General features: G+C 47.0%; 2 protein-coding genes across 3 annotated transcripts; one reads left to right on the top strand and one right to left on the bottom strand.

Annotated features, from left to right (window-relative positions):
* Positions 1-4,222: 4,222 nt before the first annotated feature.
* Positions 4,223-40,033, bottom strand: LOC124027237 (ubiquitin thioesterase ZRANB1-like). Its single transcript, XM_046339698.1, has 4 exons — positions 39,578-40,033; positions 37,821-38,847; positions 7,316-7,503; positions 4,223-4,453 (listed from the first exon to the last, which is right to left on the bottom strand). Exons 2-4 carry the CDS (start codon positions 38,782-38,784, stop codon positions 4,223-4,225), a joined length of 1,383 nt encoding a protein of 460 aa, XP_046195654.1. The 5' UTR covers positions 38,785-38,847; positions 39,578-40,033.
* Positions 40,034-44,596: 4,563 nt separating this feature from the next.
* Positions 44,597-55,033, top strand: LOC124027238 (4-hydroxyphenylpyruvate dioxygenase-like protein). 2 transcript variants are annotated; one of them, XM_046339701.1, is made up of 5 exons: positions 44,597-45,303; positions 45,746-45,912; positions 47,949-48,100; positions 52,136-52,272; positions 54,640-55,033. In XM_046339701.1, exons 1-5 carry the CDS (start codon positions 44,636-44,638, stop codon positions 54,794-54,796), a joined length of 1,281 nt encoding a protein of 426 aa, XP_046195657.1. In that variant the 5' UTR covers positions 44,597-44,635; the 3' UTR covers positions 54,797-55,033. The 2 variants fall into 2 exon arrangements, with proteins under 2 accessions (XP_046195657.1, XP_046195656.1); XM_046339700.1 differs by having other exon boundaries at positions 47,949-48,184.
* Positions 55,034-58,722: the final 3,689 nt, after the last annotated feature.

The following is a 58,722-nucleotide window of genomic DNA, read 5'->3' as shown; positions in this document are numbered from 1 at the left end:
ACAGTCTCTCTCTCCACTAAGACTAGCTACTGTTCTACAAGACTGGATACAGTCTCTCTCTCCTCACTAAGACTAGCTACTGTTCTACAAGACTGGATACAGTCTCTCTCTCCCTCACTAAGACTAGCTACTGTTCTACAAGACTGGATACAGTCTCTCTCCTCACTAAGACTAGCTACTGTTCTACAAGACTGGATACAGTCTTTCCCTCACTAAGACTAGCTACTGTTCTACAAGACTGGATACAAGACTGGATACAGTCTCTCCCTCACTAAGACTAGCTACTGTTCTACAAGACTGGATACAGTCTCTCTCCCCCTCACTAAGACTAGCTACTGTTCTACAAGACTGGATACAGTCTCTCTCTCCCTCACTAAGACTAGCTACTGTTCTACAAGACTGGATACAGTCTCTCTCTCCCTCACTAAGACTAGCTACTGTTCTACAAGACTGGATACAGTCTCTCCCTCCCTCACTAAGACTAGCTACTGTTCTACAAGACTGGATACAGTCTCTCCCTCCCTCACTAAGACTAGCTACTGTTCTACAAGACTGGATACAGTCTCTCTCCTCTCACTAAGACTAGCTACTGTTCTACAAGACTGGATACAGGATACAGACTGGATACAGTCTCTCTCCCTCACTAAGACTAGCTACTGTTCTACAAGACTGGATACAGTCTCTCTCCCTCACTAAGACTAGCTACTGTTCTACAAGACTGGATACAGTCTCTCTCTCCTAAGACTAGCTACTGTTCTACAAGACTGGATACAGTCTCTCTCCCTCACTAAGACTAGCTACTGTTCTACAAGACTGGATACAGTCTCCCTCACTAAGACTAGCTACTGTTCTACAAGACTGGATACAGTCTCTCTCTCCCTCACTAAGACTAGCTACTGTTCTACAAGACTGGATACAGTCTCTCCCTCACTAAGACTAGCTACTGTTCTACAAGACTGGATACAGTCTCTCCTCACTAAGACTAGCTACTGTTCTACAAGACTGGATACAGTCTCTCTCCCTCACTAAGACTAGCTACTGTTCTACAAGAGCTACTGTAGCTCTACTACAAGACTGGATACAGTCTCTCTCTCCCTCACTAAGACTAGCTACTGTTCTACAAGACTGGATACAGTCTCTCCCTCACTAAGACTAGCTACTGTTCTACAAGACTGGATACAGTCTCTCCCCTCACTAAGACTAGCTACTGTTCTACAAGACTGGATACAGTCTCTCTCTCCCTCACTAAGACTAGCTACTGTTCTACAAGACTGGATACAGTCTCTCTCCCTCACTAAGACTAGCTACTGTTCTACAAGACTGGATACAGTCTCTCCCTCACTAAGACTAGCTACTGTTCTACAAGACTGGATACAGTCTCTCCCCTCCTAAGACTAGCTACACTAAGACTAGCTACTGTTCTACAAGACTGGATACAGTCTCTCCCTCACTAAGACTAGCTACTGTTCTACAAGACTGGATACAGTCTCTCCCTCCCTCACTAAGACTAGCTACTGTTCTACAAGACTGGATACAGTCTCTCCCTCCTCACTAAGACTAGCTACTGTTCTACAAGACTGGATACAGTCTCTCTCTCCCTCACTAAGACTAGCTACTGTTCTACAAGACTGGATACAGTCTCTCCTCCCTCACTGTTCTAAGACTAGCTACTGTTCTACAAGACTGGATACAGTCTCTCTCTCCCTCACTAAGACTAGCTACTGTTCTACAAGACTGGATACAGTCTCTCCCTCACTAAGACTAGCTACTGTTCTACAAGACTGGATACAGTCTCTCCCTCACTAAGACTAGCTACTGTTCTACAAGACTGGATACAGTCTCTCTCCTCTACTGTTCTACAAGACTGGATACAGTCTCTCCCTCACTAAGACTAGCTACTGTTCTACAAGACTGGATACAGTCTCTCCCTCACTAAGACTAGCTACTGTTCTACAAGACTGGATACAGTCTCTCCCTCACTAAGACTAGCTACTGTTCTACAAGACTGGATACAGTCTCTCCTCACTAAGACTAGCTACTGTTCTACAAGACTGGATACAGTCTCTCTCCCTCACTAAGACTAGCTACTGTTCTACAAGACTGGATACAGTCTCTCCCTCACTAAGACTAGCTACTGTTCTACAAGACTGGATACAGTCTCTCCTCACTGTTCTACAAGAAGACTAGCTACTGTTCTACAAGACTGGACAACAGTCAGTCTCCCTCACTAAGACTAGCTACTGTTCTACAAGACTGGATACAGTCTCTCCCTCACTAAGACTAGCTACTGTTCTACAAGACTGGATACAGTCTCTCCCTCACTAAGACTAGCTACTGTTCTACAAGACTGGATACAGTCTCTCCCTCACTAAGACTAGCTACTGTTCTACAAGACTGGATACAGTCTCTCTCTCCCTCACTAAGACTAGCTACTGTTCTACAAGACTGGATACAGTCTCTCTCTCTCTCTCCCTCACTAAGACTAGCTACTGTTCTACAAGACTGGATACAGTCTCTCCCTCACTAAGACTAGCTACTGTTCTACAAGACTGGATACAGTCTCTCTCTCCCTCACTAAGACTAGCTACTGTTCTACAAGACTGGATGCAGTCTCTCCCTCACTAAGACTAGCTACTGTTCTACAAGACTGGATACAGTCTCTCCCTCACTAAGACTAGCTACTGTTCTACAAGACTGGATACAGTCTCTCCCTCACTAAGACTAGCTACTGTTCTACAAGACTGGATACAGTCTCTCCCTCACTAAGACTAGCTACTGTTCTACAAGACTGGATACAGTCTCTCCCTCACTAAGACTAGCTACTGTTCTACAAGACTGGATACAGTCTCTCCCCTCACTAAGACTAGCTACTGTTCTACAAGACTGGATACAGTCTCTCCCTCACTAAGACTAGCTACTGTTCTACAAGACTGGATACAGTCTCTCTCTCCCTCACTAAGACTAGCTACTGTTCTACAAGACTGGATACAGTCTCTCTCTCCCTCACTAAGACTAGCTACTGTTCTACAAGACTGGATACAGTCTCTCTCTCCCTCACTAAGACTAGCTACTGTTCTACAAGACTGGATACAGTCTCTCTCTCCCTCACTAAGACTAGCTACTGTTCTACAAGACTGGATACAGTCTCTCCCTCACTAAGACTAGCTACTGTTCTACAAGACTGGATACAGTCTCTCCCTCACTAAGACTAGCTACTGTTCTACAAGACTGGATACAGTCTCTCCCTCACTAAGACTAGCTACTGTTCTACAAAGACTAAGGATACAAGAGATACTCTCCCTCACTAAGACTAGCTACTGTTCTACAAGACTGGATACAGTCTCTCTCCTCACTAAGACTAGCTACTGTTCTACAAGACTGGATACAGTCTCTCCCTCACTAAGACTAGCTACTGTTCTACAAGACTGGATACAGTCTCTCCCTCACTAAGACTAGCTACTGTTCTACAAGACTGGATACAGTCTCTCTCTCCTCACTAAGACTAGCTACTGTTCTACAAGACTGGATACAGTCTCTCTCCCTCACTAAGACTAGCTACTGTTCTACAAGACTGGATACAGTCTCTCCCTCACTAAGACTAGCTACTGTTCTACAAGACTGGATACAGTCTCTCCCTCACTAAGACTAGCTACTGTTCTACAAGACTGGATACAGTCTCTCTCCCTCACTAAGACTAGCTACTGTTCTACAAGACTGGATACAGTCTCTCCCTCACTAAGACTAGCTACTGTTCTACAAGACTGGATACAGTCTCTCCCTCACTAAGACTAGCTACTGTTCTACAAGACTGGATACAGTCTCTCCCTCCCTAAGACTAGCTACTGTTCTACAAGACTGGATACAGTCTCTCCCTCACTAAGAAGACTACAAGCTACTGTTCTACAAGACTGGATACAGTCTCTCCCTCACTAAGACTAGCTACTGTTCTACAAGACTGGATACAGTCTCTCCCTCACTAAGACTAGCTACTGTTCTACAAGACTGGATACAGTCTCTCCCTCACTAAGACTAGCTCTCTCTCTCCCTCACTAAGACTAGCTACTGTTCTACAAGACTGGATACAGTCTCTCTCCCTCACTAAGACTAGCTACTGTTCTACAAGACTGGATACAGTCTCTCCCTCACTAAGAGTAGCTACTTTACTACAAGGGATAACCTACATTGTTAATTCATACACTTAAACATACTTCCTAAATGTGTTTTAGATACAGAACAACTTGAAATTGGGACTGAGGACAAACAGCAAGATGTACAGTAAGGACAGGGCAGGTCGGTCACCTGCGGGCAGTGTGAAGGTCACCAGGTCAGAGAGGAAGTAACAGTTGAAGTCTCCTTTACGTTGGTGCAGAGAGGCAGCGATCTCCCTGCGGATCTGTTCTGTCAGCTCACCACACACCATGGCAGGGATACACTTAGCTGCCTGCTGGGACACCTGCACGGGGATGGATGGAGGACAGACTCATTATGACAAGACAGCTTTTCATTTCAGTAATTTCAGTCGCTGTAGTAGCTGACGTGTATAGTGTTGAGTCATTACTCAAAGCCAGTGGCATGTCATTAGTAAAGATTGAAAAAGGTAAGGGGCCTAAGCAGCTGCCCTGGGGAATTCCTGATTCTACCTGGACTTTGTTGAGAGGCTTCCATTAAAGAACACTTCCACTGTACACACACTTACACAAGGGTTTCGTGTTGTAGATATGAGGTAGTAGAGTAGGGATTGAGGGCACACACTTAAGGCATTTTGAAATATGTTGTGAATGTATTGTAATGTTTTTAAAATTGTATAACTGCATTAATTTTGTTACACCCCAGGATGAGTAGCTGCTGCTTTTGGCAGGAACTAATAGGAATCCATATTAAACCCCAGGATGAGTAGCTGCTGCTTTTGGCAGGAACTAATAGGAATCCATATTAAACCCCAGGATGAGTAGCTGCTGCTTTTGGCAGGAACTAATAGGAATCCATATTAAACCCCTAGTAGCTGCTGCTTTTAGGAACTAATGGGGATCCATAATAAACCCCAGGAAGAGTAGCTGCTGCTTTTGGCAGGAACTAATAGGAATCCATATTAAACCCCAGGAAGAGTAGCTGCTGCTTTTGGCAGGAACTAATGGGGATCCATAATAAACCCCAGGAAGAGTAGCTGCTGCTTTTGCAGGAACTAAATGGGAATCCATAATAAACCCCAGGATCAGTAGCTGCTGCTTTTGGCAGGAACTAATAGGGATCCACATTAAACCCCAGGAAGAGTAGCTGCTGCTTTAGAATGGCACACATGACTGTAAGTCGCTTTGGATAAAAGCGTCTGCTAAATGGCATATATTATTATTATATTATTTTGACAAGAACTAAATGGGCAGGCTTTTGCAGGAAACTAAACCCCAGGAAGAATGGGGATCCATAATAAACCCCAGGAAGAGTAGCTGCTGCTTTTGCAGGAACTAAATGGGAATCCATAATAAACCCCAGGACTAATGGGGTAGCTGCTGCTTGGCAGGAACTAATGGGGATCCCATAAACCCCAGGAAGAGTAGCTGCTGCCTTGGCAGGAACTAATGGGGATCCATAATAAACCCCAGGAAGAGTAGCTGCTGCCTTGGCAGGAACTAATGGGGATCCATAATAAACCCCAGGAAGAGTAGCTGCTGCCTTGGCAGGAACTAAATGGGGATCCATAATAAACCCCAGGAAGAGTAGCTGCTGCCTTGGCAGGAAGAGTAATGGGGATCCACAATAAACCCCAGGAAGAGTAGCTTTTGGCAGGAACTAATGGGGATCCATAATAAACCCCAGGAAAAGCTGCTGCCTTGGGAACTAATGGGGATCCATAATAAACCCCAGGAAGAGTAGCTGCTGCCTTGGCAGGAACTGGGGCCTAGCTGCTGCTTGGCAGGAACTAATGGGGATCATAATAAACCCCAGGAAAACCCCATGGGGAAGAGTAGCTGCTGCCTTGCTGCCAGGAACTAATGGGGATCCATAATAAACCCCAGGAAGAGTAGCTGCTGCCTTGGCAGGAACTAATGGGGATCCACAATAAACCCCAGGAAGAGTAGCTGCTGCTTTGGCAGGAACTAATGGGGATCCATAATAAACCCCAGGAAGAGTAGCTGCTGCCTTGGCAGGAACTAATGGGGATCCATAATAAACCCCAGGAAGAGTAGCTGCTGCCTTGGCAGGAACTAATGGGGATCCATAATAAACCCCAGGAAGAGTAGCTGCTGCCTTGGCAGGAACTAATGGGGATCCATAATAAACCCCAGGAAGAGTAGCTGCTGCTGCCTTGGGGATCCCATAATAAACCCCAGGAAAAGGAACTAATGGGGATCCATAATAAACCCCAGGAAGAGTAGCTGCTGCCTTGGCAGGAACTAATAAACCCCAGGAAGGATCCATGGGGAATTATTGGCAGGAACTAATGGGGATCCAAATTTTTTCTTTATTTAACCAGGCAAGTCAGTTAAGAACAAATTCTTATTTTCAATGACGTCCTAGGAACAGTGGGTTAACTGCATGTTCAGGGGCAGAACAACAGATTTGTACCTTGTCAGCTCGGGGGTTTGAACTTGCAACCTTCCGGTTACTAGTCCAATGCTCTAACCACTAGGCTACCCTGCCGTCCCATAATAAATACAAACCAACATGTTTCTCATATTCTATGCTTGTTGTAGCCATGCTAGCATCTTTAGATCTCCCCTTCCTTAATTTCTAACAGATATTTCAATCTGTCACATGAAACCGCTCACACATGCGGTATGCTTTAGAGAACAATGTTTCCCCGCTAATTGCAATTAGAAAGATATGGGCATACAGCCACGTGCGTATTGTTGAGCTTATAATATCAATAAATAAAACTCGATCAACATTTTAAGCTAAACGATCTGATATGTTGCATCAGCCTCATTGCTTTAAAAAAAATATATATAAGAGTACTTGGATTAGTAAAAAAAAAAAAATACATCTGTCCTACTTGCAAAAAATATTAAATGTGACACGTTTCCGGACACTTGTGTTGGATTTCAAGATGTCTGATTCGGGAAACGAATGAGTACAGTTGCTTGTTTATATGTGAATTACAGTTGTGATGCATCTGACCGTGAGTCAGACGCCATTTTGTTTTTTTCCCCTTTCTGGATTCTTTGTCTCCCTGACTTGTAATCACTTTACGTTCGAGCCATTTGGATAATTGGTACTGTTCCAAATAGCTAGTCGGTCCATGTGAGGGACAAAATTGATTCGAATCTGGACATTCACCCTAACTCTTTATGTGTTTCAAAAACAAATGTAACTTTACCTCAGTGAGAAGGATGGCCAACATGTCTTGTCTCTGGAAGCGGATGGCCAGGTGAACTAGCGTAAAGCCATCGTTGAAGGCAGTGGCGCGGTTCAGGAGACGGACCTCGTCTGAAGTCAGCTGACGGGCGATGTCACCACCGGACGACTTGTAGGCCTCGACAGCAGCCATGTTCCCCTCCACCACACCTGCAGCACACACATTTTTTTGTTTTTACCATTTAGGCAACATTTTTTAAATCATAAGCAGACACCTATGCTACATTTAGACAGAATTCTGATTCTGATCTTCTGAAATATATATATACATTGGGGAAAAAACATATTTTCTTTGCAAATAAATTCATTAAAAATCCTACAATGTGATTTTCTGGAGAGAAAAAAATGCTAATTTTGTCTGTCATAGTTGAAGTGTACCTATGATGAAAATTACAGGCCTCTCTCATCTTTTTAAGTGGGAGAACTTGCACAATTGGTGGCTGACTAAATACTTTTTTTTGCCCCACTGTATGTTTTGCTTTGAAAAGAGCTGACGTGATTGGTCAAAAGGAGATCAGAATTGGGCTGCCTGTCTAAAGGTAGCCAGATAGACAGAGACAGGGAGGGAGGGAGGAACTCATTACTGGGGATGACCTGGAACACGTTATATTAAATTGAAACTTCATTTGTCTCTGAGGAGAAATTGATTGTACAGCCAGGAGAAGGCTACACAAAACAACAAATAGTACTACAGTTTACAGGTTTAAAACAACAAATAGTACTACAGTTTACACGTTTAAAACAACAAATAGTACTACAGTTTACACGTTTAAAACAACAAATAGTACTACAGTTTACATGTTTAAAACAACAAATAGTACTACAGTTTACATGTTTAAAACAACAAATAGTACTACAGTTTACACGTTTAAAACAACAAATAGTACTACAGTTTACACGTTTAAAACAACAAATAGTATTACAGTTTACATGTTTAAAACAAAAAATAACATTAAAAGAAATCCACTGACTTCATTGAACACAACACACTGTGTATCTGCCACTGTGAGACTGTCAAGATAAATAGAAATTATGTACAGACATTGTGTTCCTCTCTCGCTTCTACAAACACTGTTCTACTGTTAGATCCTGACTGTCATCTCTCCCTACTCTTGTCATCCACAGAATGGGAAATATTAGAGCTGGCAGTGAACAGTCAGGCTGTCAGGCTGGTCATTGTTAAGAGATATACCTGTAGAGTAGGTCGAGGCCTGTGGAGCTGGCAGTGGAACAGTCAGGCTGTCAGGCTGGTCAGGCTGGTCATTGGCAGTGAACAGTCAGGCTGGTCAAGAGATATACTGTAGGTCGAGGCCTGTCAGGCTGAGCTGGCAGTGAACAGTCAGGCTGTCAGGCTGGTCATTGTTAAGAGATATACTGTAGGTCGAGGCCTGTAGAGCTGGCAGTGAACAGTCAGGCTGTCAGGCTGGTCATTGTTAAGAGATATACTGTAGGTCGAGGCCTGTATGCTTGCTTCGCTTTGTGTAGGCCTTTAGCCTAGATAACGTCCCTCAATGTACTTTGACATACATCCAACCCGTGAACCAAGTTTCTATCAACAACATCCATGTCATTGCAGACAAATACATGAGCTTTCCATTTGAAATATGATGTCTAACGTGGCCATTAAAACAACCGATATTGTACATGGACATTGTCAAGAGATATAGTCCTACTACCTTGCTTTGTGTGTAGCCTAGGTAATAAATAAAAAAATATCCCTTGATGTTGAAATACCATCTGTAAGGAAAGTTTAAAATCGTCAAACATTCATATCATTGCAGACAGATGTAGAAGCGTTCCCATTTGAAATATTATATCCCAAATGTGCTGCTCCTGCAACCGTATCCGAACGGATTAAAGCTCGGGTCGGCTCCAGAGGTACGTCCCCATACAGACAGATGGTTATAAAACGCTAGACGTAATGGACCGGCTGTGGTGTTCATTAAAAGACCTCCACATCATTATCCATCACATACTGAATGGGCTCCATGCTGTTCCTAGTCACTGCTAATTAATCTACAGCCCCCACGGGGCTTTGGGCCTTATGTAGGTTAGTATGCATTATGAAGTCCATAAGTAGGTTATAAGGCATTATGAAGTCATTATGTAGGTTAGTATGTATAATGAAGTCATTATGTAGGTTAGTATTCATTATGAAGCCATTATGTAGGTTAGTAGGTGGTATGAAGTCATTATGTAGGTTATAAGGCATTATGAAGCCTTTATGTAGGTTAGTAGGTGTTATGAAGTCATTATGTAGGTTAGTAGATGGTATGAAGTCATTATGTAGGTTAGTAGGTGGTATGAAGTCATTATGTAGGTTAGTAGGTGGTATGAAGTCATTATGTAGGTTAGTAGGTGGTATGAAGTCATTATGTAGGTTAGTAGGTGGTATGAAGTCATTATGTAGGTTAGTATGCATTATGAAGTCATTATGTAGGTTAGTAGGTGGTATGAAGTCATTATGTAGGTTAGTAGGTGTTATGAAGTCATTATGTAGGTTAGTAGGTGGTATGAAGTCATTATGTAGGTTAGTATGCATTATGAAGTCATTATGTAGGTTAGTAGGTGTTATGAAGTCATTATGTAGGTTAGTAGGTGTTATGAAGTCATTATGTAGGTTATAAGGCATTATGAAGCCATTAAGTAAGTTAGTAGGTGTTATGAAGTCATTAAGAAGGTTAGTGTTCCTAGTCCCCCCTCCCCCATAGGGCTTTGGTCAAGAGTAGTGCACTTCATAGGGAGTTGTTTGGGAGGTATCCTTAATCTCATTTGAGTAAGGAGGAAGAGGAGGAGGAGGAAGATAACTCTGATAACTTGAGTAAAAGTAAAAATATACCTGAATAGAAAATGACTCAAGTAAAAATGAAAGTCACCCAGTAAAACACTACTTAAGTAAAAGTATACAAGTATTAAGGGGCATACTCCAACACTCAGGCATAATTTACAAACAAAGCATGTGTGTTTAGTGAGTCCTCCAGATCAGAGGCAGTAGAGAGGACCAGGGATGTTCTCTGTTTAGTGAGTCCTCCAGATCAGAGGCAGTAGAGAGGACCAGGGATGTTCTCTGTTTCCAGATGAGTCCTCAGATCAGAGGCAGTAGGGGACCAGGGATGTTCTCTGTTTAGTGAGTCCTCCAGATCAGAGGCAGTAGGGATCAGGGATGTTCTCTGTTTAGTGAGTCCTCCAGATCAGAGGCAGTAGGGATGACCAGGGATGTTCTCTGTTTAGTGAGTCCTCCAGATCAGAGGCAGTAGGGATGACCAGGGAGTGAGTACTCCAGATCAGAGGCAGCAGGGATGACCAGGGATGTTCTCTGTTTAGTGAGTCCTCCAGATCAGAGGCAGCAGGGATGACCAGGGATGTTCTCTGTTTAGTGAGTCCTCCAGATCAGAGGCAGTAGGGATGACCAGGGATGTTCTCTGTTTAGTGAGTCCTCCAGATCAGAGGCAGATAGGGATGACCAGAGGATGATGACCAGGGATGTTCTCTGTTTAGTGAGTCCTCCAGATCAGAGGCAGCAGGGATGACCAGGGATGTTCTCTGTTTAGTGACCAGGGATGTTCTCTGTTTAGTGAGTCCTCCAGATCAGAGGCAGTAGGGATGACCAGGGATGTTCTCTGTTTAGGGATGTTCTCTGTTTAGTGAGTCCTCCAGATCAGAGGCAGTAGGGATGACCAGGGATGTTCTCTGTTTAGTGAGTCAGAGGCAGTAGAGAGGACCAGATCCAGTCCAGGGATGACCAGGGATGTTCTCTGTTTAGTCCTCCAGATCCAGTAGGGATGACCAGGGATGTTCTCTGTTTAGTGAGTCCTCCAGATCAGAGGCAGTAGGGATGACCAGGGATGTTCTCTGTTTAGTGAGTCCTCCAGATCAGAGGCAGTAGGGATGACCAGGGATGTTCTCTGTTTAGTGAGTCCTCCAGATCAGAGACAGTAGGGATGACCAGGGATGTTCTCTGTTTAGTGAGTCCAGATCAGAGGCAGTAGAGATGACCAGGGATGTTCTTTTGATAAGTGTGTGAATTGGACCATTTTCATGTCGAAATGTCAAGAAAGGCCGTTGTGAGGTCAGGACGCTCAGATCAACCCTACTCCTCGGCCAAAGCGTCCAGTGTGCACTCTGAATGCCCCGATCAGACAACGCCCTGAATTTACGAACGCCCAGAGCGCACTCTGGCACTCCAAATTGAATGTACAAACACCCCCCCGAAGTCTAGCTAAAAATTTGTTATGCTAACAAGTTAGCGAGAGGTTGCATAGCAACAGCATCAACTTCCGGTAGACAGGCGAAGCCCCAGTACGCTCAACTGAAAGGATACCGTTCGTTTACAGTCCACTAAAAGTAACTAACAGTATATACTCATTAAGTAAGTGGTATACAGTATGTTAATATGGGGTATTCGAACACAGCTAATGTGTTTTTAGGTATGGATGTAGTTTGTTGATTGGAACGACGTGGAACTATGTAAAAAAAAAAACAACCAACCAAGTATATCCCGAATGTTTATAGAACGAAAAAAAATAATGTTTTTAAATAAACTACAGCCGTTGTCAGGTTATGAGTAAAATAGGTGATTTAACATGGGAGTAAAGGGTGTACCCTACGGCTGTACCCTACGGCTGTACCCTACGGCTGTACCCTACTGCTGTACCCTACGGCTGTACCCTACGGCTGTACCCTACTGCTGTACCCTACGGCTGTACCCTACGGCTGTACCCTACGGCTGTACCCTACTGCTGTACCCTACGGCTGTACCCTACGGCTGTACCCTACTGCTGTACCCTACTGCTGTACCCTACGGCTGTACCCTACTGCTGTACCCTACGGCTGTACCCTACGGCTGTACCCTACGGCTGTACCCTACTGCTGTACCCTACGGCTGTACCCTACTGCTGTACCCTACGGCTGTACCCTACTGCTGTACCCTACGGCTGTACCCTACTGCTGTACCCTACGGCTGTACCCTACTGCTGTACCCTACGGCTGCCTCACCATCCATCGGTTCGGCTGTACCCTAGGCTCAGTGGGGTGTGTGAATCACGTTAAGCCACGCCACCATCCATCACCATCCATCGGTTCAGTGTGAATAAATGTATTAGGCTCAGTCAGTGCCAGTGTGAATAAATGTTGGCTCAGTGCCATCGTTCAGTGTGAATAAATGTATTAGGCTCAGTGCCATGTTGAATCGTTCAGTGTGAATAAATGTATTAGGCTCAGTGCCATGTTGAATCGTTCAGTGTGAATAAATGTATTAGGCTCAGTGCCATGTTGAATCGTTCAGTGTGAATAAATGTATTAGGCTCAGTGCCATGTTGAATCGTTCAGTGTGAATAAATGTATTAGGCTCAGTGCCATGTTGAATCGTTCAGTGTGAATAAATGTATTAGGCTCAGTGACATGTTGAATCGTATTTCCCCATCCTCTCTATTCAGTTGACAATCAGGCTAATAGTATTTTCACAACACTGCATTGTATAACATTGTTTTCCCAACTTCACTCAATTCAAACACATCAACGTGTTCAAATGTAATGACTTGACACAATGGACTCGTTCTTTCCAACAGGAAAACATGAACAAAAGTTACTGTTGTTGGCTTTACTGACACGGAGCAATATTACACAAACACCGCCTGCTTCCTGCTATGGAAAACCTATGAGATCCTCCGATCAGAGTTCTTCTTGAGAACAACCAATGAGATCCTCCGATCAGAGTTATCCTTCAGAACATCCAATGAGATCCTCCGATCAGAGTTCTCCTTCAGAACAACCAATGAGATCCTCTGATCAGCTTTCTTCAGAATAACCAGTACTGAAACTAAAACCAATGAGATCCTCCGATCAGCTTCCTTCAGAACAACCAGTACTGAAACTAAAACCAATGAGATCCTCCGATCAGTTTCCTTCAGAATAACCAATGAGATCCTCCGATCAGCTTCCTTCAGAATAACCAATGAGATCCTCCGATCAGCTTCCTTCAGAATAACCAGTACTGAAACTAAAACCAATGAGATCATTGGGAGGCAGAGTACGACCCTGCCTCACACAGGAAGCGGCGCAGGTCCTAATCCAGGCACTTGTCATCTCCCGTCTGGATTACTGCAACTCGCTGTTGGCTGGGCTCCCTGCCTGTGCCATTAAACCCCTTCAACTCATCCAGAACGCCGCAGCCCGTCTGGTGTTCAACCTTCCCAAGTTCTCTCAGAATCACCCCGCTCCTCCGTTCTCTCCACTGGCTTTCAGTTGAACATCATCCGCTACAAGACCACCATGTGAGGGGAACGGCACCTCACACTCCAGGCTCTGTTCATCTTGCCTACGGAGCTGTCAGAACGGCACCTCAATACCTCCAGGCTCTGATCAGGCCCTACACCCAAACAAGGGCACTGCGTTCATCCACCTCTGGCCTGCTCGCCTCCCTACCACTGAGGAAGTACAGCTCCCGCTCAGCCCAGTCAAACTAAAACGCTGCTCTGGCCCCCAATGGTGGAACAAACTCCCTCACGAACGCCAGGACAGCGGAGTCAATCACCACCTTCCGGAGACACCTGAAACCCTACCTCTTTAAGGAATACCTAGGATAGGATAAGTAATCACTCTCACCCCCCCCCCCCTTTAAGATTTAGATGCACTATTGTAAAGTGACTGTTCCACTGGATGTCATAAGGTGAATGCACCAATTTGTAAGTTGCTCTGGATAAGAGCGTCTGCTAAATGACTTAAATGTAAATGTTTTTCTGTGCTGTAATATTAGTCACTAAGTCAGATAATAAACTGTAAAGTGATGTCTGGTGTTTGGTTGGCCTCATTTGTACCTGAGTGGCGCAGTGGTCTAAGACACTACATTTCAGTGCAGGACTCGTCACTGCAGTACCTGGTTCGAATCCAGGCTGCATCACATCCGGCCGTAGTTGGGAATCCCCTCACAAACGAAAGCCAAGTCAACAAACAGGTCACTGACCATCTCGAATCCCACCGTACCTTCTCCGCTATGCAATCTGGTTTCCGAGCCGGTCACGGGTGCACCTCAGCCACAGACATCATAACCGCCATCGATAAAAGACGAATAACAATGAGATCCTCTGTGCATCGTCTTCATCGACCTTGCCAGGTACTCTGTCAATCACCATAAATCGGCAGACTCAGTAGCCTCGGTTTTTCGGATGACTGCCTTGCCTGGTTCACCATTACTTTGCAGACAGAGTTCAGTGTGTCAAATCGGAGGGCATGTTGTCCGGGCCTCTGGCAGTCTCTATGGGGGTGCCACAGGGTTCAACTCGGGCCGACTTTCTCTGTGTATATCAATGATGTTGCTCTTGCTGCGGGCGATTCCCTGATCCACCTCTACGCAGAACACCATTCTATACACTTTCGGCCCGTCATTGGACACTGTGAGATCTAACCTCCAATCGAGCTTCAATGCCATACAACACTCCTTCCGTGGCCTCCAACTGCTCTTAAACGCTAGTAAAACCAAATGCATGCTTTTCAACCGATCGCTGCCTGCACCCGCTTGCCCGACTAGCATCACCACACTGGATGGTTCCGACCTTGAATATGTGGACACCTATAAGTACCTAGGTGTCTGGCTAGACTGCAAACTCTCCTTCCAGACCCATATCAAACATCTCCAATCAAAAATCAAATCAAGAGTCGGCTTTCTATTCCGCAACAAAGCCTCCTTCACTCAAGCTGCCAAGCTTACCCTAGTAAAACTGACTATCCTACCGATCCTCGACTTCAGCGATGTCATCTGCAAAATTGCTTCCAACACTCTTCTCAGCAAACTGGATGCAGTTTATCACAGTGCCATCCGTTTTGTCACTCACCTTCAGACCTTATAACCACTGAGATCCTCCGATCGGCTGGCCCTTCAGAATAACCAGACTGGCTCCAGGTCATCTACAAGGCCATGCTAGGCAAAGCTCCGCCTTATCTCAGCTCACTGGTCACGAATGGCAACACCCATCCGTAGCACGCGCTCCAGCAGGTGTATCTCATTGATCATCCCTAAAGCCAACACCTCATTCCGCCTTTCGTTCCAGTACTCTGCTGCCTGTGACTGGAACAGAATTGCAAAATCGCTGAAGTTGGAGACTTTTATCTCCCTCACCAACTTCAAACATCAGCTATCTGAGCAGCTAACCGAGCTGCAGCTGTACATAATCTATTGGTAAATAGCCCACCCATTTTCACCTACCTCATCCCCACAGTTTTTATTTATTTACTTTTCTGCTCTTTTGTACACCAATATCTCTACCTGTACATGATCATCTGATCATTTATCACTCCAGTGTTAATCTGCAATATTGTAATTATTCGCCTACCTCCTCATGCCTTTTGCACACATTGTATATAGACTGCCCATTTTTCTCTACTGTGTTGTTGACTTGTTAATTGTTTACTCCATGTGTAACTCTGTGTTGTCTGTTCACACTGCTATGCTTTATCTTGGCCAGGTCGCAGTTGCAAATGAGAACCTGTTCTCAACTAGCCTACCTGGTTAAATAAAGGTGAAATAAAAAAAAATAAAAAAACGGCTCAGGTTTGGCCCGGGGAAGAGGGTAATGCCGTCATCGTAAAAAAATAATTTGTTCTTAACTGACTTGCCGAGTTAAATAAATACAAAAAGAAAGCCTAACCTAATAACCCAGACAATTTCACATTCATTGGTCAATATGCATGTCCCAAGACAATATTGTGTCTCAACAAACTCTCTAGCCAGACTTATGACAGTATTGTATCTCAACAACAAACTCTCTAGCCAGACTTATGACAGTATTGTATCTCAACAACAAACTCTCTAGCCAGACTTATGTAGGCTATAATGAAGTCAGTATGTAGGTTAGTAGGTGGTATGAAGTCATTATGTAGGTTAGTATGCATTATGAAGCCTTTATGTAGGTTAGTAGGCATTATGAAGCCTTTATGTAGGTTTGTAGGAGTTATGACATCATTATGTAGGTTAGTAGGTGGTATGAAGTCATTATGTAGGTTAGTAGGTGGTATGAAGTCATTATGTAGGTTAGTATGTGTTATGAAGTCATTAAGTAGGTTAGTAGGTGTTATGAAGTCATTATGTAGGTTAGTATGTGGTATGAAGTCATTAAGTAGGTTAGTAGGTGTTATGAAGTCATTATGTAGGTTAGTATGTGGTATGAAGTCATTATGTAGGTTAGTAGGTGGTATGAAGTCATTATGTAGGTTAGTATGTGTTATGAAGTCATTAAGTAGGTTAGTAGGTGGTATGAAGTCATTATGTAGGTTAGTATGTGGTATGAAGTCATTAAGTAGGTTAGTAGGTGTTATGAAGTCATTATGTAGGTTAGTAGGTGGTATGAAGTCATTATGTAGGTTAGTATGTGTTATGAAGTCATTAAGTAGGTTAGTAGGTGGTATGAAGTCATTATGTAGGTTAGTATGTGGTATGAAGTCATTAAGTAGGTTAGTAGGTGTTATGAAGTCATTTTGTAGGTTAGTAGGTGGTATGATAAGGCAGTCAAATGATTGTGGTCACCATAATAGCTGTTCGAAGACACATTTTTGTAAACGTACATTTTCTCCAATCCCCGCCTCCTCTCATTTTATTGATGTACATTTTCTCCAATCCCCGCCTCCTCTCATTTTATTGACATACATTTTCTCCAATCCCCGCCTCCTCTCATTTTATTGATGTACATTTTCTCCAATCCCCGCCTCCTCTCATTTTATTGATGTACATTTTCTCCAATCCCCGCCTCCTCTCATTTTATTGATGTACATTTTCTCCAATCCCCGCCTCCTCTCATTTTATTGATGTACATTTTCTCCAATCCCCGCCTCCTCTCATTTTATTGACATACATTTTCTCCAATCCCCGCCTCCTCTCATTTTATTGATGTACATTTTCTCCAATCCCCGCCTCCTCTCATTTTATTGATGTACATTTTCTCCAATCCCTGCCTCCTCTCATTTTATTGACATACATTTTCTCCAATCCCCGCCTCCTCTCATTTTATTGATGTACATTTTCTCCAATCCCCGCCTCCTCTCATTTTATTGATGTACATTTTCTCCAATCCCCGCCTCCTCTCATTTTATTGATGTACATTTTCTCCAATCCCCCACCTCCTCTCATTTTATTGATGTACATTTTCTCCAATCCCCGCCTCCTCTCATTTTATTGATGTACATTTTCTCCAATCCCCCGCCTCCTCTCATTTTATTGATGTACATTTTCTCCAATCCCCGCCTCCTCTCATTTTATTGATGTACATTTTCTCCAATCCCCGCCTCCTCTCATTTTATTGATGTACATTTTCTCCAATCCCCGCCTCCTCTCATTTTATTGATGTACATTTTCTCCAATCCCCTGCCTCTGACTGCATGTGCAGCCATAGAAATATAATGAATAGAATGGGAATCCTCATTCAGGAGCAAAAAGCAGGAAGTAAAATACGAGCCATGTGATTTGTTGATTCAACTCAACTGACATTACAAAAAAAACTCCATGAGGGTGGTATGAGGGCCCGACGTCCACAGGTGGGGGGTTGTGCTTACAGCCCAACACTGTGAGGGTGGTATGAGGGCCCGACGTCCACAGGAGGGGGTTGTGCTTACAGCCCAACACCGTGAGGGTGGTATGAGGGCCCGACGTCCACAGGTGGGGGTTGTGCTTACAGCCCAACACGTGCAGGACGTTTGGCTAGAGAACACCAAGATTGGTAAATTCGCCACTGGCGCCCTGTGCTCTTCACAGATGAACGCAGGTTCACACTGAGCACATGTGACAGACGTGACAGTCTGGAGACGCCGTGGAGAACGTTCTGCAGCCTGCAACATCCTCCAGCATGACCGGTTTGGCGGTGGGTCAGTCACGGTGTGGGGTGGCATTTCTTTGGGGGGCCGCACCTCCATGTGGACGCCAGAGGTAGCCTGACTGCCATTAGGTACCGAGATGAGATCCTCAGACCCCTTGTGAGACCATATGCTGGTGCGGTTGGCCCTGGGTTCCTCCTAATCCAAGACAATGCTAGACCTCATGTGGCTGGAGTGTGTCAGCAGTTCCTGCAAGAGGAAGGCATTGATGCTATGGACTGGCCCGCCCGTTCCCCAGACCTGAATCCAATTGAGCACATCTGGGACATCATGTCTCGGTCCATCCTCCATGCACCACAGAATGTCCAGGAGTTGGCGGATGCTTTAGTCCAGGTCTGGGAGGAGATCACTCAGGAGACCATCCACCACCTCATCAGGAGCATGCCCAGGCATTGTAGGGAGGTCATACAGGCACGTGGAGGACACACACACTACTGAGCCTCATTTGGACTTGTTTTAAGGTAATTACATCAAAGTTGGATCAGCCTGTAGTGTGGTTTTCCACTTTAATTTTGAGTGTATTTCTGTTTATGACGTTATTTTATTTCATGACAGTCTTCATCCATAACTGTCAGTTATACGGTAATAGTACCAGCCCCTAGTCATGAAGTCATTAGGTCAGTTAGTAGGTAATAGTACCAGCCCCTAGTCATGAAGTCATTAGGTCAGTTAGTAGGTAATAGTACCAGCCCCTAGTTATGAAGTCATTAGGTCAGTTAGTAGGTAATAGTACCAGCCCCTAGTCATGAAGTCATTAGGTCAGTTAGTAGGTAATAGAACCAGCCCCTAGTCATGAAGTCATTAGGTCAGTTAGTAGGTAATAGTACCAGCCCCTAGTCATTAGGTCAGTTAGTAGGTAATAGTACCAGCCCCTAGTCATGAAGTCATTAGGTCAGTTAGTAGGTAATAGTACCAGCCCCTAGTCATGAAGTCATTAGGTCAGTTAGTAGGTAATAGTACCAGCCCCTAGTCATGAAGTCATTAGGTCAGTTAGTAGGTAATAGAACCAGCCCCTAGTCATGAAGTCATTAGGTCAGTTAGTAGGTAATAGTACCAGCCCCTAGTCATGAAGTCATTAGGTCAGTTAGTAGGTAATAGTACCAGCCCCTAGTCATTAGGTCAGTTAGTAGGTAATAGTACCAGCCCCTAGTCATTAGGTCAGTTAGTAGGTAATAGTACCAGCCCCTAGTCATGAAGTCATTAGGTCAGTTAGTAGGTAATAGTACCAGCCCCTAGTCATGAAGTCATTAGGTCAGTTAGTAGGTAATAGTACCAGCCCCTAGTCATTAGGTCAGTTAGTAGGTAATAGAACCAGCCCCTAGTCATTAGGTCAGTTAGTAGGTAATAGTACCAGCCCCTAGTCATTAGGTCAGTTAGTAGGTAATAGTACCAGCCCCTAGTCATTAGGTCAGTTAGTAGGTAATAGAACCAGCCCCTAGTCATTAGGTCAGTTAGTAGGTAATAGTACCAGCCCCTAGTCATTAGGTCAGTTAGTAGGTAATAGTACCAGCCCCTAGTCATTAGGTCAGTTAGTAGGTAATAGTACCAGCCCCTAGTCATGAAGTCATTAGGTCAGTTAGTAGGTAATAGTACCAGCCCCTAGTCATTAGGTCAGTTAGTAGGTAATAGTACCAGCCCCTAGTCATTAGGTCAGTTAGTAGGTAATAGTACCAGCCCCTAGTCATTAGGTCAGTTAGTAGGTAATAGTACCAGCCCCTAGTCATGAAGTCATTAGGTCAGTTAGTAGGTAATAGTACCAGCCCCTAGTCATGAAGTCATTAGGTCAGTTAGTAGGTAATAGAACCAGCCCCTAGTCATTAGGTCAGTTAGTAGGTAATAGTACCAGCCCCTAGTCATGAAGTCATTAGGTCAGTTAGTAGGTAATAGTACCAGCCCCTAGTGATTAGGTCAGTTAGTAGGTAATAGTACCAGCCCCTAGTCATGAAGTCATTAGGTCAGTTAGTAGGTAATAGAACCAGCCCCTAGTCATTAGGTCAGTTAGTAGGTAATAGAACCAGCCCCTAGTCATTAGGTCAGTTAGTAGGTAATAGAACCAGCCCCTAGTCATGAAGTCATTAGGTCAGTTAGTAGGTAATAGTACCAGCCCCTAGTCATTAGGTCAGTTAGTAGGTAATAGTACCAGCCCCTAGTCATTAGGTCAGTTAGTAGGTAATAGTACCAGCCCCTAGTCATTAGGTCAGTTAGTAGGTAATAGTACCAGCCCCTAGTCATGAAGTCATTAGGTCAGTTAGTAGGTAATAGTACCAGCCCCTAGTCATTAGGTCAGTTAGTAGGTAATAGTACCAGCCCCTAGTCATGAAGTCATTAGGTCAGTTAGTAGGTAATAGTACCAGCCCCTAGTCATTAGGTCAGTTAGTAGGTAATAGTACCAGCCCCTAGTCATTAGGTCAGTTAGTAGGTAATAGTACCAGCCCCTAGTCATTAGGTCAGTTAGTAGGTAATAGTACCAGCCCCTAGTCATGAAGTCATTAGGTCAGTTAGTAGGTAATAGTACCAGCCCCTAGTCATGAAGTCATTAGGTCAGTTAGTAGGTAATAGAACCAGCCCCTAGTCATTAGGTCAGTTAGTAGGTAATAGTACCAGCCCCTAGTCATGAAGTCATTAGGTCAGTTAGTAGGTAATAGTACCAGCCCCTAGTCATTAGGTCAGTTAGTAGGTAATAGTACCAGCCCCTAGTCATGAAGTCATTAGGTCAGTTAGTAGGTAATAGAACCAGCCCCTAGTCATTAGGTCAGTTAGTAGGTAATAGAACCAGCCCCTAGTCATTAGGTCAGTTAGTAGGTAATAGAACCAGCCCCTAGTCATGAAGTCATTAGGTCAGTTAGTAGGTAATAGTACCAGCCCCTAGTCATTAGGTCAGTTAGTAGGTAATAGTACCAGCCCCTAGTCATGAAGTCATTAGGTCAGTTAGTAGGTAATAGAACCAGCCCCTAGTCATGAAGTCATTAGGTCAGTTAGTAGGTAATAGTACCAGCCCCTAGTCATGAAGTCATTAGGTCAGTTAGTAGGTAATAGTACCAGCCCCTAGTCATTAGGTCAGTTAGTAGGTAATAGTACCAGCCCCTAGTCATTAGGTCAGTTAGTAGGTAATAGTACCAGCCCCTAGTCATGAAGTCATTAGGTCAGTTAGTAGGTAATAGTACCAGCCCCTAGTCATTAGGTCAGTTAGTAGGTAATAGTACCAGCCCCTAGTCATTAGGTCAGTTAGTAGGTAATAGTACCAGCCCCTAGTCATTAGGTCAGTTAGTAGGTAATAGAACCAGCCCCTAGTCATGAAGTCATTAGGTCAGTTAGTAGGTAATAGTACCAGCCCCTAGTCATTAGGTCAGTTAGTAGGTAATAGTACCAGCCCCTAGTCATTAGGTCAGTTAGTAGGTAATAGTGCCAGCCCCTAGTCATGAAGTCATTAGGTCAGTTAGTAGGTAATAGTACCAGCCCCTAGTCATGAAGTCATTAGGTCAGTTAGTAGGTAATAGTACCAGCCCCTAGTCATGAAGTCATTAGGTCAGTTAGTAGGTAATAGTACCAGCCCCTAGTCATTAGGTCAGTTAGTAGGTAATAGTGCCAGCCCCTAGTCATGAAGTCAGTTAGTAGGTAATAGTACCAGCCCCTAGTCATTAGGTCAGTTAGTAGGTAATAGTACCAGCCCCTAGTCATGAAGTCATTGGGTCAGTTAGTAGGTAATAGTACCAGCCCCTAGTCATTAGGTCAGTTAGTAGGTAATAGTACCAGCCCCTAGTCATTAGGTCAGTTAGTAGGTAATAGTACCAGCCCCTAGTCATTAGGTCAGTTAGTAGGTAATAGTACCAGCCCCTAGTCATGAAGTCATTGGGTCAGTTAGTAGGTAATAGTACCAGCCCCTAGTCATTAGGTCAGTTAGTAGGTAATAGTACCAGCCCCTAGTCATGAAGTCATTAGGTCAGTTAGTAGGTAATAGTACCAGCCCCTAGTCATGAAGTCATTAGGTCAGTTAGTAGGTAATAGTACCAGCCCCTAGTCATGAAGTCATTAGGTCAGTTAGTAGGTAATAGTACCAGCCCCTAGTCATGAAGTCATTAGGTCAGTTAGTAGGTAATAGTACCAGCCCCTAGTCATGAAGTCATTAGGTCAGTTAGTAGGTAATAGAACCAGCCCCTAGTCATTAGGTCAGTTAGTAGGTAATAGTACCAGCCCCTAGTCATTAGGTCAGTTAGTAGGTAATAGTACCAGCCCCTAGTCATTAGGTCAGTTAGTAGGTAATAGTACCAGCCCCTAGTCATTAGGTCAGTTAGTAGGTAATAGTACCAGCCCCTAGTCATTAGGTCAGTTAGTAGGTAATAGTACCAGCCCCTAGTCATGAAGTCATTAGGTCAGTTAGTAGGTAATAGTACCAGCCCCTAGTCATTAGGTCAGTTAGTAGGTAATAGTACCAGCCCCTAGTCATTAGGTCAGTTAGTAGGTAATAGTACCAGCCCCTAGTCATTAGGTCAGTTAGTAGGTAATAGAACCAGCCCCTAGTCATGAAGTCATTAGGTCAGTTAGTAGGTAATAGTACCAGCCCCTAGTCATTAGGTCAGTTAGTAGGTAATAGTACCAGCCCCTAGTCATGAAGTCATTAGGTCAGTTAGTAGGTAATAGTACCAGCCCCTAGTCATTAGGTCAGTTAGTAGGTAATAGTACCAGCCCCTAGTCATTAGGTCAGTTAGTAGGTAATAGTGCCAGCCCCTAGTCATGAAGTCATTAGGTCAGTTAGTAGGTAATAGTACCAGCCCCTAGTCATGAAGTCATTAGGTCAGTTAGTAGGTAATAGTACCAGCCCCTAGTCATGAAGTCATTAGGTCAGTTAGTAGGTAATAGTACCAGCCCCTAGTCATTAGGTCAGTTAGTAGGTAATAGTGCCAGCCCCTAGTCATGAAGTCAGTTAGTAGGTAATAGTACCAGCCCCTAGTCATTAGGTCAGTTAGTAGGTAATAGTACCAGCCCCTAGTCATGAAGTCATTGGGTCAGTTAGTAGGTAATAGTACCAGCCCCTAGTCATTAGGTCAGTTAGTAGGTAATAGTACCAGCCCCTAGTCATTAGGTCAGTTAGTAGGTAATAGTACCAGCCCCTAGTCATTAGGTCAGTTAGTAGGTAATAGTACCAGCCCCTAGTCATGAAGTCATTGGGTCAGTTAGTAGGTAATAGTACCAGCCCCTAGTCATTAGGTCAGTTAGTAGGTAATAGTAGTACCAGCCCCTAGTCATGAAGTCATTAGGTCAGTTAGTAGGTAATAGTACCAGCCCCTAGTCATGAAGTCATTAGGTCAGTTAGTAGGTAATAGTACCAGCCCCTAGTCATGAAGTCATTAGGTCAGTTAGTAGGTAATAGTACCAGCCCCTAGTCATGAAGTCATTAGGTCAGTTAGTAGGTAATAGTACCAGCCCCTAGTCATGAAGTCATTAGGTCAGTTAGTAGGTAATAGAACCAGCCCCTAGTCATTAGGTCAGTTAGTAGGTAATAGTACCAGCCCCTAGTCATTAGGTCAGTTAGTAGGTAATAGTACCAGCCCCTAGTCATTAGGTCAGTTAGTAGGTAATAGTACCAGCCCCTAGTCATTAGGTCAGTTAGTAGGTAATAGTACCAGCCCCTAGTCATTAGGTCAGTTAGTAGGTAATAGTACCAGCCCCTAGTCATGAAGTCATTAGGTCAGTTAGTAGGTAATAGTACCAGCCCCTAGTCATTAGGTCAGTTAGTAGGTAATAGTACCAGCCCCTAGTCATTAGGTCAGTTAGTAGGTAATAGTACCAGCCCCTAGTCATTAGGTCAGTTAGTAGGTAATAGAACCAGCCCCTAGTCATGAAGTCATTAGGTCAGTTAGTAGGTAATAGTACCAGCCCCTAGTCATTAGGTCAGTTAGTAGGTAATAGTACCAGCCCCTAGTCATGAAGTCATTAGGTCAGTTAGTAGGTAATAGTACCAGCCCCTAGTCATTAGGTCAGTTAGTAGGTAATAGTACCAGCCCCTAGTCATTAGGTCAGTTAGTAGGTAATAGTACCAGCCCCTAGTCATTAGGTCAGTTAGTAGGTAATAGTACCAGCCCCTAGTCTAGTCATTAGGTCAGTTAGTAGGTAATAGTACCAGCCCCTAGTCATTAGGTCAGTTAGTAGGTAATAGTACCAGCCCCTAGTCATTAGGTCAGTTAGTAGGTAATAGTACCAGCCCCTAGTCATTAGGTCAGTTAGTAGGTAATAGTACCAGCCCCTAGTCATTAGGTCAGTTAGTAGGTAATAGTACCAGCCCCTAGTCATGAAGTCATTAGGTCAGTTAGTAGGTAATAGAACCAGCCCCTAGTCATGAAGTCATTAGGTCAGTTAGTAGGTAATAGTACCAGCCCCTAGTCATGAAGTCATTAGGTCAGTTAGTAGGTAATAGTACCAGCCCCTAGTCATTAGGTCAGTTAGTAGGTAATAGTACCAGCCCCTAGTCATTAGGTCAGTTAGTAGGTAATAGTACCAGCCCCTAGTCATGAAGTCATTAGGTCAGTTAGTAGGTAATAGTACCAGCCCCTAGTCATTAGGTCAGTTAGTAGGTAATAGTACCAGCCCCTAGTCATTAGGTCAGTTAGTAGGTAATAGTACCAGCCCCTAGTCATTAGGTCAGTTAGTAGGTAATAGAACCAGCCCCTAGTCATGAAGTCATTAGGTCAGTTAGTAGGTAATAGTACCAGCCCCTAGTCATTAGGTCAGTTAGTAGGTAATAGTACCAGCCCCTAGTCATTAGGTCAGTTAGTAGGTAATAGTGCCAGCCCCTAGTCATGAAGTCATTAGGTCAGTTAGTAGGTAATAGTACCAGCCCCTAGTCATGAAGTCATTAGGTCAGTTAGTAGGTAATAGTACCAGCCCCTAGTCATGAAGTCATTAGGTCAGTTAGTAGGTAATAGTACCAGCCCCTAGTCATTAGGTCAGTTAGTAGGTAATAGTGCCAGCCCCTAGTCATGAAGTCAGTTAGTAGGTAATAGTACCAGCCCCTAGTCATTAGGTCAGTTAGTAGGTAATAGTACCAGCCCCTAGTCATGAAGTCATTGGGTCAGTTAGTAGGTAATAGTACCAGCCCCTAGTCATTAGGTCAGTTAGTAGGTAATAGTACCAGCCCCTAGTCATTAGGTCAGTTAGTAGGTAATAGTACCAGCCCCTAGTCATTAGGTCAGTTAGTAGGTAATAGTACCAGCCCCTAGTCATGAAGTCATTGGGTCAGTTAGTAGGTAATAGTACCAGCCCCTAGTCATTAGGTCAGTTAGTAGGTAATAGTACCAGCCCGTAGTCATGAAGTCATTAGGTCAGTTAGTAGGTAATAGTACCAGTCCCTAGTCATGAAGTCATTAGGTCAGTTAGTAGGTAATAGTACCAGCCCCTAGTCATGAAGTCATTAGGTCAGTTAGTAGGTAATAGTACCAGCCCCTAGTCATGAAGTCATTAGGTCAGTTAGTAGGTAATAGTACCAGCCCCTAGTCATGAAGTCATTAGGTCAGTTAGTAGGTAATAGAACCAGCCCCTAGTCATTAGGTCAGTTAGTAGGTAATAGTACCAGCCCCTAGTCATTAGGTCAGTTAGTAGGTAATAGTACCAGCCCCTAGTCATTAGGTCAGTTAGTAGGTAATAGTACCAGCCCCTAGTCATTAGGTCAGTTAATAGGTAATAGTACCAGCCCCTAGTCATTAGGTCAGTTAGTAGGTAATAGTACCAGCCCCTAGTCATTAGGTCAGTTAGTAGGTAATAGTACCAGCCCCTAGTCATTAGGTCAGTTAGTAGGTAATAGTACCAGCCCCTAGTCATTAGGTCAGTTAGTAGGTAATAGTACCAGCCCCTAGTCATGAAGTCATTAGGTCAGTTAGTAGGTAATAGTACCAGCCCCTAGTCATGAAGTCATTAGGTCAGTTAGTAGGTAATAGTACCAGCCCCTAGTCATTAGGTCAGTTAGTAGGTAATAGTACCAGCCCCTAGTCATTAGGTCAGTTAGTAGGTAATAGTACCAGCAGCCCCTAGTCATGAAGTCATTAGGTCAGTTAGTAGGTAATAGAACAAGCCCCTAGTCATTAGGTCAGTTAGTAGGTAATAGTACCAGCCCCTAGTCATTAGGTCAGTTAGTAGGTACCCCTTCAAGGTGTTAGCCAACTTTGTCTCAACAACGACTCAAGACATTATTGTATCTGAACAACAACAAACTCCCAAGCCGGACAGAGACAGACATCGGACCATAGAGGGGGAGGGGAGAGGTTAGCCGACCTCATGTTCACCAGCAAGGTCAAATAATAAACTGTGATCTGATGTCAAAGACCTGATTAATATTTTATTTTGATATATATTGACTGTGTCTCAGAGAGAACAGTAAATGTATTTATCACAGAGCCCTCACCCAGTCATTGGTCAATATGCATGTCCCAAGACATTATTATTTGTGTCTCAATAACAAACTCCATAATTGGACAGAGACGAGAGAGAGAGAGAGAGAGAGAGAGAGAGAGAGAGAGAGAGAGAGAGGGGAGAGAGAGAGTGATAGAGAGCAGAGAGAGAGAGAGAGAGAGAGAGCGCAAGAGAGAGCGCAGAGAGAGAGCGAGAGAGAGCGAGAGAGAGCGAGAGGGAGAACAATACATGTATTCATCACTAAGTTAGATGAGCTGTGAGGTGGTGAGAGAGTTGACAGCCCTCACAGAGCCCTCACAGAGCCCTCACAGAGCCCTCACAGAGCCCTCACCCAGTCAACATCAGTCATTGGTCAATATGCACGTCCCAAGACAATATTATTTGTGTCTCAACAACAGACCGTCTGACTGTGGATAGAGGGGAGTATAATCAGAGCCAAGGTCAGACTGTCACAGTGTTGTCATGTGTTGTGCTCATGTTATGTCAAGGCTATTTTTAACTTCCTGCTAAGATGGATGGGTGATCGCTTGGTCCAGCAGAGCAGTCAGCACTAACCAGTTTAAAGAAGCATCAGTGAGTTATGTTTACATTAATATTAATATATATATATTTTTTTTAACCTTTATTTAACGAGGCAAGTCAGTTAAGAACAAATTCTTATTTACAATGACGGCCTAGTGGGTTAACTGCCTGTTCAGGGGCAGAACGACAGATTTGTACCTTGTCAGCTCGGGGGTTTGAACTCGCAACCTTCCGGTTACTAGTCCGATGCTCTAACCACTAGGCTATGCTGCCGCCCATTGCTTCTTGTGAACAGCAAACTAACATTTTGTGTTTTTTATACTTCTAGGCAGCTCTAACCAACGTCTCCAATCTCATCTCATTGATTGGGCTCCAGGTTAACTGACTCCTGACTCCAATTATCTTTTGGAGAAGTCATTAGCCTTGGGGGGGGGGGGGGGGGGGGGGTTCACATACTTTTTCCAACCTACACTGTGAATGTTTAAATGATGTATTCAATATAGACAAGAAAAATACAATAATTTGTGTGTTATTGTATTTAAGCACACTGTGTTTGTCTATTGTTGTGACAGATCAAATTCAAGATCAAAATACAGTACTGTATGCAGAAATCCAGGTCGTTCCAAAGGGTTCAAATACAGTACTGTATGCAGAAATCCAGGTCGTTCCAAAGGGTTCATATACAGTACTGTATGCAGAAATCCAGGTCGTTCCAAAGGGTTCATATACAGTACTGTATGCAGAAATCCAGGTCGTTCCAAAGGGTTCATATACAGTACTGTATGCAGAAATCCAGGTCGTTCCAAAGGGTTCATATACAGTACTGTATGCAGAAATCCAGGTCGTTCCAAAGGGTTCACATCCTTTTCCTTGCGCGCTGTATAAAACACCTTAATGGGCGTTCCAGAGGTGTATTTATATAATAATATAATAATAATATATAATAATATAATAATCAGCGTTCCAGAGGTGTATTTGATATGAGAACGTTCTAGCACCAGCCGAGCGAGCCTCCCTCTTCAGCACGAGTGACTGTAGCTCAGCTGGTAGAGCATGGCGCTTGTAACGCCAGGGTAGTGGGTTCAATCCCCGGGACCACCCATACGTAGAATGTATGCACACATGACTGTAAGTCGCTTTGGATAAAAGCGTCTGCTAAATGGCATATATTATTATTATTATTATAAGTGTTTAGATATGCCGGAGCTCAGAATCAAAATGTGCTTTCCAGAAATACCATGTTGGCTGTGGTAGATCGGGGATTTTGATTGGTGGCTTTAACTCTGTGTTTATAGGCCATGTTGACAAGGAGTCAGCTAAAGGAGGCTGTCCCTCTAGGTCACACTCTGTCCCCCAGGAGAGACAGCGAGAAGAGGCCGTCCCTCTAGGTCACACTCTGTCCCCCAGGAGAGACAGCTGGAGGAGGCCGTCCCCAAGGAGAGCCAGCTAGAGGAGGCCGTCACCAAGGAGAGCGAGCTAGAGGAGACCGTCCCCAAGGAGACCCAGCTAGAGGAGACCGTCCCCAAGGAGAGCCAGCTAGAGGAGCCCGTCCTTCTAGATCACACTGTCCCCAAGGAGAGAGAGGAGTTTCTGGACACACAGCCAGGGGAGAGAGGGAGACAGCCTCTCTGCTTCTCTCCGTCCGTCTCTTTCTCTCCGTCCGTCTCTTTCTCTTTCTCTCCGTCCGTCTCTTTCTCTTTCTCTCCGTCCGTCTCTTTCTCTCCGTCCGTCTCTTTCTCTCCGTCCGTCTCTTTCTCTCCGTCCGTCTCTTTCTCTTTCTCTCCGTCCGTCTCTTTCTCCCCGTCCGTCTCTTTCTCTCCGTCTGTCTCTTTCTCTCCGTCCGTCTCTTTCTCTCCGTCCGTCTCTTTCTCTCCGTCCGTCTCTTTCTCTTTCTCCCCGTCCGTCTCTTTCTCCCCGTCCGTCTCTTTCTCTCCGTCCGTCTCTTTCTCCCCGTCCGTCCCTTTCTCCCCGACGTCTCTTTCTCCCCGTCCGTCTCTTTCTCCCCGTCCGTCTCTTTCTCCCCGTCCGTCTCTTTCTCCCCGTCCGTCTCTTTCTCCCCGTCCGTCTCTTTCTCTCCGTCCGTCTCTTTCTCCCCGTCCGTCTCTTTTCTCCCGTCCGTCTCTTTCTCTTTCTCTCCGTCCGTTCTTTCTCCCGTCCGTCTCTTTCTCTTCCGTCTCTTTCTTTCCGTCCGTCTCTTTCTCTTTCTCCCCATCCGTCTCTTTCTCCCAGTCTCTTTCTCTCCGTCCGTCTCTTTCTCTTTCTCCCCGTCCGTCTCTTTCTCTTTCTCCCCGTCCGTCTCTTTCTCTTTCTCCCGTCTCTTTCTCTTTCTCTTTCTCCGTCTCTTTCTCCCCCGTCTCTTTCTCCCCGTCGTCTCTTTCTCTTTCTCCCGTCCGTCTCTTTCTCTTTCTCCCGTCCATCTTTTTCTCCCGTCCGTCTCTTTCTCCCGTCCGTCTCTTTCTCCCCATCCGTCTCTTTCTCTTTCTCCCCGTCCGACTCTTTCTTTCTCTTTCTCCCGTCCGTCTCTTTCTCCCCGTCCGTCTCTTTCTCCCCGTCCGTCTCTTTCTCTTTCTCCCGTCCGTCTCTTTTCTTTCTCCCGTCCGTCTCTTTCTCCCGTCCGTCTCTTTCTCCCCGTCCGTCTCTTTCTCTTTCTCCCCGTCCGTCTCTTTCTCTTTCTCCCGTCCGTCTCTTTCTCTCCGTCCGTCTCTTTCTCCCGTCCGTCTCTTTCTCTTTCTCCCCCGTCTCTTTCTCTTTCTCCCCGTCCGTCTCTTTCTCTTTCTCCCGTCCAGTCTCTTTCTCCCGTCCGTCTCTTTCTCCCGTCCGTCTCTTTCTCTTTCTCCCCGTCCGTCTCTTTCTCTTTCTCCCGTCCGTCTCTTTTTTTCTCCCGTCCGTCTCTTTCTCTTTCTCCCGTCCGTCTCTTTCTCTCCGTCCGTCTCTTTCTCCCGTCCGTCTCTTTCTCTTTCTCCCGTCCGTCCCGTCCGTCTTTTCCCCGTCCGTCTCTTTCTCTTTCTCCCGTCCGTCTCTTTCTCCCCGTCCGTCTCTTTCTCCCGTCCGTCTCTTTCTCCCCGTCCGTCTCTTTCTCTCCGTCCGTCTCTTTCTCCCGTCCGTCTCTTTCTCCCCGTCCGTCTCTTTCTCTTTCTCCCGTCCGTCTCTTTCTCCCGTCCGTCTCTTTCTCCCTTCTCTTTCTCCCCGTCCGTCCGTCTCTTTCTCTTTCTCCCGTCCGTCTCTTTCTCTTTCTCCCGTCCGTCTCTTTCTCCCCGTCCGTCTCTTTCTCCCGTCCGTCTCTTTCTCTTTCTCCCCGTCCGTCTCTTTCTCCCCGTCCGTCTCTTTCTCCCGTCCGTCTCTTTTCTCCCGTCCGTCTCTTTCTCCCGTCCGTCTCTTTCTCTCCGTCCGTCTCTTTTCTCCCCGTCCGTCTCTTTCTCTTTCTCTCCGTCCGTCTCTTTCTCTCCGTCCGTCTCTTTTTCCGTCCGTCTCTTTCTTTCCGTCCGTCTCTTTCTCTTTCTCCCCATCCGTCTCTTTCTCCCAGTCTCTTTCTCCCGTCCGTCTCTTTCTCCCCGTCCGTCTCTTTCTCTTTCTCTCCGTCCGTCTCTTTCTCTTTCTCCCGTCCGTCTCTTTCTCTTTCTCCCGTCCGTCTCTTTCTCTTTCCGTCTCTTTCTCCCGTCCGTCTCTTTCTCTTTCTCCCGTCCGTCTCTTTCTCTTTCTCCCCGTCCGTCTTTTTCTCCCCGTCCGTCTCTTTCTCCCCGTCCGTCTCTTTCTCCCCGTCCGTCTCTTTCTCCCCATCCGTCTCTTTCTCTTTCTCCCGTCCGTCTCTTTCTCCCGTCCGTCTCTTTCTCCCCGTCGTCTCTTTCTCCCCGTCCGTCTCTTTCTCTTTCTCCCCGTCCGTCTCTTTCTCTTTCTCCCCGTCCGTCTCTTTCTTTCTCTTTCTCCCCGTCCGTCTCTTTCTCTCCGTCGTCTCTTTCTCTCCGTCCGTCTCTTTCTCTCCGTTCTCTTTCTCCCGTCCGTCTCTTTCTCCCCGTCCGTCCGTCTCTTTCTCCCCGTCCTTTCTCTTTCTCCCCGTCCGTCTCTTTCTCCCCGTCCGTCTCTTTCTCCCCGTCCGTCTCTTTCTCCCGTCCGTCTCTTTTCTTTCTCCCGTCCGTCTCTTTCTCTTTCTCCCCGTCCGTCTCTTTCTCTTTCTCCGTCTCTTTCTCTCCGTCCGTCTCTTTCTCCCGTCCGTCTCTTTCTCTTTCTCCCGTCCGTCTCTTTCTCTTTCTCCCGTCCGTCTCTTTCTCCCTTCTCTTTCTCCCGTCCGTCTCTTTTCTTTCTCCCGTCCGTCTCTTTCTCTTTCTCCCGTCCGTCTCTTTCTCCCCGTCCGTCTCTTTCTCCCCCTTTCTTTTCTTTCCCGTCCGTCTCTTTTCTTTCTCCCGTCCGTCTCTTTCTCTTTCTCCCGTCCGTCTCTTTCTCCCGTCCGTCTCTTTCTCCCGTCCGTCTCTTTCTCCCGTCCGTCTCTTTCTCTTTCTCCCCGTCCGTCTCTTTCTTTCTCCCGTCCGTCTCTTTCTCCCCTTTCTTTCCCGTCCGTCTCTTTTCTTTCTCCCGTCCGTCTCTTTCTCCCGTCCGTCTCTTTCTCTCCGTTCTCTTTCTTCCGTCTCTTTCTCTTTCTCCCCGTCCGTCTCTTTCTCTCCGTCCGTCTCTTTCTCCCCGTCCGTCTCTTTTCTCCCCGTCCGTCTCTTTCTCCCCGTCCGTCTCTTTTCTTTCCCCGTCCGTCTCTTTCTCTTTCTCCGTCCGTCTCTTTTCTTTCTCTTTCTCTTTCTCTTTCTCCCGTCCGTCTCTTTCTCCCCGTCCGTCTCTTTCTCCCGTCCGTCTCTTTTCTTTCTCCCGTCCGTCTCTTTCTCTTTCTCCTCGTCCGTCTCCTCTTTCTCCCCTTCCGTCTCTTTTTCCCCGTCCGTCTCTTTCTCCCGTCCGTCTCTTTCTCCCCGTCCGTCTCTTTCTCTTTCCGTCCGTCTCTTTCTCCCGTCCGTCTCTTTCTCCCCGTCCGTCTCTTTCTCCCGTCCGTCTCTCCCTTTCTTTCTCCTCCGTCCGTCTCTTTCTCTTTCTCCCCGTCCGTCTCTTTCTCTTTCTTTCTCTTTCTCCCGTCCGTCCCGTCTTTTCTTTTCCCGTCCGTCTCTTTCTCCCCGTCCGTCTCTTTTCGTCCGTCTCTTTCTCCCGTCCGTCCGTCTCTTTCTTTCTCTTTCTCCCCGTCGTCTCGTCTCTTTCTCCCCGTCCGTCTCTTTTTCGTCTCTTTCTCCCCGTCCGTCTTTCTTTCTCTTTCTCCCGTCCGTCTCTTTTCTTTCTCCCTCCGTCTCTTTCTCCCGTCGTCTCTTTCTCCCGTCCGTTTCTCTCCCGTCCGTCTCTTTCTCCCGTTCTCTTTCTTCCGTCTCTTTTCTCCCCGTCCGTCTCTTTCTCTTTCTCTCCGTCCGTCTCTTTCTCTTTCTCCCCGTCCGTCTCTTTCTCCCGTCCGTCTCTTTTCTTTCTCCCGTCCGTCTCTTTCTCTTTCTCCCCGTCCGTCTCTTTCTCTTTCTCCCGTCCGTCTCTTTCTCTTTCTCCCGTCCGTCTCTTTCTCTTTCTCCCGTCCGTCTCTTTCTCCCCGTCCGTCTCTTTCTCCCCGTCCGTCTCTTTCTCCCCGTCCGTCTCTTTCTCCCCGTCCGTCTCTTTCTCCCCGTCCGTCTCTTTCTCTCCGTCCGTCTCTTTCTCTTTCTCCCCATCCGTCTCTTTCTCTTTCTCCCCATCCGTCTCTTTCTCTTTCTCCCCATCCATCTCTTTCTCTTTCTCCCCGACGTCTCTTTCTCCCCGTCCGTCTCTTTCTCTTTCTCCCCGTCCGTCTCTTTCTCTTTCTCCCCGTCCGTCTCTTTCTCTTTCTCCCCGTCCGTCTCTTTCTCTTTCTCCCCGTCCGTCTCTTTCTCTTTCTCCCCGTCCGTCTCTTTCTCCCCGTCCGTCTCTTTCTCCCCGTCCGTCTCTTTCTCCCCGTCCGTCTCTTTCTCCCCGTCCGTCTCTTTCTCCCCGTCCGTCTCTTTCTCCCCGTCCGTCTCTTTCTCCCCGTCCGTCTCTTTCTCCCCGTCCGTCTCTTTCTCCCCGTCCGTCTCCTTCTCCCCGTCCGTCTCCTGCTCACTCAGTCCCTCCCTCGGTCGCCACTCTCCCACTGGACCCAGACAGAGAGCAGACCTCTCCTCCTCTCTGTCACAGTCTGCTCCCCAGCCTTCCTCCTCTCTGTCAGTCTGCTCCCCAGCCTTCCTCCTCTCTGCCACAGTCTGCTCCCCAAGCCTAGCCAAAGTAGCTGTTCATCCTTACAGGCCTGAGGGAATACTTTCACTATCAGAGAGTCTCCCTGAATAGCAAAGGACAAACAGTCAGGGATTGAATGGGTCCAAGATTCCCTTCTAACTAAGCCCTTCCTTAATAATACTGTAGTTCTGTGTGTGTTCATTATGTAACAACAATGCAGCTGCTGTGCCACTAACCGTAACACAGCTATTTTCCTTCTAGATAGTCATTCCTCCAACAAACACCTTGTGTGTCCACAAGACATATCTCTCTACTCAAGTGCATTCAATCTAGTCAAGGCCTAGTAGTGCTTAGAGAGAAACGCTCACAGCTTATATATCAAATGGTAGACCTATAGGCTACCTGGCTCTCTCCTCTGGCAACAGCCTGATTCATACTGGCACATGACGTGTACACAGAGGCCATGTGGGTCGCTCTCCAGGCGCCATGTGGGTCGCTCTACAACCAGAGGTGTACACAGAGGACCATGTGGGTCGCTCTCCAGGCGTCCAGGCGACCAGACATGACGTGAACACAGAGGCCCATGTGGGTCGATCTCCAGGCGTACGACCAGACATGACGTGAACACAGAGGACCATGTGGGTCGATCTCCAGCATACAACCAGACATGTACACAGAGGCCATGTGGGTCGATCTCCAGCATACAACCAGACATGACCGTCCAGATACACAGAGGCCCATGTGGGTCGCTCTCCAGCATACAACCAGACATGACGTGAACACAGAGGACCATGTGGGTCGCTCTCCAGGCGTACGACCAGACATGTACACAGAGGACCATGTGGGTCGCTCTCCAGGCGTACGACCAGACATGTACACAGAGGCCCATGTGGGTCGCTCTCCAGGCGTACAGACAGACGTGAACACAGAGGCCCATGTGGGTCGATCTCCAGGCGTACAACCAGACGTGTACACAGAGGACCATGTGGGTCGCTCTCCAGGCGTACAACCAGACATGTACACAGAGGCCATGTGGGTCGCTCTCCAGCATACAACCAGACATGACGTGAACACAGAGGCCCATGTGGGTCGCTCTCCAGGCGTACGACCAGACATGACGTGAACACAGAGACCACGCTCTGTACGACCAGACATGTACACAGAGGCCCATGTGGGTCGCTCTCCAGGCGTACGACCAGACATGACGTGAACACAGAGGACCATGTGGGTCGCTCTCCAGGCGTACAACCAGACGTGTACACAGAGGACCATGTGGGTCGCTCTCCAGGCGTACAACCAGACGTGTACACAGAGGCCCATGTGGGTCGCTCTCCAGGCGTACGACCAGACATGACGTGAACACAGAGGACCATGTGGGTCGATCTCCAGGCGTACGACCAGACATGTACACAGAGGCCCATGTGGGTCGCTCTCCAGGCGTACGACCAGACATGACGTGTACACAGAGGCCCATGTGGGTCGCTCTCCAGGAGTACGACCAGACATGTACACAGAGGCCCATGTGGGTCGATCTCCAGGCGTACGACCAGACATGACGTGAACACAGAGGACCATGTGGGTCGCTCTCCAGGCGTACAACCAGACATGTACACAGAGGCCCATGTGGGTCGATCTCCAGCATACAACCAGACATGTACACAGAGGACCATGTGGGTCGCTCTCCAGGCGTACAACCAGACGTGTACACAGAGGACCATGTGGGTCGCTCTCCAGGCGTACAACCAGACGTGTACACAGAGGACCATGTAGGTCGCTCTCCAGGCGTACAACCAGGTCGCTCTACATCATCATATGCGGCTTGAGTATTTTTTTTTACATTCAATAATATATATTTTCCCCTCACGTAGCATCAATTAAGCATCGGCACAATATAACAGGACCACGGTAGTCACTCCGTCACATTTAAGACCCGAGAAAACTGAATTTAAGACATTTTGAGACAAAGGACCCACACGGACACCATCGTGAGAGTCTCATCTTTCCATAGAGTTCGTAGACCAAAACAACTGGGACGCTACCAAATGTTTTCCTGAGAAAAATCTCATTTTCTGGATGTCTCGTGTCTGACAAACACCGCTGTAGCTCGGCCGCCTCCCACCTCAGAGGCGGAGGGCCGTCATTGGTGGATGCTGTGGATTGAGAGACAGCCCATACAACAACAACACAGACAGATTTTTGTATTATGCTAATTAGATTTCCCCAGTGGGCGTAGACATCGACTATACGGGGGTTAAAATGAATAACCTATAGGATTAAAAATACCAGAGTTTGGCGCAGGTACAGCCGACTAGCGCTAGCTAACAACACAAAATGGATACACAGGAGTCAAAGTATCGATATAAAATCTTACTAAATAATATTGTGATATCTAACTATAGACCCCCCCTCCATCACTTTGTAACTTGGCCAGTTAGTGACAACCAGTGGTGAACTACTGCAGCTTGGCCAGTTAGTGACAACCAGGGTGAACTAGTGCAGCTTGGCCAGTTAGTGACAACCAGGGTGAACTACTGCAGTTTGGCCAGTTAGTGACAACCAGGGTGAACTAGTGCAGCTTGGCCAGTTAGTGACAACCAGGGTGAACTACTGCAGCGTGGCCAGTTAGTGACAACCAGGGTGAACTAGTGCAGCGTGGCCAGTTAGTGACAACCAGGGTGAACTACTGCAGCGTGGCCAGTTAGTGACAACCAGGGTGAACTACTGCAGCGTGGCCAGTTAGTGACAACCAGGGTGAACTACTGCAGCGTGGCCAGTTAGTGACAACCAGGGTGAACTACTGCAGCGTGGCCAGTTAGTGACAACCAGGGTGAACTACTGCAGCTTGGCCAGTTAGTGACAACCAGGGTGAACTACTGCAGCTTGGCCAGTTAGTGACAACCAGGGTGAACTACTGCAGCTTGGCCAGTTAGTGACAACCAGGGTGAACTACTGCAGCGTGGCCAGTTAGTGACAACCAGGGTGAACTACTGCAGTGGCCAGTTAGTGACAACCAGGGTGAACTACTGCAGCGTGGCCAGTTAGTGACAACCAGGGTGAACTACTGCAGCGTGGCCAGTTAGTGACAACCAGGGTGAACTACTGCAGCGTGGCCAGTTAGTGACAACCAGGGTGAACTACTGCAGCGTGGCCAGTTAGTGACAACCAGGGTGAACTACTGCAGCGTGGCCAGTTAGTGACAACCAGGGTGAACTACTGCAGCGTGGCCAGTTAGTGACAACCAGGGTGAACTACTGCAGCGTGGCCAATTAGTGACAACCAGGGTGAACTACTGCAGCTTGGCCAGTTAGTGACAACCAGGGTGAACTACTGCAGCGTGGCCAGTTAGTGACAACCAGGGTGAACTACTGCAGCGTGGCCAGTTAGTGACAACCAGGGTGAACTAGTGCAGCGTGGCCAGTTAGTGACAACCAGGGTGAACTACTGCAGCGTGGCCAGTTAGTGACAACCAGGGTGAACTACTGCAGCGTGGCCAGTTAGTGACAACCAGGGTGAACTACTGCAGCGTGGCCAGTTAGTGACAACCAGGGTGAACTACTGCAGCGTGGCCAGTTAGTGACAACCAGGGTGAACTACTGCAGCGTGGCCAGTTAGTGACAACCAGGGTGAACTACTGCAGACAACCAGGGTGGCCAGTTAGTGACAACCAGGGTGAACTACTGCAGCGTGGCCAGTTAGTGACAACCAGGGTGAACTACTGCAGCGTGGCCAGTTAGTGACAACCAGGGTGAACTACTGCAGCGTGGCCAGTTAGTGACAACCAGGGTGAACTACTGCAGCGTGGCCAGTTAGTGACAACCAGGGTGAACTACTGCAGCGTGGCCAGTTAGTGACAACCAGGGTGAACTACTGCAGCGTGGCCAGTTAGTGACAACCAGGGTGAACTACTGCAGCGTGGCCAGTTAGTGACAACCAGGGTGAACTACTGCAGCGTGGCCAGTTAGTGACAACCAGGGTGAACTACTGCAGCTTGGCCAGTTAGTGACAACCAGGGTGAACTACTGCAGCGTGGCCAGTTAGTGACAACCAGGGTGAACTACTGCAGCGTGGCCAGTTAGTGACAACCAGGGTGAACTACTGCAGCTTGGCCAGTTAGTGACAACCAGGGTGAACTACTGCAGCGTGGCCAGTTAGTGACAACCAGGGTGAACTACTGCAGCTTGGCCAGTTAGTGACAACCAGGGTGAACTACTGCAGCTTGGCCAGTTAGTGACAACCAGGGTGAACTACTGCAGCGTGGCCAGTTAGTGACAACCAGGGTGAACTACTGCAGCTTGGCCAGTTAGTGACAACCAGGGTGAACTACTGCAGCGTGGTCAGGAACGAGAGTGCTACATACACAAGATCAGGTGAAAATGAATGGAATGTCCATTCACAGACAGGAAGACTTTATGTACAGTAAACACTTAACTTAGATCCTATAATAGCCACTCACTCACCTGCACAAGCATTAAGGAACAGCCAGTCCGTTTTCCTCATCCTGTTCTTGATCTGTTTGGTCTTCTTCAAATCAATGTTCTCCGGATGACGATGCTGCTCCTCTCCGCTGCCCATCGCGCCGGCCGCCAGCTCAATCCTCTGGAAGTCCATCTTTACCTCCGCCTCCTTCTTTGAGGTGGGTGGAGATGTCATCCTCTGTCCCAGTCCCTGTCTCTGTCCCCCGCTCAGCCCTCTACTGCAGCTCCCCCCACTCCCTCTCCACCTGGCCCAGTCTCTGTCCTGTTCATTGATGATTGAGGATGTGGAGGAGGGAGACTCCTCGGACTGCCCAGCCAGCTCTATAGGAATAGCCTCCCGGTTGTTAGGTTGAGGCTGTGGGTGGTCGCAGACAATGCACTTCCGCGTCTTGGGATAGTTCTGGTAAGTACAGGCAGTGCAAGTCCAGTGCTGCCCACTGCCACCACCACCACCTCGGATGTTGAGTCTGTTGAGTCTGTTCCGGTCGTTGTACTCCTCTGTACAAGGGTCCATGGGGGGAGGGGCTGGGCGGTGGCCCACATTGGAGCCTGATGTCTGGGGGGCCTCTGTGGGGCTGCATGGGGTCCTCTGGTGCCGCTGACACAGACACTGGGTACAGCGGATGGCACGGGGCCAGTTCAAGTAGGTGCACATCTGACAGGACCATTTGGAGCTATTCTCAGCCATGCTGGGGGGCTTGACACGGGGCCTGGCACTGGAGTCTGGGTAGATGAGGAGGCTACCACAGCTTCCCTCGGGGCTTGGAGGGTCCTGCCATCCACAACTAGGCTCCGTACTAAGACTGCTGGGGCTGCTATTGTAGGTCTCCTTTGTGATTATGGGGCTGCTGGGACACTGTGCACGACACATGGTGCACTTCACAGCGGACGGCCAGTTCTCATAGGTGCAGTAGTCGCAGGCCCACTTCACTCCCACCTCGGTCATCACGGATGAGGTAGAAAGAAAACGGTTCTGTTCCCGTTACCAAGGGGATCAGTATGGCACTGTCTGCGGACACAGAAATGCACAAAAATGTAAGGGATACTTCAGCAAAAAAAAATAGTTTGCATACCATAAAAAAATATATATAAAATGGGTAGATACATAACAAATATGGATAGGGTAAACCTTTTTAGCTGAACAGACAATAAGATAATAATAATAATAATAATAAGTGTTTGGAAAGACCACACATTTATCTGCATTTCATTCCGTTTTTTGTTTTTGTTTAAAGCTTACCAAGGACAGTGTCATGTTCTGTACTCTCCCAACTCAGGACATACTGTCTCGCTAGTAGCTAAGGGGCCCACCACAGACTTCAGTACCTGGACTAAACACTGTAGCTTTGCCAAGCAGCTCAACCCCACCACCACCATTAACGTTAGCTAGCGCGGAATGCTAACTAGTTTTGTTACGGAGAAATCACCTGTCGGGGTTTGAAAACACGGACAGCCATGTTGTTGTTGTTTTATCGTCTGTGTCGGGGGTGAAATATTGAAATAAACACCCCCACCCCACCTCTCAACGTCCCCCGTTTTTTAAAAAGGATATTGTTCGATGTTAACTAATTAGTTAGCTACGCTAGCTAGTTAGCTTGCTAGCTTTGCCAATCTATTAACATTAGCTAACGTTAGCTACTAGCTAGCTAGCTAATCCTATTATACTCAATAACGTTGTCTTTTGTCGTCGATCAATTGCTCGTTGTCATTAGCTACTGAAACCATAGTTACCTAGTTACCTAGTTACCGAACTCGATTGATGAATCGTATCTTTCCCTGTGTACTTTTCCTCCTCCTTGGTCCAGACAAACATAACAAACCTTCAAGTCCTGCCTTTCTAGTCCGTTCTTCTTTCTTTTACTCTCCTTTTTTCTCTCTCACATGTTTATCTTTTGCCGACGTGTAAACTATATGGGAGAAAAAAAATATATATATATATAAAAATGGGACTGTGTTATAGTGTAAAGCTCCCCTTCCGTTTCGCTCTTTATATATCATGTTGTGAATCCGGACTCCATGATGAGTGCGGATGAATCGGTTCTTTTCTGTTGTTGTGATCGGTTCTTTTATGTTGTTGTGATCGGTTCTTTTCTGTTGTTGTGATCGGTTCTTTTCTGTTGTTGCGATCGGTTCTTTTCTGTTGTTGTGATCGGTTCTTTTCTGTTGTTGCGATCGGTTCTTTTCTGTTGTTGTGATCGGTTCTTTTCTGTTGTTGTGATCGGTTCTTTTCTGTTGTTGTGATCGGTTCTTTTCTGTTGTTGTGATCGGTTCTTTTCTGTTGTTGTGATCGGGTTCTTTTCTGTTGTTGTGATCGGTTCTTTTCTGTTGTTGCGATCGGTTCTTTTCTGTTGTTGTGATCGGTTCTTTTCTGTTGTTGTGATCGGTTCTTTTCTGTTGTTGTGATCGGTTCTTTTTTGATGAACGACGGGAACCGAATGGGATTTGTGAAAGGTCGGTTCATTTGACTCTCTCATTTGCTTACTGTTACGATTTAACTGCAGATAAATTATACAACAACAACAACAACAAAAAAGTATCTGAAGATAGTAATTCTTCACCACAAGAACAATCGTTTGTGAGGATACTCAATTCTGTTCCACACCACACGCATTTTTTTTTTTTTTGCAGTGCTTTTTTAATCTGTTTCTCCGTTTATTTTGCAGAGCATCTACATCATTTGGTCAGGTGTAATGTATTTGAAGTCATATGTCAGGATCTGACATGGCGTCAGGCAACTTTTTGGGCTTTACATTGAAGATTTGTACTTTTTTAAAGGTTTTAGGTAGCTTCATTTTTAAACAATTTACCTACTGAACGAAGTGCTGTTTATGAGCCAAATGAACGGTTATTTTAGCTGAACGTAGCCAAATGAACCTCATCTTGGAAAAGACCCTAGGTAATATCACAATTGCAATTCCTTTGGAGAGTCTCAATAGCATTATCCTCTCTCTCCTCGCCTCCTTCTCAAAACCCATTGGAGGACAAGGTCAGAGGGGCGGGACCTCTGGTTTTGTCATCCAATGGGTCTCGAGAAGGGGGATGAGAAGTGAAGGTCCCGTGTGCAGTTGGTAGAGCATGGCGCTTGAAACCCCAGGGTTGTGGGTTCAATTCCCACGGGGCCCAGTACGAAAAAATATTTTTAAAATAATTAAAATGTATCCACTCACTACTGTAAGTCGCTCTGGAAAAGAGCGTCTGCGAAACTGACATAAATGTAGAAGAGAGAGGACGCGAGGATCAAGCAATTGATGTTCTCCCCTTGCGTCATTTCTCCTCGCCACCTCAAAAACCATTGGCTGAGAAGCTCAGAGGTCTCTCCTCTCGAATGCCAAGCCATCAGAAAAATCGCCTGTGTTTTTATTGGCTGCGACGAAGATAGAGGGGAAAGACGTTTTAATCTGACGGATGGAGTAGTACCACAGATTCTTTGGTAGTACATAGATATTTTGAGGATGTTTTTCACCTTTCCCCCAGTCCCCATTTTGCGTTAAAGTGTTTGTTTTCACCCCACCCAGTAGGTGGCGGCAATACACCTTTTTTGGTTGTAGTCAGGCAGAGATGAAAAAGAAGATTGAGGGGGGGAATGCAAAGATCATATAAAATGGTTAAGTGACCGATCTAACGATGGAAATACATGTCCTCAAAGAAGGAAGGAAGGAAGGAAGGAAGGAAGGAAGGAAGGAAGGAAGGAAGGCAGGAGGCGAGATCAGGTGGGACGATTCTAGCCAATGAGAGGGCAGATACACAAAAGGTGTGTAAAGTAAATAAGTAAAACTACTTTAAAGTAATACTTAAGTATTTTTGGGGTGTATCTGTAATTTACTTTACTATTTATATATTTTTTTACAACATTCACTCCACTACATTCCTAAAGAAAATAATGTACTTTTTACTGCATACATTTTCCCTGACACTTAAAAAGTACTTGTTACATTTCAAATGCTCAGGCAGGACAGCAATATGGTCCAATTCACACACCTATCAATATAACATTGTCATCCCTACTGCCTCTGATCTGGCAGACTCACTAAATACAAAATACTGTGTTAGTAAATTATGTTTGGAGTGTTGGAGTGCCTGCCTGTCTAGTTTTCTTAATATCAGGAATTTGATGTGTAGCATTTACATTATCTTTGTACTTTTACTCCAATATAGAGTACTTTTACTCCAATATAGAGTACTTTTACTCCAATATAGAGTACTTTTACCCCAATATAGAGTACTTTTACCCCAATATAGAGTACTTTTACTCCAATATAGAGTACTTTTACTCCAATATAGAGTACTTTTACTCCAATATAGATTACTTTTACTCCAATATAGATTACTTTTACTCCAATATAGAGTATTTTTACTCCAATATAGAGTACTTTTACTCCAATATAGATTACTTTTACTCCAATATAGAGTATTTTTACTCCAATATAGAGTACTTTTACTCCAATATAGAGTACTTTTACTCCAATATAGAGTATTTTTACTCCAATATAGAGTACTTTTACTCCAATATAGAGTATTTTTACTCCAATATAGAGTACTTTTTCCACCGCTGTACTTAAGTACATTTAAAACCAGATACTTTTTAAAACTTTTACTCAAGTAGTATTTTACTGGGTGACTTTCACTTTTACTTGAGTCATTTTCTTTTATTAAGGTATCTTTACTTTTACTCGAGTATGACAGCTGGGTAATTTTTCCACCACAGGGTACATGTGTGAACGACGGTCACAACTAAGGCCTTTTATCAATTAGATCTGCTCACCTCCTGCTGGATACACATCGAGTATCCTCCATGAAAGGTGGAGACCGAGAAGGGGAGGACAATTTTACCGTTTGCCTACGAATTTACACACTCCTCGACCACTCAAACACTTATCGGTTTCAGGGTCACAGAGGAGAGAGGACGGAGGACAGTCTTTTGCCCAAACTAGATAACCCCTAAATAATTTTTCTCAAAGTTGCCATAATGTCACGTGCAACCTAAACATTACAAAACTTTAATTAGATCGTATAATCCTCATGTAATTCGACACTCTCTTCTCGACCTCCGTATAAAAAAGGGGCTCAACTCGCACGGGCAGACAAATCTTCTCGCTTCGCCACTTCCTCTCTGGGAAAATGTCCATATTCTTGCAAGTTACATTTTTTTCTAAAATAACCACTGTGACACTTCAAAATGCTCAGCTGTTTAGCTAAATATATATATACAGTGCCTTGCAAAAGTATTTGGCCCCCTTGAACTTTGCGACCTTTTGCCACATTTCAGACTTCAAACATAAAGATATAAAACTGTATTTTTTTGTGAAGAATCAACAACAAGTGGGACACAATCATGAAGTGGAACGAGCATTCATTATATAATGTTAGTATAATATGAATTATAATGTTAGTATAATATGAATTATAATGTTAGTATAATATTCATTATATAATGTTAGTATAATATTCATTATAATGTTAGTATAATATTCATTATAATGTTAGTATAATATTCATTATATAATGTTAGTATAATGTTAATTATAATGTTAGTATAATATTGCTGTTGCTCTGAGATAAAGACACACAAAGGAACATATTGAGCTAAGTGCAGAGCCAAAGCATAGGGCTGTAAAATAGAGGAATGTATAGTATTTTTAGTATAGCTGGACACGCTAGAAACAGACTACATGAAGGGAAGGTGACACAGGTGCTCGGATAGCTGGACATACCAAGGCCAGAGGGATATACATTTACATTTAAGTCATTTAGCAGACGCTCTTATCCAAAGGAGAGCTTGTCATACTCTTGTATTAAAAGTCTATAATTGAATTCAAAGTTCTTCATTGTGTCATATTTGAACCGATTTTCTACTACACACGTAAAACACAGGCATGCAGTACATACATTATTTTTAGAACATGGAAAGAGTTCTGCCATCGTTGTAACCAAAAGCAGATACTAAGGGGGAGTGACTTTATTTACATATGTGACGTACACAAATACTATGTATGTATAAAAGCAAAGCCAGTGCAAAGAAGCGGCGGCTATTCCGCGGACCAGCACGGCTTTTAATTACTTGTATTAAAGTCTACATTGAATTCAAAATTTCTTCTGAGAATATTATATTTCTATAGACAGTATTATATTTCTATAGACAGTATTATATTTCTATAGACAGTATTATATTTCTATAGACAGTATTATATTTCTATAGACAGTATTATATTTCTATAGACAGTATTATATTTCTATAGACAGTATTATATTATTATATTTCTATTATATTTCTAGTATTATATTTCTATAGACAGTATTATATATTATTATATTTCTATAGACAGTATTATATTTCTATAGACAGTATTATATTATTATATTTCTATAGACAGTATTATATTTCTATAGACAGTATTATATTTCTATAGACAGTATTATATTTCTATAGACAGTATTATATTTCTATAGACAGTATTATATTATTATATTTCTATAGACAGTATTATATTTCTATAGACAGTATTATATTTCTATAGACAGTATTATATTTCTATAGACAGTATTATATTATTATATTTCTATAGACATTATTATATTTCTATAGACAGTATTATATTTCTATAGACAGTATTATATTTCTATAGACAGTATTATATTATTATATTTCTATAGACAGTATTATATTTCTATAGACATTATTATATTTCTATAGACAGTATTATATTTCTATAGACAGTATTATATTTCTATAGACAGTATTATATTTCTGAAACAATTATCTACGACACACACACGCGCCAGTCTACCGTCATAACAAGATGGCAGCCTCCTTGAGCCGGTTGCACCACATTTCACTTCACGTTACAAACGTGGATAAAATAGCGCATGAACTTGTTTCTAAATTTAAGTTTAATTTATTTGTTGCGAGGTTGACGGAGAAGTCAAAACAGTTGGCTTTCAGGAAAGGAGCGGCAGTTTTCGTCGTCAATGAAAGACCATTGAATGGAGTAACACTATCGAGCAAGAGCAACATTCAAACCGGGATAAAGAACGACAAGGATCCGCAATGTCTCTACGATGTCAACCCGCACTATTCCGTCGACACCGCGTCTAACGTCTGTTTCGAAGTAGAAAACGTGGAAAGATCATTCAAGTCCCTTCGCAACATTGGCTGCGATTTCTTGGTGCCTCCGACAGAGGTGTGTGACGAGAAAGGGATTGTCACCTATTCAGTCGTCAAATCAATCGTGGGAAATGTGAACCACACGCTCATTGACACGAGTAAATACAAGGGGAGTTTCTTACCCGGGTTTCAGGAGGTTGAAAACGTGACGGAAAACGGCACACCGGTGTCTGAGAGGACAGAGTCTTCTTGTCCAGTCACTCATTTTGATCACATCACCTATGCTTGTCCGAGACGGTGCACACCGCAAGTGATGAGCTGGTATGAGAGGCACTTTGGCTTCCACAGGTTCTTCATTGACAGGTTAAGTGGCTTTTATTTTAATTTTTATTATGATTCAGCAATTTGAAAATAATGAATTGTTAGATGATGATTGATCATGCATCTCAATTACAAACGGATGCAGTGAATGTAATATGAATGAAAGTTACTGTAAGTTATTGTGAGTATAGAACATTTTGTTGTTGTTTTGGTTGGGCACCAGACCTGTTAGTGCTGTCACGCCACTCTGTGTCATAAGCCAAACATGTGGAATGATAGCACAAACTGGGTTTGGTACCCAGGCTACGCTATAAGGATAAACCCTATAATTAGGCATTTTTAATACTAATTAAATAGCATGTCTATGGGATTAACAATGAAGACAAAATAAATGCTCTTTCTGTAAGTGTTTTGTTTTTCTCCATCTTTTTACAAATGTCCCACCTGGGACAATAAATAAATGGATTCTGTCTGTTTCCCTTAGTAATGAGGATGTGGATGAGGGCTATGTTCTGAACACGGAGGGCATTGGACTGCGTCTCACAGCCATGGAGTACTGGAAATGCAGCCAAACCGGAATCAAGCTTCCCTTCACAGATGACAAACAACCGGACTGCAAGTTTGTCATTGCGGAGTCGCTGCCTGACCAAGGTCATCACTTTCAGAGAGTCGTACCGCTCATTTCTTAAAATGTTTGTTTTTTCCGTGCTTCCTCAAATCCTCTCTTCTCCTCTTTCTCACCTGTTTTGGAAGAGAAGGTCAAAGGTCCCTCATCTTTTAATAGGATTTGAGGAGGTTAGGAGTAGAGGTTGACACGGGAATGAACATTCAGTCCTGTCAACAAAAATATTTCCCCCTGTACTGTCCTGATCCGGCAACAGTTCTATAACCCCAGAACTGTCCTGTCCCTTCCTGATAAAAGTCCATCCCGTACGCAGAAATATGTAGGCTATTATGTTTAAAGACTATTACAAATAATGTAATATTGTGACTGTGATATGTGGTTGTATTGTCTAATTGTAGTTAAATGTTCTGACTGTAGGTGTAACAGTGTTGCTTCCGTCCCACTCATCGCCCTAAAATGTCATGGGGGTTTAGCTATGCTGCTTCAGGCTGCTTGGGCTTGATGGTAAAAGTTGTTGGGGGTTTAGCTATGCTGCTTCAGGCTGCTTGATGGTAAAGTTGTTGGGGGTTTAGCTATGCTGCTTCAGGCTGCTTGGGCTTGATGGTAAAGTTGTTGGGGGTTTAGCTATGCTGCTTCAGGCTGCTTGATGGTAAAGTTGTTGGGGGTTTAGCTATGCTGCTTCAGGCTGCTTGGGCTTGATGGTAAAGTTGTTGGGGGTTTAGCTATGCTGCTTCAGGCTGCTTGGGCTTGATGGTAAAGTTGTTGGGGGGTTTAGCTATGCTGCTTCAGGCTGCTTGGGCTTGATGGTAAAGTTGTTGGGGGGTTTAGCTATGCTGCTTCAGGCTGCTTGGGCTTGATGGTAAAGTTGTTGGGGGGTTTAGCTATGCTGCTTCAGGCTGCTTGATGGTAAAGTTGTTGGGGGTTTAGCTATGCTGCTTCAGGCTGCTTGATGGTAAAGTTGTTGGGGGTTTAGCTATGCTGCTTCAGGCTGCTTGATGGTAGAGTTGTTGGGGGTTTAGCTATGCTGCTTCAGGCTGCTTGGGCTTGATGGTAAAGTTGTTGGGGGGTTTAGCTATGCTGCTTCAGGCTGCTTGGGCTTGATGGTAAGGTTGTTGGGGGTTTAGCTATGCTGCTTGGGCTTGATGGTCAGGTTGTTGGGGGTTTAGCTATGCTGCTTCAGGCTGCTTGATGGTAGTCTAGCCAGGGTACTGTAGGAGGGAGGGGCTGTTAGATGAAGACATGCTAGTCTAGCCAGGGTACTGTAGGAGGGAGGGGCTGTTAGATGAAGACATGCTAGTCTAGCCAGGGTACTGTAGTAGGGAGGGGCTGTTAGATGAAGACATGCTAGTCTAGCCAGGGTACTGTAGGAGGGTGGGGCTGTTAGATGAAGACATGCTAGCCAGGGTACTGTAGGAGGGAGGGGCTGTTAGATGAAGACATGCTAGTCTAGCCAGGGTACTGTAGGAGGGAGGGGCTGTTAGATGAAGACATGCTAGTCTAGCCAGGGTACTGTAGGAGGGAGGGGCTGTTAGATGAAGACATGCTAGCCAGGGTACTGTAGGAGGGAGGGGCTGTTAGATGAAGACATGCTAGCCTAGCCAGGGTACTGTAGGAGGGAGGGGCTGTTAGATGAAGACATGCTAGCCAGGGTACTGTAGGAGGGAGGGGCTGTTAGATGAAGACATGCTAGCCAGGGTACTGTAGGAGGGAGGGGCTGTTAGATGAAGACATGCTAGTCTAGCCAGGGTACTGTAGGAGGGAGGGGCTGTTAGATGAAGACATGCTAGTCTAGCCAGGGTACTGTAGGAGGGAGGGGCTGTTCGATGAAGACATCCTGCGGGTGTCCTGTTTCCGGTGTCAACCTCTAGTTAGGAGAGACGATGTGAGGAATAGATGGATTGAGAGAAAGAGCCAATGCATTTACCCATGACCAATTTTCATTATAATGAATTACCACCTGCCGAGACCTGAATGGTGTCCATCTCTGTCTGGATGGTGTCTGAATGGTGTCTGAATGGTGTCTATCTCGGTCTGGATGGTGTCTGAATGGTGTCTGTTTCAGGCAGTAACCAGGTGGACACCTTTCTGGAGCAGCACGGAGGCCCAGGGATCCAGCACATTGGATTGTACACACAGGACATCGTGTCCACAGCACAGACCATGGGCCGGGCAGGAGTCCACTTCTTCTCTCCTCCTCCTGCCTACTACACCAAGGTTTGTCTCACTCCGTCACCATGGCACCCAATGGCTCATCCCCAAACGGAACCCCTAGAGGATTTGATTGGTATAAGCAATATGGTGAAACTTCCACTTAGCCTATCAGAGAGCAGGGTGGAGCTACTACCATATTGATTGCACCTAATAATTATACATTTAACTTTTTATAGCACTTTTCATAATCTACAATCTCCTTCGCATGTCCGTCCGTCGGTCTCTCGCGCGTGTCCGTCCGTCGGTCTCTCGCGCGTGTCCGTCCGTCGGTCTCTCGCGCGTGTCCGTCCGTCGGTCTCTGGCGCGTGTCCGTCCGTCCGTCGGTCTCTCGCGTGTCCGTCCGGTCCGCGGTCCGTCCGTCCGTCGCGTGTCCGTGTCCGTCCGTCGGTCTCGCGCGTGTCCGTCCGTCCGTCGGTCTCTCGCGTGTCCGTCCGTCCGTCCGTCCGTCCGTCGGTCTCTCGCGCGTGTCCGTCCGTCCGTCGGTCTCGCGCGTGTCCGTCCGTCCGTCGGTCTCTCGCGCGTGTCCGTCCGTCCGTCGGGTCTCGCGCGTGTCCGTCCGTCCGTCGGTCTCTCGCGCGTGTCCGTCCGTCCGTCGGTCTCGCGCGTGTCCGTCCGTCCGTCGGTCTCTCGCGCGTGTCCGTCCGTCCGTCGGTCTCTCGCGCGTGTCCGTCCGTCCGTCGGTCTCGCGCGCGTGTCCGTCCGTCCGTCGGTCTCTCGCGCGTGTCCGTCCGTCCGTCGGTCTCGCGCGTGTCCGTGTCCGTCCGTCCGTCGGTCTCTCGCGCGTGTCCGTCCGTCCGTCGGTCTCTCGCGCGTGTCCGTCCGTCCGTCTCGGTCGCGCGTGTCCGTCCGTCGGTCTCTCGCGCGTGTCCGTCCGTCGGTCTCTCGCGCGTGTCCGTCCGTCGGTCTCTCGCGCGTGTCCGTCCGTCCGTCCGTCCGTCGGTCTCTCGCGCGTGTCCGTCCGTCGGTCTCTCGCGCGTCCGTCCGTCCGTCGTCCGTCCGTCGGTCTCTCGTCGCGTCCGTCCGTCGGTCGGTCTCTCGTCCGTCGTCCGTCCGTCCGTCGGTCTCTCGCGCGTGTCCGTCCGTCCGTCGGTCTCTCGCGCGTGTCCGTCCGTCCGTCGGTCTCTCGCGTCCGTCCGTCCGTCCGTCCGTCGGTCGTCCGTCGTCCGTGTCCGTCCGTCCGTCGTCGGTCTCTCGCGCGTGTCCGTCCGTCCGTCCGTCGGTCTCTCGCGCGTGTCCGTCCGTCCGTCCGTCCGTCGGTCGTCGGTGTCCGTCCGTCCGTCCGTCGGTCCGTCAGCGTGTCCGTCCGTCCGGTCGGTCTCGCGCGTGTCCGTCCGTCCGTCCGTCGGTCTCTCGCGTGTCCGTGTCCGTCCGTCCGTCGGTCTCTCGCGCGTGTCCGTCCGTCCGTCGGTCTCTCGCGCGTGTCCGTCCGTCCGTCGGTCTCTCGCGCGTGTCCGTCCGTCCGTCGGTCTCTCGCGCGTGTCCGTCCGTCCGTCCGTCGGTCTCTCGCGCGTGTCCGTCCGTCCGTCCGTCGGTCTCGCGCGTGTCCGTCCGTCCGTCGGTCGGTCGGTCTCGCGCGTGTCCGTCCGTCCGTCGGTCGGTCTCTCGCGCGTGTCCGTCCGTCCGTCGGTCGGTCTCTCGCGCGTGTCCGTCCGTCGGTCGGTCTCTCGCGCGTGTCCGTCCGTCGGTCGGTCTCTCGCGCGTCCGTCCGTCCGTCGGTCTCTCGCGCGTGTCCGTCCGTCCGTCGGTCTCTCGCGCGTGTCCGTCCGTCGTCCGTCGGTCTCTCGCGCGTGTCCGTCCGTCCGTCGTGTCCGTCGTCCGTCGTCCGTCCGTCGGTCCTCGTCGTCCGTCCGTCCGTCGGTCGGTCTCGCGCGTGTCCGTCCGTCCGTCCGTCGGTCTCGCGCGTGTCCGTCCGTCCGTCCGTCGGTCTCGCGTGTCCGTCCGTCCGTCCGTCGGTCTCTCGCGCGTGTCCGTCCGTCCGTCGGTCGTCTCGCGTCCGTCCGTCCGTCCGTCGGTCTCTCGCGTGTCCGTCCGTCCGTCGGTCTCTCGCGCGTGTCCGTCCGTCCGTCCGTCGGTCCTCGCGCGTGTCCGTCGTCGTCCGTCCGTCCGTCCGTCGTCGGTCCGCGCGTGTCCGTCCGTCCGTCCGTCCGTTCGCCGTCCGTCGTCCGTCCGTCGGTCTCGCGCGTGTCCGTCCGTCCGTCGGTCTCTCGCGCGTGTCCGTCCGTCCGTCGGTCTCTCTCGCGTGTCCGTCCGTCCGTCGGTCTCTCCGCCGTCCGTCCGTCCGTCCGTCCGGTCTCTCGGCGCGTGTCCGTCCGTCCGGTCGGTCTCTCGCGCGTGTCCGTCCGGTCCGTCGGTCTCTCGCGTGTCCGTCCGTCCGTCGGTCTCGTCGGCGTCCGTCCGTCCGTCGGTCTCTCGCGCGTGTCCGTCCGTCCGTCTCTCGCGCGTGTCCGTCCGTCGGTCTCTCGCGCGTGTCCGTCCGTCCGTCGTCTCGCGCGTGTCCGTCCGTCCGTCGGTCTCTCGCGCGCGTGTCCGTCCGTCCGTCGGTCTCGCGCGTGTCCGTCCGTCCGTCCGTCGGTCTCCGTCGTCCGTGTCCGTCCGTCCGTCCGTCGGTCTCTCGCGCGTGTCCGTCCGTCCGTCCGTCGGTCTCTGGCGCGTGTCCGTCCGTCCGTCGGTCTCTCGCGCGTCCGTCCGTCCGTCCGTCCGTCCGTCGGTCTCTCGCGCGTGTCCGTCCGTCCGTCCGTCGGTCTCTCGCGCGTGTCCGTCCGTCCGTCCGTCGGTCTCTCGCGCGTGTCCGTCCGTCCGTCGGGTCTCTCGCGCGTGTCCGTCCGTCCGTCTCCGCGTGTCCGTCCGTCGGTCTCTCGCGCGTGTCCGTCCGTCCGTCGGTCTCTCGCGCGTGTCCGTCCGTCGGTCGGTCGGTCTCGTCTCCGCGTGTCCGTCCGTCGGTCGGTCGGTCTCGCGCGTGTCCGTCCGTCCGTCGGTCGGTCGGTCTCTCGCGCGTGTCCGTCCGTCCGTCGGTCTCTCGCGCGTGTCCGTCCGTCGGTCTCTCGCGCGTGTCCGTCCGTCGGTCTCTCGCGCGTGTCCGTCCGTCCGTCGGTCTCTCGCGCGTGTCCGTCCGTCCGTCCGTCCGTCGGTCTCGCGCGCGTCCGTCCGTCCGTCCGTCTCTCGCGCGTGTCCGTCCGTCCGTCGGTCTCTCGCGCGTGTCCGTCCGTCCGTCCGTCGGTCTCTCGCGCGCGTGTCCGTCCGTCCGTCGGTCTCGCGCGTGTGTCCGTCCGCCCGTCTCTCACGCATGTCCGTCCGCCCGTCTCTCACGTCCATCCGTCTCTCACGCGTGTCCGTCCGTCTCTAACTTGTGAATGAAAAAGGTGTGTGAGATGCCCCAATGCATTGTGGTACATGGATCATTCAAAGGAACCCAAACAGTCCTCTGTAGCTCTACATGCATCTACAGGAAGTTGTTTTCTGTAAGTAGGAAGTTGTAGCGTCATTGAACACGACAGGAAGTTGTTTTCTGGAAGTAGGAAGTTGTAGCGTCATTGAACACGACAGGAAGTTGTTTTCTTGAAGTAGGAAGTTGTAGCGTGATTGAACACGACAGGAAGTTGTAGCGTGATTGAACACTGTTAGTGTTGTTGGTTGATTTCCTCTCCACTACGCTGAGGACGCGTCCCAGGTCTTACAGCTCCTTGGTGGGTATTTAGCATGTCAGATAATCACATCGTACGACAAAGCCGTCTGACGCCCGACTGCACAACGGATGACGTGGCACGCAACCATTGGTTAATGAAACGCCTACGCATCTTGTCAGGCAGGAAGTCTAACGTTACGTCTACTACCACTGTGCTCGTTGACCCCGTGTCTGTCCTGTGGCAGGAAGTCGAACATTACGTCTACTACCACTGTGTCTGTCCTGTGGCAGGAAGTCTAACTTTACGTATGCTACCACTGTGCCCTTTGACCCCTGTGTCTGTCCTGTGGCAGGAAGTCTAACGTTACATCTACTACCACTGTGCTCGTTGACCCCTGTGTCTTGTCCTGTGGCAGGTGGGTAAGCAGCAGGAGATAGAGGACGCAGGTTACGACCCCCAGATGCTGTCTCAGCACAGCATCCTCCTGGACACAGACCTGCGCCAGGTCCAGACTGACCCCTCCTGTCAGACTACGGACACGCAGAAGAAAAGGTACCAGATTCGTTAGCCTGTAGGTATCAAATGCTAGTGTTCCTAAAAGACTGTCGTGGGTTTTCAATATAGTACTTTATTTCAGCTCTGATGAGACCACAGTATGTCTACTGCTCTGCTTCATCACAACACAGAGTGTCGGGGTCAGAGTGTCGGGGTCAGAGTGTCGGGGTCAGAGTGTCGAGGTCAGAGTGTCGGGGTCAGAGTGTCGGGGTCAGAGTGTCGAGGTCAGAGTGTCGAGGTCAGAGTGTCGAGGTCAGAGTGTCGAGGTCAGAGTGTCGAGACCGGTCAGTCGGAGTATAAATGTTTTCTAATGATGATCAGAAACCACCTTCAAGGAAGTGAGACACCCAGTGTCCTTTTACTGACTGACTGAGGTCGAAGCTACCCAATATATCTAACCTATGTTTTCCTCTCTTCTCATTCCCTCGAAACAGATACCTGCTCCAGGCGTTCACCCAGCCCATCTTCTCATTCCCAGATACCTGCTCCAGGCGTTCACCCAGACCATCTTCTCATTCCCCGAAACAGATACCTGCTCCAGGCGTTCACCCAGCCCATCTTCTCATTCCCAGATACCTGCTCCAGGCGTTCACCCAGCCCATCTTCTCATTCCCAGATACCTGCTCAGGCGTTCACCCAGCCCATCTTCTCATTCCCAGATACCTGCTCCAGGCGTTCACCCAGCCCATCTTCTCATTCCCAGATACCTGCTCCAGGCGTTCACCCAGACCTTCTTCTCATTCCCTCGAAACAGATACCTGCTCCAGGCGTTCACCCAGCCCATCTTCTCATTCCCAGATACCTGCTCCAGGCGTTCAGGAAGCCCATCTTCTCATTCCCTCTAAACAGATACCTGCTCCAGGCGTTCACCCAGCCCATCTTCTCATTCCCTCTAAACAGATACCTGCTCCAGGCGTTCACCCATCTTCTCATTCCCTCTAAACAGATACCTGCTCCAGGCGTTCACCCATCTTCTCATTCCCAGATACCTGCTCCAGGCGTTCACCAAGCCCATCTTCTCATTCCCTCTAAACAGATACCTGCTCCAGGCGTTCACCAAGCCCATCTTCTCATTCCCAGATACCTGCTCCAGGCGTTCACCAAGCCCATCTTCTCATTCCCAGATACCTGTCTCAGGCGTTCAGCATCCATCTCTCATTCACAGATACCTGCTCCAGGCGTTCACCCAGCCCATCTTCTCATTCCCTCTAAACAGATACCTGCTCCAGGTGTTCACCCAGCCCATCTTCTCATTCCCAGATACCTGCTCCATAGGTTCACCCAGCCCATCTTCTCTAAACAGATACCTGCTCCAGGCGTTCACCAAGCCCATCTTCTCATTCCCAGATACCTGCTCCAGGCGTTCACCAAGCCCATCTTCTCATTCCCAGATACCTGCTCCAGGCATTCACCCAGGTGCCCATCTTCTCATTCCCTCTAGACAGATACCTGCTCCAGGCGTTCACCAAGCCCATCTTCTCATTCCCAGATACCTGCTCCAGGCGTTCACCAAGCCCATCTTCTCATTCCCAGATACCTGCTCAGGCGTTCACCAAGCCCATCTTCTCATTCCCAGATACCTGCTCCAGGCGTTCACCCAGCCCATCTTCTCATTCTCTAAACAGATACCTGCTCCAGGTGTTCACCCAGCCCATCTTCTCATTCCCAGATACCTGCTCCAGGCGTTCACCAAGCCCATCTTCTCATTCCCAGATACCTGCTCCAGGCGTTCACCAAGCCCATCTTCTCATTCCCAGATACCTGCTCCAGGCGTTCACCCAGCCCATCTTCTCATTCCCTCTAAACAGATACCTGCTCCAGGTGTTCACCCAGCCCATCTTCTCATTCCCAGATACCTGCTCCAGGCGTTCACCCAGCCCATCTTCTCATTCCCAGATACCTGCTCCAGGCGTTCACCAAGCCCATCTTCTCATTCCCAGATACCCGCTCCAGGCGTTCACCCAGCCCATCTTCTCATTCCCAGATACCTGCTCCAGGCGTTCACCAAGCCCATCTTCTCATTCCCTCTAAACAGATACCTGCTCCAGGCGTTCACCCAGCCCATCTTCTCATTCCCTCTAAACAGATACCTGCTCCAGGCGTTCACCAAGCCCATCTTCTCATTCCCAGATACCTGCTCCAGGCGTTCACCAAGCCCATCTTCTCATTCCCAGATACCTGCTCCAGGCGTTCACCCAGCCCATCTTCTCATTCCCTCTAAACAGATACCTGCTCCAGGTGTTCACCAAGCCCATCTTCTCATTCCCAGATACCTGCTCCAGGTGTTCACCAAGCCCATCTTCTCATTCCCAGATACCTGCTCCAGGCGTTCACCAAGCCCATCTTCTCATTCCCTCTAAACAGATACCTGCTCCAGGTGTTCACCAAGCCCATCTTCTCAGAGGACACCTTCTTCCTGGAGCTAATTGAGAGGAGAGGTGCGTCAGGGTTCGGAGAGGGGAACATCAAAGCTCTGTGGAGGTCTGTCCAGGCAAACATGGACACAGAGAGGGCAGACTGAGGAACAAGGAGAGAACACGACTCCCAGAACATAACCCCAGAACCGAAGCACTGCCACAGCGCCTAACATTTTACAGCGAACACTGCAGCGAACTCCTTCCTCCGCTACTCTTTCATCTGTGTGAGGCTAAAATACACAGAGTTTCCCGGGGAAGCTGTGGAGCGCCGAGGAAGCTGTGGAGCGCCGGGGAAGCTGTGGAGCGCCGGGGAAGCTGTGGAGCGCCGGGGAAGCTGTGGAGCGCCGAGGAAGCTGGGGAAGCTGTGGCCCGCCGGGGAAGCATTGAATGATTGTGTTTATGAGTCTGTTATTAAATGTGTATGTTTTAATGATTTTTCATTAAACCATGTATGGCTAATATTTTATGGCCTTTATAAATGAATTCATGTGGGCAGAATATTATACCTCAAGGCTACAGTTCCGGTCAGAAGTTGAGTTTTCTTTAGTTTTACTATTTTCTACGTTGTAGAATAATAGTGAAGACATCAGAACTATATAAAATAACACATATGGAATCATGTAGTAAACAAATAAAAGTGTTAAACACATGTAAATATATTTTAGATTCTTCAAAATAGCCTCCATTTGCTTTTACAGTTTTCCACACTCTTGGCGTTCACTCAACCAGATTCATGAGGATCTCTCGTTCAATCGTCTTGAAGGAGGTCTTTGGTGGTGGAAAACCAGCTAGTTGCTGCTCCCATTCTCATTTCACCTCTTCGCTGCTGTCGTTGCAATGCCTCAGTGAACTTCCAACCGGTGGATTATAGGTCTGTTACGGTGACCAAATTACTTCCACACCGGCGGTCAAATTCAACGTGACCGTTTAGCTGATGGTCATTAGTAGCCTACCAAACTTGCTAACTGTGGTACTCAGCATTCTGTCTCTAATCTCTCTGACATCAATGCAAATGTTGTGGAAAATCTAATCAAACATTAAAGTTTGTGTTGCGCAACATTTTTATAGGCTATGCAATTGCGTGAGAACAGAGTGATGGCCTCTACTAAAAAGAGGAGGATCCCATCAGCTTTCTATAGGCTCGGCCTACTATATTTATTCAACTTTCCTAATATTAAGCACATTGCTTCTCTTTATAACAGGAGCATTGCCTGCCTGGCTGGCATGAAAATGAACCACAGGGAAAAGCGTCATCCATTTGCTATTTAAGTGCAGAGATGACATGTATTTTAATTTCTAATTTCACATGATCATGGCTCACATCAACACCATCATGCCGGAAACCCGAGACCCACTCCAATTCGCATACCGCCCCAACAGATCCACACGGATGACTCAATCGCACTCCACACTGCCCTTGCTTCAGGTCCCGAGCTACATTTAGATTTGGGTCATTTCAGGCTAAAATGGAATCCAAAAGGGTAAGCACACCTAATACCTGTTGTATTTGGCGCATGTGACAAATAACATTTGATTTGAGAGTGCAGACACAACAGGGACATGTCACAAGGCAAATTAGTCTATATTAACTATATCTGCAAAGTCTTTTAACTTAAAGAATGATAGTATCAGTTTTTATCTAGTTACCCAGAGTCCGATGAACTCATGGATTCCATTTGTATGTCTTTACATGAAGGATGCTACAGGTAGTTTCGCTCTCCAATGTTCACAAGCCTTACAACAATGACAGGAAGTCTACCGGTACAGAGAAGGCAGAGACACAACAAGGACAGGAAGTCTACCGGTACAGAGAAGGCAGAGACACAACAAGGACAGGAAGTCTACCGGTACAGAGACACAACAAGGACAGGAAGTCTACCGGTACAGAGACACAACAAGGACAGGAAGTCTACCGGTACAGAGACACAACAAGGACAGGAAGTCTACCGGTACAGAGAAGAGACACAACAAGGACAGGAAGTCTACCGGTACAGAGAAGGCAGAGACACAACAAGGACAGGAAGTCTACCGGTACAGAGAAGGCAGAGACACAACAAGGACAGGAAGTCTACCAGGTACAGAGAAGGCAGAGACACAACAAGGACAGGAAATCTACCGGTACAGAGACACAACAAGGACAGGAAGTCTACCGGTACAGAGACACACACAACAAGGACAGGAAGTCTACCGGTACAAGGAGAAGGCAGAGACACAACAAGGACAGGAAGTCTACCGGTACAGAGACACAACAAGGACAGGGACAGAGACACAACAAGGACAGGAAGTCTACCGGTTCAGAGACACAACAAGGACAGGAAGTCTACCGGTACAGAGAAGGCAGGGACACAACAAGGACAGGAAGTCTAACGGTACAGAGACACAACAAGGACAGGAAGTCTACCGGTACAGAGAAGGCAGGGACACAACAAGGACAGGAAGTCTACAAGGACGGTACAGAGAAGGCAGGGACACAACAAGGACAGGAAGTTTACAAGGACAGGAAGGATCTGGACACAGTTCCTGGATTGGGATGCTCTGGATCAAGGACGTGTATGATAGCATCTTCCAGTATCCAGCAACTTTGGACAGCCGTTAAAGAGGACTGGGACAACATTCTGTACATTCTGGGACACAACAAGGACGTTTACAAGGACTGGACAACACACTGACTATTACTATCAAGCATAGAGACTACACTTCTGGACAACACACTGAATATTACTGTCAAGCATAGACACTACACTTCTGGACAACACACTGACTATTACTGTCAAGCATAGAGACTACACTTCTGTACAACACACTGAATATTACTGTCAAGCATAGACACTACACTTCTGGACAACACACTGAATATTACTGTCAAGCATAGACACTACACTTCTGGACAACACACTGAATATTACTGTCAAGCATAGACACTACACTTCTGTACAACACACTGAATATTACTGTCAAGCATAGACACTACACTTCTGGACAACACATTGAATATTACTGTCAAGCATAGACACTACACTTCTGGACAACACACTGAATATTACTGTCAAGCATAGACACTACACTTCTGTACAACACACTGACTATTACTGTCAAGCATAGACACTACACTTCTGGACAACACACTGAATATTACTGTCAAGCATAGACACTACACTTCTGGACAACACATGAATATTACTGTCAAGCATAGACACTACACTTCTGTACAACACACTGAATATTACTGTCAAGCATAGACACTACACTTCTGTACCACACACTGACTATTACTGTCAAGCATAGACACTACACTTCTGGACAACACATGGAATATTACTGTCAAGCATAGACACTACACTTCTGTACAACACACTGAATATTACTGTCAAGCATAGACACTACACTTCTGGACAACACACTGACTATTACTGTCAAGCATAGACACTACACTTCTGGACAACACACTGACTATTACTATCAAGCATAGACACTACACTTCTGGACAACACACTGAATATTACTGTCAAGCATAGACACTACACTTCTGGACAACACACTGAATATTACTGTCAAGCATAGACACTACACTTCTGGACAACACACTGACTATTACTGTCAAGCATAGACACTACACTTCTGTACAACACACTGAATATTACTGTCAAGCATAGACACTACACTGGACAACACACTGACTATTACTGTCAAGCATAGACACTACACTTCTGGACAACACACTGACTATTACTGTCAAGCATAGACACTACACTTCTGGACAACACACTGAATATTACTGTCAAGCATAGACACTACACTTCTGTACAACATACTGACTATTACTGTCAAGCATAGACACTACACTTCTGGACAACATACTGAATATTACTGTCAAGCATAGACACTACACTTCTGGACAACACATGAATATTACTGTCAAGCATAGACACTACACTTCTGTACAACACACTGAATATTACTGGCAAGCATAGACACTACACTTCTGTACCACACACTGACTATTACTGTCAAGCATAGACACTACACTTCT

Source organism: Oncorhynchus gorbuscha, unplaced genomic scaffold (genome assembly GCF_021184085.1).
Source record: "Oncorhynchus gorbuscha isolate QuinsamMale2020 ecotype Even-year unplaced genomic scaffold, OgorEven_v1.0 Un_scaffold_3025, whole genome shotgun sequence".
Lineage (NCBI taxonomy): Eukaryota > Metazoa > Chordata > Actinopteri > Salmoniformes > Salmonidae > Oncorhynchus > Oncorhynchus gorbuscha.
Note: the sequence above shows the minus strand (reverse complement) of the source record. Positions and strands in the feature narration are given on the sequence as shown.

Excerpts from the sequence above, each read along its gene's own strand:
- LOC124027237 (XM_046339698.1), bottom strand. The coding sequence starts at position 38,784 with ATGACCGAGGTGGGAGTGAAGTGGGCCTGCGACTACTGCACCTATGAG. Across the intron at positions 7,504-37,820 it reads GTTCCTTAATGCTTGTGCAG|GTGTGGTGGAGGGGAACATG; the intron begins GTGAGTGAGTGG and ends TGTGTGCTGCAG. Across the intron at positions 4,454-7,315 it reads TGGCCATCCTTCTCACTGAG|GTGTCCCAGCAGGCAGCTAA; the intron begins GTAAAGTTACAT and ends ATCCCCGTGCAG.
- LOC124027238 (XM_046339700.1), top strand. The coding sequence starts at position 44,636 with ATGGCAGCCTCCTTGAGCCGGTTGCACCACATTTCACTTCACGTTACA. Across the intron at positions 45,913-47,948 it reads GGAGTCGCTGCCTGACCAAG|GCAGTAACCAGGTGGACACC; the intron begins GTCATCACTTTC and ends TGTCTGTTTCAG. Across the intron at positions 48,185-52,135 it reads TGATTGGTATAAGCAATATG|GTGGGTAAGCAGCAGGAGAT; the intron begins GTGAAACTTCCA and ends GTCCTGTGGCAG.